General features: G+C 39.2%; 1 protein-coding gene, 1 non-coding gene and 1 pseudogene across 5 annotated transcripts; 2 read left to right on the top strand and 1 right to left on the bottom strand.

The window, feature by feature from the left end:
• Window positions 1-5,085: 5,085 nt before the first annotated feature.
• Window positions 5,086-6,824, top strand: LOC130034218 (polycomb complex protein BMI-1-like; annotated as a pseudogene).
• Window positions 6,825-20,169: 13,345 nt separating this feature from the next.
• Window positions 20,170-20,276, top strand: LOC130034335 (U6 spliceosomal RNA). The gene has a single exon (XR_008794101.1). It is a non-coding gene; the product is annotated as a U6 spliceosomal RNA (small nuclear RNA).
• Window positions 20,277-34,504: 14,228 nt separating this feature from the next.
• Window positions 34,505-64,544, bottom strand: LOC130034217 (melanoma antigen preferentially expressed in tumors-like). Of its 4 annotated transcripts, none has more exons than XM_056125783.1 (5): window positions 64,372-64,544; window positions 56,036-56,161; window positions 37,572-37,874; window positions 36,538-37,137; window positions 34,505-35,769 (listed from the first exon to the last, which is right to left on the bottom strand). In XM_056125783.1, exons 3-5 carry the CDS (start codon window positions 37,865-37,867, stop codon window positions 35,259-35,261), a joined length of 1,407 nt encoding a protein of 468 aa, XP_055981758.1. In that variant the 5' UTR covers window positions 37,868-37,874; window positions 56,036-56,161; window positions 64,372-64,544; the 3' UTR covers window positions 34,505-35,258. The 4 variants fall into 4 exon arrangements, with proteins under 4 accessions (XP_055981758.1, XP_055981757.1, XP_055981759.1 ...); XM_056125782.1 differs by lacking the exon at window positions 64,372-64,544 and adding an exon at window positions 63,235-63,352; XM_056125784.1 differs by lacking the exon at window positions 64,372-64,544 and adding an exon at window positions 63,235-63,352 and having other exon boundaries at window positions 37,572-37,871.
• Window positions 64,545-72,089: the final 7,545 nt, after the last annotated feature.

Below are 72,089 nucleotides of genomic sequence, written 5' to 3'. Positions count from 1 at the left end.
AATTCTATTTCATTGCTGAGATTTGCTATTTTAAAATCTTGTTTCAGGAGATGTTGCAATTGCTTGAAGAAGCATTTGTGTGATGGTCACTTCAAACTTCTTGATAGATAATTGCAACATTCACTCAGCATCTCAGACTGCCTTTTATTGTTCAAGGTAGAATTTTTTCTTGGTACTATGGTTTTCTATTGTGTCGTGGACATTTTACATACCACAAACATGATGAGATTTTAGATGCCATTTAAGCTACATTTTTACACGAGCCTTGTATGCAACAAAGACTGTTGTGAGGCATATATTCAGATTATTGTTCTACTATCTTCCTGGCAGAAGTGGGTTACTGACAAACTGCCTCTTTGCTTTATCACTGTATCACTGTCATCCCGTTGTCTGACCGCATTTTACAAGCATCAGGTATCCGACTTGACTCTCACCCAACCTCCCAAGAATTGTCACCTTCACCTCGAGTCATTTCTAACTGCAGCTTGTAGCCGTAATTGCGATTTAGCTGGAGCAAAGCAGAGCTGGAAAGGTGATAGGTCAGTAATGCTAAACTTTATGTGATTGGACCTTCCTCTTAAGCTGAGACCCTTTATAAAATATGTGTGTATTTGGCAATAAAGCGAACAGCCATCAGCTGTCTCCCGGAGTGGTTTCTCCGAGCACTCGTCTTCCTTTGTCCCATGTCTGCCCAGACCTGTTGCGCAACGTGTCTGGGTATGTTGGGGAAAAACTGTCCCCCAACAAGAACTCACCAGTATACTAATCTGACCCAGGGTTTTTGTTCCTGGGAAGATTTTTAATTATTTTTCAATGTCCTTGTTTGAAATTGGTCTCTAAGGGGTTTCTCTTCTTCATGATTCAATATTGATAGAGCATATGTTTTCAAGAATTCATCCATTTCATCTACATTCTCCATCTCTTTCAAATAGAATTGTTTGCAGTAATTGCTTATGCTATGTTTTATTTCTCAAGTACCTGTTCTAATTTCTCCCCTTTCATCTCTTGTCTGATTTATTTATGTTCTCTGTTCTTTTTTTCAACATGAATCTAGCTAAAGGATTGAAGATCTAGATTCTTCTTTTGAAAAATTACTTTTAGTTTCACTGACCCTTTGCATGCTTTTTTATGTTTTGTATTATTTACTTTTTCTATAATTTGTATTATTTCCTTAATTAAATAAACTTTTGGATTTGTTCATTGTTCTTGTTCTAGTTTTTCAAGCTATGTGTTCTGGGTATTTATTTGAGCTTTTTCTTCTTACCTCAGTTCATATATTACGTATAACTGTAGTATATGAATTACCTGTAATATATGGAACTTGTGTGTTAGTACTGCTTCTGTTATATCCCAATCGTTCTGATAATTTGTGTCTTTGTTTTTATTTTTAAAGGAATATTGTCATTAAACCTTTATATGTTTCTCTAAGCCCACCAGGAGTGATTCCTGAGAGCAAAACTAGAAGTATGCCCTGAGCACTGCTGAGTGTGGCCCCAAAACAAACAAACAAAAATCCCAAAACAGAACACAAACTCACAAGAAATAACAAGTGCTGGCTAGGTAGAGAAGAAAGTATTCTTGTGCACTATTTATAGAAATATAAAGTGGTGCATTCACAATGGAAAAAATGGTATGAAACTTTCTAAACTATTCAAAATAGAACTAACATAAGATGCAATTTACCTTCTAGTTATTTATCCAATGAAAAATAGTACTAAAACAAAAGGTTATATACACCTCCTTGCTCAAAGCCACATTTAAAATACATAAGATTTTTTATTTTTTCTTTTTGGGTAGTGGAGGTAGTGGAGTGTGAGGACCGTGAGTGTGGAAAAGTTGGACTGCAGCTGAGTCTCACGAAGACAATGTTTATGAGAAACAGATTCGTTCCTGACATTCCATTTGCTTTCAACAGAACGAACATCTCCAAATGCAACATTTATGTGTACCTAGGTCAAGAACTCAACATGACAAATGACCTGGTACCTGAGTTGCGTAGGAGGAAGAGTGTGGCTTGGAACATCTTCAAAAGTGTCGAAGAAATAGCTAAGAGGATGAAGAACCTTCAGCTCCGGGCACATCTCTTCAATTCCACTGTTCTTCCTGCATTAACATATGTCTCAGAGACCTGGGCCCTACGAAAACAGGATAAGAACGCTATTTGGGTCACCCAAAGAGGAATTGAAAGAGCTATGCTTGGAGTATCACGTTTCACTCAAGTGAGACAAAGAATCTGGAGTTTCGACCTCCATCGACAATCAAGAATCAGGGACGCTGTCTCGTTTGCCAAGGGATCGAAAATCAGATGGGCTGGACACATAACGCCATTTGGAGATGACTGCTGGACTAGAGCTGTTACCAACTGGATTCCATGGGATGTCAAAAGATTGCATGGCCGCCCACCTACCAGATGGTCAGCCTTCTTAGTCAAGACCCTGAATGATTGGTTTGAGGCTCTTCGTGTTCCTGGAGTGAGAAGACACCTTTGGGCTACACTAGCACTAGAAAGGGACAAATGGAGGCGTTACTGGCACCCGCTCGAGCAAATCGATGAGTACCGGGAAGTCAAGTGATCAAGTGATCAAGTGATCAAGCTTTAAGGGGTCATACCCAGTGATGCGCAGGGGTTACTCCTGGCTTTGCACTCAGGAATTACTCCTGGCGGTGATCAGAGGACCATATGGGGATGCTGGTAATCAAATCCAGGTAGGTTACATGCAAGGCGAACACCCTATCCACTGTACTATCACTCCAGTCCCAAAATACATAGAATTTTAAGCAACTCAAGTGTTCATCAGTAGATATATGGATAGTGATCAGTAGATATATGGATAGTGAAATAAATGACATAAAAAGGAATGTGCATATATATATCATTGAACATCATTCAACATTAAAAATAATGAGGGACCTCTCTACAGCACACAGCCACAGAGAAGAAAGGCCGCAGGGTGGCCTCCACAGCTACCGAGAATGCTCCCGGTCCCGAAGAGAGCCGAGATCACTGGGAAGTCCCAGATGGGGTAGGTGCCGCATCCTGCCTCCTCCAGAGGGAACCCCAGTGACCATGAGCCTCTATAAGCATAGCTCGCTTATGCAGGAACCAGGACTCTTACTCCAAACCGCGTGGCTGCTTACGTGGCTGCGCAACATCTTCTTATATATAAAGTGGTCAATGGAAAGTAAATTCTCCAACGTTTCTCCCTGAAATCAGGCTTAACTCTTTTACAAACCACAACACCGAATAGGAAAGAGAGAACAAAAGGGAATGCCCTGCCACAGAGGCAGGGTGGGATGGGGATGGAATGGGGGGTGGGAGGGTTACTGGGATCCGTGGTGGTGGGAAATGGTTACTGGTGGAGAGATGGGTCAACCAACCACAGTCTTCCCATTGTTCATTGATTTGCTCGAGCGGGCCCAGTAACGTCTCCATCATGAGACTTGTTACTGTGTTTGGCATATCGAATACATCACGGGGAGCTTGCCAGGCTCTGCCGTGCGGGCGAGATACTCTCGGTAGCTTGCCAGGCTCTCCGAGAGGGGCAGAGGAATCAAACTCGGGTCGGCCATGTTGGCCACTTGTAAGGCAAATGCCTTACAAAATGCCACTGTGCTATTGCTCCAGCCCGGAGAGATGGGTATTCAAAATAAATTAATTAATTAATTAAAAAAAATAATGAGGGACCAAAGAGATACTACAGGGGCCTTGCACCTCATTTGCTACTTGAACACACCATGAGAAGTAAACTCTTAACACATACTCAAGATTAATCCCTGAGCACTACTGGGTGTGGCACAAAACTCAATTAATTATTTAATTAAATTTAATTAATTAAATTTAAAGATAATAAATGCCATCTGATCTCTTATAAGTGGAATCCAGAAAATGAATAAGAAACTTTTAAATACAGAGAACAGATATATAGTTACTAGATGTAGGCTGGGGAATGGGTGAAATGGTAAAAATGCTCAAAATACAAATTTCAGGTAATTAAATAAGCCAACGAAGTATATTGTACACTATAGTGACTATAGTTAATAATACTGTGTTGCATAATTTCCAAAAGTATGTTGCATAGTTTCCAAAAGTGTCATGCCAACAAGAAATTGAGATGAAATGAGGATATATTCCAACAATAGAGCCTACACTTCATATATATGCTGTAATGATGTTTGATTCCTGGCACCAAGAACTAAATGTAGCTATATATGGTAAAGAGATGTATTGTGGAAATCTTCCAAGATAAATACAAATACCAAACTATTAACTAGTATTAACTATTATAATTGTTTCTGTAAACAATTATGATATCAGGTGTCAAGAGAATCCCCACCAAAAATAAGATAAATAAAAATGGAGAATTATTTACATGCAATTTGGTGCAACGAAGATGGAACTGGAAGATATGTTAAATGAAGTAAGCCAGAAGAAGGATAAACACGGGAATACATAACCTATAGGTTGTATTTAGAGTAACTAGATGAAAAAAATGCAAAGATTTAAAGGGGAGTGCATAGATCACCCTTGATGCTGACTATGGGGAGAATGAAAGAAACAGGGGAGTGGGGATGGGAAGACAAAATAGATAAGAAACAATGGGGCAGGACCAAGGGGATTCAGGTACATCGGTGGTGGTAAGGAATGATAGAACTAAATATACAAACCAGAGTCAATAACACTGAAATCACGGACCTACACTTTAAGAACCAAACATAAAAGATGCCTGGCAAGATTACAGGGTGGGTCAGGGACAGGGGGTAAGGTAGGAAAGGGAACCTGGGAACACTCTTGGAGAGAAATTGTCACTACTGGTGTGTTTGGTGATGGAACATTGTATGCAAAAAGAATTCCAAATTTGAACAACTTTGAAACACACTGTACTTAAATAAAAGTTTGGAAAAATATTATTATTTAAAATATACTCGCCAAGCCGGCGGCTCCGGCCCCGGATGCGCCGCGCGGCCCCAGGATTTAGTTACTTTCTCCCCGGAGCGCCCCTCTCCACCCTCACGACGCGCATGGCCCCCCAGAAGAACACTTGTATTTGCAGCCTCAGCGGCTCGCCCGGCCACGGCGCCCTTTGTTGAGAGGATCTGTTGTCAAGCAGAAATGCATCGAACAACCAGAATCAAGATCATTGAGCTTAATCCCCACCTAATGTGTGTACTTTGTGGAGGGTACTTCATTGATGCCACAACGATAATAGAATGTCTACATTCCTTCTGTAAAACATGTGTTGTGCGTTACCTGGAGACCAGCAAATATTGTCCTATCTGTGATGTCCAAGTTCACAAAACCAAGCCACTTCTGAATATAAGGTCTGATAAAACTCTTCAAGATATTGTATACAAATTAGTTCCAGGGCTTTTCAAAAATGAGATGAAGAGAAGAAGAGATTTTTATGCAGCTCATCCTTCAGCTGATGCTGCCAATGGTTCCAATGAAGATAGAGGAGAAGTTGCAGATGAAGATAAGAGAATTATAACTGATAATGAGATAATATGCTTATCCATTGAATTCTTTGACCAAAACAGATTGGATCGGAAAGTAAACAAAGACAAAGAGAAGTCTAAGGAAGAGGTGAATGATAAAAGATATTTATGATGTCCAGCAGCAATGACCGTGATGCACCTACGAAAGTTTCTGAGAAGTAAAATGGATATACCTAATACTTTCCAGATTGATGTCATGTATGAAGAGGAACCTTTAAAGGATTACTGCACACTAATGGATATTGCCTACATTTATACCTGGAGAAGAAATGGTCCACTTTCTTTGAAATACAGAGTTCGACCTACTTGTAAACGAATGAAGATCAGTCACCAGAGAGATGGACTGACAAATGCTGGAGAATTGGAAAGCGATAAGGGAGTGATAAGGCCAACAGCCTAGCAGGAGGGCTGCCCTCCATCTCTTCTTGTTTGCCTAGTCCCAGTACTCCAGTGCAGTCTCCTCATCCACAGTTTCCTCGTATTTCCAGCACTATGAATGAACCAGCAACAGCCCCAGTGGTAACCACCAATCTTCCTTTGCCAATAGACCTCGGAAATAATCAGTAAATGGGTCGTCAGCAACATCATCTGGCTGATACCTAAGACTATTAAGGAAATTTTAAACTCCTTATTTATATAGATATCTTCATGCCATTACAGCTTTATAGATGCTAATACATGTGACTATCGTCCAATTTCCTTTCTTTTGTAGTGACATTGAATTTGGCTATAAAAGATGAACTAAGATGTGATATTCATATGGGCGTTAATTGAGAACATTGTTCCTATAAAGAGTTGGTTTTTAAGAAAGAAGATTTTTTTCTCTGTGTTAGAAAAGATGTGAAATGGTTTCCTTAACCATTGTTTGGATTTGAAAATATTCTGCGGTGGATATAAACTTTGGGCCATAGTTTGTTAATTTCAACTAATGCCTACATTATTACATTCTCCTTGATTGTTCTTGTTATTATGCTGTTTTGTGAATCTGTAGAAAACAAGTGCTTTTTATCTTGAAATTCAACAAACAGAATATGCATAGAATATTGCATTCTATGTAGCCATGTCACTGTGAATAACAATTTCTTGCATATTTAGCCATTTTTATTCCTGTTTGATTTTTACTTCTCTGTTGATAATACAAAACCGATCAAAGGAAAGTAAACTTCAGTTTTACAATCTGTATGCCTAAAAGAGGGTACTGCCGTTTATTTTACTGACTTGTTTAAATGATTCGCTTTTGTAAGAGTCTGATGGCATTATGCTTGTGTACAATGCCATATTGGTATATGACATAACAGGAAACAGTATTGTATGATATATTTATAAATACTATAAAGAAAATATTGTGTTTCATGCATTCAGAAATGGTTGTTAAAATTTTCCAAACTGGTTCGACCTTTGCAGATACCCAGTGTTTAAGCCTTATGAGCGTAGAATATTTTTCACATGGATATCAAATTCTAAATTCTGTTCCATTGGAAGCAATTGGCAAATTCTTATTACTGACTTTTTTCTAGGAATACATGTTTACTTTTTAAGGTAATTGTTGCAGTAAATAAGAACTTTTTAACAAAGAAAAAAATATATATATATACTCGCCAAGCTATACGTTAGATCTACATATTTATTTATATTGTGCAACTTTGTATTATTTGATCGAGATATCACCATTATTTTATCCCTAAACCCCAAGAAAACTTGATTCTATTGACTACATCTATGAGCTTCAGTTTATTGGAGTTTTTTCTGTTTCCAAATATGAGATTTTATGCAGAATTTCTCTCTCTGATCTTGATTAATTTAACATAATGTCCTATATGTTCACTCACGTTATTTTGGCTAAGTGGCAGAATTTACTTCTATTTTAAGATAGAATAATTAGCATTCTGACAAGTGTCTCTGTATGTACACTCTGGATTCTGAGAGCACTGCTGATGGGAATGTAAATTGGTGCAGGAATTATGGAAAAGAATGTGACAATAGCCTTAAATGTTAAGACTAGATCTAACATATTTTCCAATAATTCCAATTTTGGGTACATTTACAAGGAATTAAGATCTATTTACTAACCTTCATTTGTTTCTATATTCAGCTATATTGTGATGGTCCTAGATTAGCAAAATGAAAAACAAAATCTTTGGTTCACCCGAAGTTCTTATATTTTCATATTGGCACCATGTTCAATTTTGGTCCTTCTTAAAAAATCACCATGAGAAAGTTGCAAAGTTGTCCATGATTATGTTTCAGTCATACAATGTTCTAACACCCTTTCCTTCATCAGCGTGCATTTCCCAGCACCATTGTCCCCAATTTCCCTCCTTTCACCACTCAACCCCTCCATTCTGCCTATACTGTGGACACCTCTCTCTCTCCCTCCCTCCTTCCCTCCTTGCTTCCCTCTCTCTTCCCCTTTAGCCATTATAGTTTGTGGTACAGTTACTGTAAGTTTATCATGCATATCTCATTACCTACTTTTAGCACTCAATTCTGGTCCAGAGTGATCGTTTTCAACCATTATTCTCATAATAATGCTTCCTTCTCTGTCCTAACTGCCTTCTTCCCCTTCCCCCAACTTGTGACATGCTTCCAATCGTAAGATAGTCATCCTGGCCCCCATTTCTATTTTTCCATGGATAATAGTTTCATACTGTGTTTTTTTTTTGCTTTTTGGGCCACACCTGGCGATGTACAGGGGTTCCTCCTGGCTCTGCGCTCAGGAATCACCCCTGGCAGTGCTCAGGGGACCATATGGGATGCTGGGAATCGAACCTGTATCGGCCATGTTGGCTGCGTGCAAGGCAAATGCCCTACCCGCTGTGCTATTATTCCAGCCCCCATACTGTGTTTTTATATCCCACAATCATTCTATATATATCTGTCCCTTTCCTTCTGACTCATTTCATTTAGCATGATACTTTCCATGTCCATCCACTTGTAAACAAATTTCATGATTTCATTTTTCCTAACAGCTGCACCATATTCTATTGTGTAGATGTACCACATTTTCTTTATCCAGTTGTCTGTTCTTGGGCACTCAGAATGTTTCCAGAGTCTGGCTATTGTGAATAGTGCTGCAATAAACATAAAAGTGCATGCGGTGTATCTGCTGTGTGTTTTGGGGCCCCCACAGTATATTCCCAGAAGTGATATTGCTGGATCAAATAGGAGCTCAATTTTAATTTTTTGAGGAATGATGAGAGCGATAGCACAGCAGGTAAGGCGTTTGCCTTGCACGCAGCCAACATGGCCGAGCCGAGTTCAATTCCTCCGCCCCTCTCGGAGACCCCGGCAAGCTACCGAGAGTATCTCGCCCGCATGGCAAAGCCTGGCAAGCTACCCGTGATGTATTCGATATGCCAAACACAGTAACAACAAAGTCTCACGATGGAGACGTTACTGGGCCCGCTCGAGAAAATCGATGAACAACGGGAGGACAGTGACAGTGACAGTGAGGAATGCCCATATTGTTTTCCAAAAAGTCTGAACCAGTTGGCATTCAACTTTAGGCCTTCTTGATTCAGCATCCAGAGCTATGATTCCTTTTCAATGGGGACACATGGAGTCCTGTTCCATTATTATATCCATTCTCCCATTAAAGGGGTAAGAACCAGTCATTGAAGCTTGTTTAAACTCTAATGATTTCCACTCAGTATCTATGCATTCATTAATAGGTAGAACGGTTAGGAAAAATTAATTTTCATGACTTATCACACAAGAAAATATCAGTACTAGAATTGAGTACTCATAGAGTCTAACCAAAGAAAAATTCTGATCCTGTTCTAAATTCAGAAAACATTGTCTTTTACAACACCAATCTTTATTATCAAATAGGTCAAAAACTATTAAGGGTGTATGGAGTTACTTGAATTGTAAGTCAAAAGTTAATTTGCCAGTCCACATTCCAGATACACCTGGAACTAGAAAGCTTGTAACTGTTTGCCACAGTAATTCAATTAAAAATAATAAAAAATAAATAAATAAAACATCAAGAGAGGAACAAAGTTGCAAATACAAGGGAAATAATCTAAAAATCACAACAGATCTCTAATAGGAAACCATATAAGCAAAAAAAGAGAATGGAATGATATGTTCAAACTACCAAAGGCAAAAAATCTTCAACCTAGAATCTACTGCCATACAAAGATCTCATTTATAGTTGAGGGAGGGATTAAAACATTCTCAGACAAAGGAAAGCTGATTACATTTGTTGAATATATAAAAACCTTACAATAATCACTGAAAGGTTCACTACAAAAAGTATATGACTCAAGAACAGATTAATTAATAAAGAAGTTATGGCACATATGCACAACAGAATACTACTTGCCCATGAGAGAAAGATGAATTCATACAATTTTCTGACACTGGATAGATCTGGAGAGTATCAGCTGAATAAAATGAGTCAGAGGGTCTGGCACAGACACATAATACTCTCACTTATATGTGAGATATAAAGAAACATAGAAGAAGAATAAGTTATTTCCAAAGACAATAGAAATAAAAAGCAAAAGAACTGACCCTTGATAGGAAGCTTGCCACTGTAAGGGGTAGGTAAGATAGGGAAGGGAAGGCACCACCATGATAATGCTAGAGGGAAAGTGGTCACTCTGGATCAGAACTGGGTGCTGAAAAGAGGCAAAGTGATATGCATGATAACTATCAGTAACCGTACTGTAAACAACAATGCCTAAAAGGAAAATAAAGTGTCTGCCATAGAGGCAGGCTTGCAGGAGGGAGGGAAACTGCGGACATTGGTGGAGGGAAATGGACACTGGTGAAAGAATAGGTGTTAGAACATTGTATGCCTGAAACTCAGCCATGAGTAATTTTGGTTATCAGACAAAATTGTAGTTTTGCTAAAGTAATAAGAGATAATTGTCATTATGTACTGGATAACGGATCAATAGACTGTGAGTCCTGACACTTATCACCATATATGTCAAAAAGAGTAACAATAACGGTCTCATACCCCTGACCCTGAAAGAGCCTCCAATACGGCAGCATTGGAAAAGATGAGTAATATATATATACTTATTCTTAGCTGTTATTCTCTTATTATGTTACTTTATATTCTAAAAATGGGTTCAGTCTTTCTGTGTCTGTCCCTTTATTTCTGACTGATTTCACTTAGCATGATACTCTCCATGTTGATACACTTATATGCAAATTTCATGGTTTCATATATTTTCTAACAGCTGCATAGTATTCCATTGTGTAGATATACCAAAGTTTCTTTAACCAGTCATCTGTTATCGGGCACTTGGGTTTTTTCCAAATTCTGGCTATTATAAATAGTGCTTCAATAAACATATAAGCGCAAATGTCATTTCTACTTTTCTACTGTACTTTTTTTACATCTCCAGGTTATATTCCCAGAAGTGGTATTCTGGGCCAAATGAGAGCTCAATTTCTAGTTTTTTGAGAAAAGTCCATATTGTTTTCCAAAAGGGCTGAGCCAGTAGGCATTTCCACCAGCAGTGAAGGAGATTACCCCTCTTCCCACATCCACGCCAACATCGGTTGCTTTTTTTTTTTTGGTATGTGCCAGTTTCTGTGGTATAAGATGATATCTAATTGTTGTTTTGATCTGCATATCTCTGATGATTAGTGATGAAAAACATTTTTTCATATGCCTTTTGGTCATTCGGATTTCTGTATAGAGAGAATCCCACCCCCACAGCAGAGCCTGGCAAGCTACCCGTAGTGTATTCGATATGCCAAAAAGAGTAACAATAACGATCTCATTCCCTTGACCCTGAAAGAGCCTCCAATATGGCAGCATTGGGAAAGATGAGTAAGGAGAGGTTGCTAAAATATCAGCATGGGATGAATGGAGATGTTACTGGTACCCGCTTGAGTAAATCAATGAACAACAGGATGACAGTGACAGTGACAGTGACACTATTGTTTCACTGATTTCTATATCAATGATTTCTGCCCCAAGTTTAAAGTTTTTCTTTCCTTCTACTGGTTTTATGATTCATTTGCTTCTTCATTTTATACTACTTAAGGTTGGTGTTTAGGTTATTGATTTGATATTATTATTTCCTAATGTAGACCTGTAATGCTATGTATATCCCCATTAGTACTGCCTTTGCTGTATCCCAGAAGAACTGATAGTTTTTCTTCATCTCATTTATTTTAATGCATCTTATTATTTCTTCTTTGATTTCCTTTATGATCTAGTTGTTATTTGTCAACATTTTGTTCCGTTTCCAAGTATTAGATATTTTCCTCATTTTCTTTATATGGTTAATTTCAACTTTTAGAGCATTGTGGTCTGAGAAGATATTTGATAATATTTCTATTTTTGTGATCTTATGTCTGTTTGCATAATATCCTAGTAAGTAGTTTTTCCTGGAGAATATCCAGCTTTTTGATGGTGGAGAGTCCTGTATATATTGGTTAATCCCAGCTTTTCAGTTCTTAATCTAGGGATCTCGACTCTTTACTAATATAAATTGGGAAAGTTTCTGTTCATTTTCTGATGGGGATGGATGTTTTCTTCTTATAGAGTTCAACCAGTGCCTTGTATATCCTTAATATTAACAGTTTATCTGAGGGGTATTGGCGAGTATCCTTTCCTATTCTGTAAACTGTCTTTGTATTTTGGTCACTGTTTCTTTTGAGGTGCAGAAGCTTCTTAGTTTGAGATAGTCACATTTGTTTATCTCTGTTTCCACTTGCTTGGTCAATAGCGTTTTGTCCTTGAAGATACCTTTAGCTTCAATATCATAGAGGGTTTTGCCTACCTTTTCTTCAATGTACCTTATGAATTCTGGTCTTAAGTTGAGGTCTCTAATCCACTTTGATCTGACTTTTGTGCATAGCATTAGGTAGAGGTCTGAGCCCGTTTTTCGCATGTAGCTGTCCAGTTTTGCCAGTACCATTTGTTAAATAGGCTTTCCTTGATACACTTCACATTTCTTGCTTCTAATCGAAGATTAGATGATCATATACTTGAGAGTGTGTGTAAGGATATTCAACCCTATTCCACTGGTCTGTGGATCTGCTTTTGTTCCAATACCATGCTCTTTTAATTACTACTGCTTTGTAGTACAGTTTGAAGTTGGGAAAAGTGATGCCCCCAATCTTTTTCTCAAGAATTGCTTTAGCTATTCATGGGGGCTTGTTGTTCTATATGAATTTTAGGAGTGTTTGATCAATTTCTTTGAATAATGTCATGGTTACCTTATAGGGATCACATTGAATCTGTATAATGCTTTGGGGAATATTGCAATTTTGTCAATGTTAATTCTCCCAATCCATGAACAGTGAATGTGTTTCCACTCCCTCGTGTCTTCTTTAATTTCAAGAAGTAGCATTTTGTAGTTTTCTTTTTTTAAATTTAAATTATCTTTTATTTAAAAGGCTTTTGCCAAAGAGGTAGTTCCAAGGACTGAAGAAATTGCCTGGCATGGCAGGGTCCTGGATTCAATTCCCACCACTGAATGGCTTCCTGATCACTGCCAGGAGTCCTGGTGGCCACAGTACCACTACGGGGTCCTGAAACACCAAGCCTTTTAAGAGACTCCACATTTAAAAATACCACTCCATAGATTTTCTATTCTGTAAGACATATATTTTAAAATATTATAAATTAAGGTTTATTATGTTGGGGACATATCTATGAAAAGTGTACAATGCAAAGTAAAACTTTTTTCCTATTTTATTCTTGGTAGTGTAGTTTTCTTTATACAGATCCTTTACCTCTTCAGTTAAGTTGATTCTGAGGTATTTGATTTTCTGAGGCGTGATTGTGAATGGGATTGCCTTTTTATATCACTTTCTCTCTCATTATTTGCGTATAGGAAAGCCATGGATTTTGGGGTATTTATTTTATAGCCTGCGATTTTACTATACAAGTCAATTGTTTCTAGGAACTTCTTTACAGAGGTTTTGGGGTTCTCTAAATATAGTATCATGTCACCTGAAAGTAGAGAGAATGATTTCTTCTTTTTCGATTTGGATGCCCTTGATGCCTTTTTCCTGACTGACTGCTATATACTTCTAGTACTATATTGAAAAGTTGTGGTGAGAGTGGACATCCTTGTCCTGTCCCTGGTCTTAGAAGGAAGGCTCTTAGTGTTTCCCCATTGAGGATAATGCTTGTCGTAGGCTTGCGGATGGCTTTGACTATATTGAGGAAGGTTACTACAATTCCCATTTTGTTGAGAGTTTTTAACCTGAATGGGTGCTGGATCTGGTCAAATGCTTTTTCTACATCTATTGATATAATTTTTATCTTTTCTTTTATTAATATGATGGATTATATTGATTGACTTGCAAATGTTGAACCATCCTCGAATCCTCAGGATGGATAACACTTGATTGTGGTGTATGATCTTTTTGATGAGATGTTGGATTCTATTTGATATATTTTACTGAGGATAGAGCAATAGAGGCTAGATAGATACAGGATAGAGGCTGGAGTGATAGCACAGCGGTAGGTCATTTGCCTTGTGCTCAGCCAGCCTGGCCAAGCCAAATTCAATACCTCCGCCCCTCTCCGAGAGCCCAGCAAGCTACCTAGATTATCTCACCTGCGTGGCAAAGCCTATCAAGCTACCCGTGACTTATTCAATATGCCAAACACAATAACAAGTCTCAAGGTGGAGACGTTACTGGGCCCGCTCGAGCAAATCGATAAGCAACAGGAAGATAGTCAGTTTATTGAGGATCTTTGCATCCATGCTCATCAGGAAATATCGGACTGTAATTTTATTTTGTGTGTGTGTGTGGTGTCTGTGTTTGCTTTTGGTATTAGGGTTATATGTGCCTCATAGAAACTTTTTGGGAGAGTTTTTGTTTCTTCAATTTCCTGGAAAATCTTGAGAAGGACTAGCAATTGGTCCTCTTTAGATGTTTGGAAGAATGAGCTAGTGAATCCATCTGGACCTGGGCTTTTGTTTTTGGGAAGACTTTTGACTACTGTTTCAATTTCCTTGATAGTGATAGGTCTATTCAGGTATTCCAAATCTTCTTGGCTCAGCCTTGGGAGGTTATAAGAATCTAGGAATTTATGCATTTCTTCTAGGTTTCGTGGCATACAGCCTTTCAAAGTAATCTCTGAGGGTCTTTTGAATTTCTTTGGTTTCTGTTGTGATGTCCCCATTTTCATTTCTGATTCAGTTTATTAGAGTTCTCTCTCTTTCCTTGTAAGTCTTGCTAGTGGTTTATCAATATTGTTTATTTTCTCAAAGAACCAGGTCTTTTCTTTTTTTTAGTAGTGTTTTGTAATATTCTTTGCTTGCACAGGTAGAGAATTATATAGACGAATTTGAAGACAAAATACAAACCATTATTGACAGGAAAATGGCAGAAGAAAAGAGAAGCACTAGAATGGAAGAGAATGTAAGGTGCTTAAAGGATAACAGCAAGCAGAACAACATCCAAATAATAAGAATACCATAAAGAGGGGAAAACAGGAATGAGGAAGAAAGAGTGGTGGAAGAAAGCAAAGCATTATCCTACCTCCTCACCCTCTAGAGGGAGGATAATGTACAGACTCAAGAGAACCAAAGAATAACAAGGAAAATAAACCGAAATGAAAAAATGTCCAGACATATAGTAATCAAAATTGTACAATCCAAATAGAAAGACTAACATATTAAAACTTCTAAAGAGAATATAAACCTTAAATATAAGGGAAACAACATAAAAACCACAACATATCTCTCATATGAAACAGAACAGGAAAGAAAATTGGAATGATGTATTCAAACTCACTGAAAAAAACTTTCAACTTAGAGTCCACTATCCCACAAAGTCCTCATTCAGAATGGAGGGAAAGATAAAGATATTCTCACTCTAGAGCTGACAGAATTTTCTATAACTAAATTGGCCTTGAATGAAAAACTGAAAGGCCATTTATGTAGAACATTGTAGAAGCAATAACCCCACAGATTAAAATGGTAACACAACCCTTTATATCAATAATGTCTCTGAATGTCAATGGACTTAACTTTCCCATCAAAAGCAGGAGAATGGATCAGGAAACAAAATCTATCCATTTTCTGCTTACAGGAAACAATGTAAAGTCATGGGATAGACACAGGATCAGTATAAAAGGATGGGAAAATTATATAAACATATAGTGAAAAAAGACTGGGCAGTTATACTTCTATCGAACCAAATAGGATTCAACCTAAAGAAAGTAATTAGTTAAAGGAATGAACACTAATTATTGCTCAAGAGAATAATAGATCAAGAAGTACTAACTTTAATTCTCATATATATGTACCAAATTAGGATTAGCAACGTTTATAAGGTTTTTGCCCACAAACCTAAATGAACCCACTGATGGAAACACAGTAGTAGTGGGGGAGGTCAGCACTCCACTGTTGCCACTGGGTAGAACTAGACACAATATCATTAAAGCCATAATAGCACTAAACAAAAAACTAGAAAAACTGTAATTATTGGATATCTAAAGGCCTTACATCCTTCAATATCCAAATATACATACTTATCTGGTGAAATGGAACATTCTCCACAATACATGAAATATTAGGGCATAAGACAAACCTGCATAAATTCAGAAACATAAAAATCATACCAATCTTCCTATTAGACCACAATGCCATACAGGTAGAAATTAATCACAAAAAGAAGATGTAAAGAGACTATTACATCAGAAGATAGCACAACATGCTTCTAAGTAACAGCTGGATCAAAGAGGAAATCAATCAATAAATAAAAAGATTCCCTGAGACTAATGACAGTAGAGAAACAATTTACCAAAATTTCTGAAACACAGCAGAAGCTGCACTTTGGGGAAAAATCATAGCAGTACAGACATATATTAGGAAAGAAGATAAAGGTAAAATAAACAACCTAAATGCACATCTCAAACATCTGGATAACAAAAAATTACTGAATACAAAGACCAGCAGAGAGGAAAAATTATGACAAACATCGCAGAAATTAACCATATAGACACCAGGAAAGCAACACACAAAAAAATCAATGAAGCAAGAAGGTCGTTCTCCAAAGGAATACCTAAGATAGATGAACCTTCACTAAACTCATGAGAAAAGAAAGATAAAGCACTCAAATAAACAGGATCAAAAACAAAAGGGAAGAAATAACAACAGAACCCTTAAAATGCCAGACATGATGGGAGTTTGCTATGAGCAACTCTACTGATTAATTTGGAAAATCTAGAAAGAATCTAAAAATTCTTAGAAACATGTAATCTCTCAAAACTTAATTAGGAGGAAATAAAAAGTCTCAACAGTCCAATCATAAACAAGGAAATTGAAAGAGTAATTAAGAAGCCTCCCAAAACAAAAGGTCTGGTCCAGACATGTTTACTTGTGAGTTTTATTAAACCTTCAGAGAAGACTTACCTCCAGTGAATCTTAAGCTCTTCCAAAGTATCAAAGAAACAGAAATCCTTTCTAACACCTTCTGTGAAGCTAAAATTACACGTATACCCACAGCAGGTAGAGACATTTCTTACAAAGAAAACTGAAGACCAATCTCCCTTATGAAAATATATGAAAAATCCTCAACAAAATATTAGCAAACCAAATACAAAAGCATATAAAATAATCATACATCAAGATCAAGTGGGATTTACCCCAGGGGTGCAATGATGGTTCACTGCACACAACTCAATTAACATAATACACCACATCAGTAAAATGTAAAATAAAAATTTTATGAACATATCATAGAAGAGAAGAAGAGCAGAAGTGCTGGTAGATGCAGCAGAAGCCGGGAAAAGTATTCATAACGCCTGCCTGTCCTTCGCCAACTACAAGACCAAGATGACTGCCAACATCCTGATGGATCTATCACATCTTCCAGAAGGACAATGGAGAAGATTATCCATGACTTCTACTCAGATCTCTTTGATATCCACGTCCACCTGCCCACATACCAAATTCTGCAGGATGGATATTTCGCTCCCAATGTTCTCCCTTCCGAAATCTGATACGCCACTTTGTCAGTAAAGAAACGAACAGCATCAGACCCAGAAAAGGTCAGACCTGAACATCTGAAGAACCTGCCGTCAGTACTCATCAATACACTGGCTCGGCTCTTCACACGCTACCTGTTTGAATGCAAGGTTCCATCCCAATGGAAAACCAGCAGGACTGTACTACTGTACAAGAAGGGAGACATCCATGACATTGCCAACTGTTGCCCAATCTGCCTATTGTCTGTCATCTACAAGCTGTTTACTCTAGTCATCCTTAATAGGATTGGTAGAACACTAGATGAAGGAAAACCATGCGAGCAAGCTCGGTTCCAAAAAGGATTCAGCATCATCGACCATATCCACTTAATAATCAAGCTCATTGAGGTTTCTCGGGAATTCAAGATGCCGCTCTGTCTAACATTCATTGATTTAAAGAAGACCTTTGATTCTGTTGAGACAGAAGCGGTCATTGAAGCCCTAGCCAATCAGGGCATTCAAACTCAATACATCAGGATCCTCCGTGAGCTGTATTACAGATTCACTACCAGGATCTCACCATTCTACAAAGAAGTAATCATCAATGTCAAGAGAGGGGTTCGGCAGGGTGATATCATTTCACCAAAACTCTTCAGTGCCACCCTTGAGAACATCATGCAATGACTAGAATGGGAAGGAATGGGAGTGAAGATAGATGTTCGGCAACTAAACCACCTCCGCTTTGCTGATGATGTTGTTCTAATAACACCAAACATCAGCCAAGCGGCACAAATGCTGGCCGACTTCGACCATGAGTGTGGAAAGGTTGGACTACAGCTGAATCTCACAAAGACAATGTATATGAGAAACAGCCTTGTTCCTGACGCTCCATTCTATCTCAACAGAATGACCATCTCCGAATGCAACAGTTATGTGTACCTAGGTCGAGAAGTCAACATAACAAATGACCTGGCACCTGAGTTGTGCAGGAGGAAGAGAGTGGCTTGGAATGCCTTCAAGAGCGTCGAAGAAACAGCGAAGAGGAAGAAGAACCTCCGGCTCTGGGCACATCTCTTCGATTCCACTGTTTTTCCTGCATTAACATATATCTCAGAGACCTGGGCCCTACGAAAACAGGATGAGAATGCTACTCGGGTCTCCCAAAGAGGAATTAAAAGAGCTATGCTTGGAATATCACGTTTCACTCAAATGAGAGAAAGAATTCGGAGTTCGGACCTCCGTCGATGGTCAAGAATCAGGCACGCTGTCTCGTTTGCCAAGTCGTCAAAAATCAGATAGGCTAGACACTTAATGAGACTTAGAGATGACTGCTAAACTAGAGGACTGAATTTCACATGATGTCAAAAGACCGCATGGCCGCCCACCTACGAGATGGTCAGACTTCTTCGTCAAGACCCTGAACGATTGTTTTGAGGCTCTTCATTTTCCTAGAATGAACAGATGCCATTGGGCTACACTAGCACGCGACAGGGATAAATGGAGACGTTACTGGCACCCACTCAAGCAAATCGATGATTAACGGGAAGTCAAATGATCAAGTGATGATCATATCAGTAGATGCAGAGAAAGTTTTGGCAAGATCCAACATCTACTTATGATAAAACATTCAGGAAAATATAAGTGTAAGAAGCCTTACTTAAGATAGGAAAGGCTAGATCAAACTCACATTCTTAATGGTTAAAAATTAAAGGCTTACTACTTAGGCCAGGTACAAGACAATGATTTCCACAGTCTTCACTTTTATTCAACATTTTATTTGAAATTCTAAGAATATCAATCAAGGAAGAAAAAAAATCGAAGGGGCCCAAAACGGAAAAAAATAAGTCAAAGTATCTCTATTTGCTGCGACATGCTATTATACATAAAAGACCCAAAACAATCCACAAAATATTTCTAGAAACAATAACCCAATACTAAAATAATTGCCAGCTACAAAGTCGATACACAAAAATCAGTCACATTCTTATACACAAAAAAAGAATCAGAGAAGTAAGAGGTCAGAGAGTCTATTCCATTCAAAATAGTGTCCAACAACATCAGTTACCTAGGAACTAACTTAACAAAAGATGTGGGAGAGCTATGTCATGAAAACTTCAAAATACTTAAAGGAAATAGAAGACTTTAGGAAATGGAAAATAGCCCATGCTCTTGAATTGGAAAAATTAATATTGTCAAAATGATCATAATACCTAAACTACTATATAGATTCAATGCAATCCCTATCCAAATTCAGACGATATTCTTCAAGGATTTAAAACAGTTCATAATAAAGTTTGTATGGAATCATAAAATACCCTGAACATCCAAAAATTTACTGGGGGGGCATTTTATTATTTAACTTGAAACTATACAAAAAAGCCACAGTGATCAAAACAGCATGGTATTGGGATGAGGATGGACTCTCTGACCAATGGGTCAGATGGAATATCCATGGACAACCACCCCTATATATATATATATATATATATATATATATGATTAGTTAATATGACAAAAGAGCTAAAAACTAAAGTACAGACAGCCTCTTCAACTGGCAAAACTGAATTAGCACCTGTGAAAAATCAAAGTAGAATCTATATCTCATGCCTTACTAAAAAAGCAAAGTAGATCAAAGACCTTGAGATCATCTCATAATCTATAAAATGCATTGAGAAATATATAGGCAGACCATTCCAAGATCTCGATCTTAAAGGCATCTTCGATGACACAAGAAAACTGACAAAAAGAACCGAATCAAACATCAATAAATGGTGCTCGCTTCGGCAGCACATATACTAAAATTGGAACGATACAGAGAAGATTAGCATGGCCCCTGCGCAAGGATGACACGCAAATTCGTGAAGCGTTCCATATTTTTCTAAGCACAAAAATTGTAAATCTACAACTGTACCTCATGGTGTTTCACTAATAAAAAAAATAAATAAATAAAAAAAAAACATCAATAAATGGAACTATATCAAATTGAATAGTTTCTGAATGGCAAAAGAAACACGGACAAAAACTAAAAGAAAACTAGTTGAATGGCAGACAATATTTGCAGGCAACAAAAGATCCAAAAACTTCATCAAAAATGGGAAGAGGAAATGAGCAGGAACTTCTCTGAGAAAGACCAATTGCCAACCAGCACATTAAAAAAATGCTCCTCGTCACTTATTATTACTGAAATCCAAATCAAGACAACACAGATGAGCACTTTCTCCATCAGGTGTGTGGACCGCCCTGGCTGGTGACCTATTTCCCGTGCATGCACCCCAGACCGGCACCCAGACCCCAACTCCTCCCAGCATTCTGCTCCCAGTTGCAGTCATCCCTCCAGCACTGCGCTAACTTCCTTTATCAGCACAGTTTACAATAGCCATATTCTGGAAAAAAACCCAAGTGCCCAAGAACAGATGACTGGTTGAAGGAACTCTGGTAAATCTACACAATGAAATACTATGCAGCTGTTAGAAGAGATGAAATCATGAAATTCACATATAAGTGGATGGACATGGAGAGTATTGTGCTAATTGAAATTAGAAAGAAAGGAACAGACATAGAATGACTGCACTCATTTGTGGAATATAAATTAGCATAATATGAGACTAACACCTAAGGACAGTAGAGATAAGGGCCAGGAGGATCATGCTATGGTTTAGATGTTGGTCCCTCATGCTGTGGAAAAAGGCAGATGTGATGGAGATGGAACCACTAAGTAAATGATTATTGGAGGGATCGCTCAGGATTGGGGAGGTGCACTAAAAGTAGACCAAGGACCAAACACGATGACCTCTTAGTATCTGTATTGCAAATCGTAATGCCCAAAATTAGAGAGAGAGTAAGACAGATTGTACCTGCCACAGAGGAAAGGAGTGGGGTGGAGTGGGGGTGGCAGGTAGGACAGTGGGAACAATGGTGATGGAAAATATCCACTGATAGAGGGATAGGTGTTCGAGCATTATTTGACTGAAATGTAATCATGCAAGTTTGTAACTGTATATCACGGCAATCCAATAAAACTTCTTTTTAATAAAGGAAACACAGATGAGAATGGCACATAAGAAAAATACTGGAAACAGGAGGCCAGCCTCACAAGCTGGGGGAGAAGGCAGCTCAGAGAGAGAGTGAGGAGCACCAAGTAAAGGGTGATGGGAGGATCCTCCCAAGATGAGAGATGCATGCTGAAAGTAAACTATAGACAGAACATGATTGCCACTCAATGCCTCAATGCAAACTACAGCACCCAAAAGGAGAGAGAGAACAAAAGGGAATGCCCTGCAAGAGGGGTAGGGTGGGCTGGGGGTGGGGGGTGGGAGAGATGCTGGGAGCATTGGAGGTGGGGAATGGGCACTGGTGGAGGGATGGGTACTCAATCATTGTATAACTGAAACCCAAACACAAAAATTTGTAAGTCTTCAATGTACCTCCCCCCATGCCTGGCTGTCCTCACCAGGGCCCCTAGGAGGGGAGCAGTTTGAGTTTCCCGCCCTGCCCCGACCAGGGCTCCGGCAGCTGAAGACCTCCAGAACGAGCCACCACCATGCTGAGACCACTCTCCATGCGTATGAAGGTACCAGCAGAGGAATAAAGGCATGTGGGTCCTGGGGCTGAGATCTCCAAGCCTGCTCAGATCGGGCTGAGCATTCTCCACCCAGATCCTCCATATTCCAGTAGGTAGGGGCCACACCCAGCAACTGGTCCCCTGGCGCCATGTAATCCCATCAATGGCCAAGACCCAGAGACTATAAAACCCAGCTCCCGGAAGTGTGTGGCTGCATTCACAGCCGTGCAGCATCTTATTATCTCATTCTTACTTTGGACAAACTGGCAGGCTACCGAATGTAATCTGCCCACACGGCAGAGTCTGGCAAACTCCCCGTGGTGTACTCAATATGGTAAATACCAGTAACAATTATTGGTCTCATTCTCCTAAGCCTGAAAGAGCCTTGAATGTGGCACTTTAAAAATAAATTTCAGGGCTAGGACAAAGGAGACGTTACTGGGGCCTGCTCGAGGCAATCGACGAACAACAGGATGGTTGTGATCGTGATCGTGATCGTGATCAATGTACCTCATGGTGTTTCACTAATAAACATTTTAAAAAATATACTGGGAACAGTTTCTGTTGGTAATGATGTGGTGAAACAGGAATTCTTTTTTTTTTCCTTTTTGGGTCACACCTGGCGATGCTCAGGGGTTACTCCTGGCTCATGCACTAAGAAATTACTCCTGGCGGTGCTCGGGGGACCATATGGGATGCTGGGAATCGAACCTGGGAGGGCCATGTTGGCTTCGTGCAAGGCAAACGCCCTATCTGCTGTGCTATCGCTCCAGCCCCGAAACAGGAATTCTTACCTGCTGCTGGTGGTAATGTTTTCTGGTTCAAACTCAATGGAAAGTAATATAAAGGTTCTCAATAAACTTAAAATCAGGGTGCCATATCACTCTGCAAATTCACTTTAAGTATCTACCCCCAGGACAGTAAAACATTTATTCAAAGGGACATATGCACATCATTATTCATTGCAGCACTCAGTGAAATAGCTAATATTTGGAATCAACCTTGATGTCCCGCAGCACATCAGTGGATTAAGGAGATGTGGTATATATTATATACACAATGGAACACTATGCAGCATATGCAGCAGTAAGAAAACAAGTAATAAAATTATGCAACATGGATGCAACTAGAAATATCATGTTAAATGTAATAAGCCAGAAGAAGAGGAGTGTGTGTTATTCAGATGTTGGATAACATTGGTTTGGCCTTTTTCCTGCACCTCAAGGATATTAGATTTATTAACACCCAACACAATGCTCCTGAGGCACTCCCATTCGTCTGTGTTTATCTTTAACCTCTCCTTTGTGCTCTGCGTCCCCTATCTGTTAAACACTTATATCCCAAAATCAGACCTTGTGACTTGTAAAGTCAGATTTTTCTGAGGACTCTGGATTTTGTAAATGGAATGAAATATTGTTTTTCTCTTTCCTTTATGTCCTTCACATAGTTTACTTTAGAGCAATGTCCTTTCTGTACAAACACAGGAAGACAGTTATCGCTATGCTTTTGTAACTTGGGAGTTAATTGACTCCAAATAATATTTACTCCTGGGTATCTGTTATATTTACTCGACTTAAGACTCAGTTGCCCATGGATGTGGCGAGAAAGGGACACTCCTTCACTGTTGGTGTGAATGCCGACTGGTTCAGCCCTTTTGGAAAACAGTATGGACCATTCTCAATAAATTAGAAATTGAGCTCCCATTTTATCCAGCAATACCACTCCTGGGAATATATTCCAGAGAGGCAAAAATGTATAGTCAAAGTGACATCTGCACTTGTTTGTTCATTGCAGCACTCTTTACAATAGCCAGAATCTGGAAAAAACCTGAGTGCCCAAGAACAGATGACTGGTTAAAGAAACTTTGGTACATCTACACAATGGAGTACTATGTAGCTGTTAGAAAAGATGAAGTCATGAATTTTCCATACAAGTGTTACCACATGGAAAGTATCATGCTAAGCGAAATGAGTCAGAAAGAGAGGGATAGACATAAAAAGATTGCATTCATCTGGGGGACATAAAGTAACAAAATAGGAGATTAATACCCAAGAATAGCCGAGATCAGTAGCAGGAGGATTACTCCATGTCTTAGAGGCCAGTCGGGCACTCTAGGGGAAAGGGCAGCTCAGATAGAGAAGGGAGCACCAAATAAAGGATGTTTGGAGGATCCTCCCAGGAGGGGAGATACAAGTTGAAAGTAGACTATGGACTGAACATGATTGCCACTCAATGCCTCTTTTGCAGACCACAACACCCAAAAGGAGAGAGAGCACAAAAGGGAATGCTCTGCCACAGAGGCAGGGTGGGATGGGTGTGGGAGGGATACTGGGATCCATGGTGGTGGAAAATGGGCACTGGTGGAGGTATGGGTACTTGATCATTGTATAATCAAAACCCAAGCACAAAAATTTGTAAATCTACAACTGTACCTCATGGTGTTTCACTAATAAAAAATTTAAAAAAAAACTGAAAAAAAGACTCAGTTGCCCTTAGTTCCTAGCACCCCAAAAGGAGGATCCCAACAAGGAACTTGGACGAACCCATGACAAGCTGTAAGCTAGCCAGGCATCAAAAAGGGACAAACTGTAACTCTACCAATGCATCAATAAGGGACAGGCCAAGCACCATAAAACTTATAACAAGTTGAGAGATTGGTCATGGACAAACTCTGTCATAACCTAAAAAAGAAGTAACTGGATAAGGACCCTGCTGGTCTGAGGACTGTCATCTGGGATGTATAGTTAGATGTTCTCAGAAAAAAGCCACTCTTTAAGCTAAATATTTCTCTTACTGTGCCCATACAAAAATGACTAGAAATATTATTAAGAAGAAAACTTAAGATGATAGTTTAAATGGATCTTGGCTAAGGAAAGGAGATTATTCCCCTAGATGGAATTCTGCCCTTGGGCAGGTCTCCTAAGAGGATGATATTTTGTCCTAGAAGAGCTTGCCCAGAGGAAGGGCTTTACATCTGTTAATTGTACAACCATGCCCATAAGTAATTGCTACCCCCCAACTCCTGATAATTGGCTCTATAACTAAAGCTGTGATACTGGGCACCAGGATAATGGAATGCAGGGCCGAGGAGGAGAATGGAATATGGGCAGTGTAAGACTGGAATGGAGATAGAAATTGGAATAAATGGTGACTGATCACCAAACAGCCTGGTCCCCATTTCCTCCTTTGTTTGCCGATTGCTGTAGGTCAGCCAGGGTGGGAAGGCGACTCTTGACCACCAAATACATGTGTCACACACCCGTACTTTTTGAACTTACATTCAGAGTAACTGTATGAGGAGATGCAATTTTTAAAGGGGGGGTGCCTAGATTTTCCTTGGTCCCAAAGTATAGGGAAGAGAAGGAAAGACAATGAGTTGAGTCAGGGCTGGGGGAAGACAGGTGAAAGCAATAGGGTTACAGGTAAGCTTACATTGGTGGTGTTAAGGAATGATAGAGCTATATATCAAACCACATAGTCAACAACACTGAAGTCATGAGACCCAAACATCAATAACCAAGCTTTAAAATTTGTGCTTCTATACAAAAGTGCCTCTCATCGAGGCAGGTGGGTGTGTGAGAGGGAAACTGGGTGTGCATTGGTCGAAGGAAGTGAACATTTGTGAAATGGGTTGGTGTAGAAACATTGTATTCCTAATACCTAATCAAAAATAACTTAATAATTCACTGTGACTTTATTTTTAAAATGTTTAGAATAAAATAAATGTTCCAATATGAGGTACTGTATAAAGCTGTAAGAATGCAAACATCTAGTATATAGTGTGCTTATCTGTATCTTACATGCCGCCTATAAGAACCTAAGATTACTGAATGTTGGATAACATAGGTTTGTCCTTTCTCCCTTGCCTCAGGGAGCTTAGGTTTATTGTGTTACACCCATCACAGTGCTCCCAAGGCACTCCCATTCATCTGTGTTTGTTTCTAACCTCTCCTTTGTGCTCTGCTTCCCCTATCTGTTAATCACCTATATCCCCAAATCAGACCCTGTGATTTGTAAGGTCAGATCCTTCTAAGGACTCTGGATTTTGTATATGCAAGTGAAATATTACTTTTCTCTTCCCTTTTGTCCTTCGCATAGTTTACTTTATTTAGAAAAATGTCCTTTTTGTATAGACACAGGAAGACATATGATGCTATGCTTTTGTACCTTAGGAGTTAATTTACTCCAAATAATATTTACTCCTGGGCATCTGTCATATTTACTCAAGGTAAGCCTCAGTTGCCTTTAGTTCTAATATCCCAAAAGGAGTGTCCCAGTGAAGGAAATGGATGGACACAGGGAAATCTGTGAGCTACCCTGACATGAAAAAGGGACAGGCAAGCACCATAAAACATACAATAAGAGCATGGTCATGGACAAACTCTGTAATGACCCAAAAAGAAGTAACTGGATAAATACACTGCTGAGGTTAGGAAGGACTAATCTGGCCTGAGGCCTATAGTCTGGAATAGATACTGAGACATCCCCAGAAGAGCCACCCTTTAAGCTTAATATATTTCTTATTGTGTCCATACAAAATGTCGAGAAATATGATTAAGACATAAATGTAAGATGACCGTTTAAATGGATCTGGACTAAGAAAAGGAGAAAGCATTACACCCCTAGCTGGTATTCCACCTTTGGGCAGGTCTTCTTGCAGGATGAGTTTTTGTCCTAGTTTTGACATCTGTTGATTGTACAACCACACCTATGTGTGATTGCCACCCCCCAACCCTTGATGATTTCTCTATAACTAACGCAGTGAGAGTAGCTTGGCGGGCAGTGTGAGACTAGGATGGAGATTGGAACAGCAACTGATCACCAACCAACTTGGCCACCATTTCCTCCTTTGTTGGCCCATCGCCATTGGCCACCCCGGATAGGGAAGTGGCTACTGAACACCAAACACACGCATGTAACTGGCACCCACATATATTAAACACACATCTGGAGTTCCTTTGGTGGGCCTGAACCACTAACTGGTAGAAACTGAAAGGTAAGAACAGTGTTCAGTGGATCCCCACTCTAGGAAGTGAGTGACAGACAAGGATTTTGGAGTGCTGTGAGTTAGAATATTAGCCGTATCTCTCCACTAAGATGAGACAAAAACAGTGCTGCATTAGGTACTTTCAAAAATTTTTATGCCAAACTGAATGTGGTAATTTCTTTATTGAATTGATTAAGCATTTCTCACATAGAACTGGACATCGTGTTTCTCGGTACCAACTCTGGTCCTGCCTCAAAACTCTACAAATTCCATCCTTGACTTCCTGATAAGGGCATTTTGGAAACCAAGGTTGGAAAAGGATCAAGGATAATGTCTTCAAGGAATTTAAGGGAGGGGCTTAGATCTCCCAAAAATTCTGTGTAATCAAGGACTTAATGCAGACCAGCAGCTTGGAGCAGAAAAGTGAATGGACTATGCATTAATCCATGCCATCATGCCTGCCTGGAGGGGAAAGGGTGTTGCTCCCTTCCGCCCTCCCCACTCTGGAAAGAAAGATGGCGGCCGCATGGGAGCCTTGTGGAGAGCAGGTATGAGCCGGGGGTGTGGGGGTGACTAAAACCTCATGGGAAGTGGGGCTTCCCGCCCATTCCTCACACCCTACCAAGGTCACCAGTTGCCCCCCACGAGCAGCTCTCCGGCACGGTCATGGCCCCAGAGGACAGAAACCAATCTCTTAATTATCTGACTTTCAGTAGAAATACTTCCAGGGTTAATAAGTAAAATAGCAGAAATCCAAAACCGCGCAGCCGCGCGACAACATTTAATTCTTGAACCCAGCTGTAGAAAGCAAATCATAGCACAACGCTTTTTCAGCATGCCTGATTTGGGGGGGGGGGGTTAAACTCTAAATAATAATGGTGCATCTTTTATCGAAACAATGAATCTAGTCAAAGTAGATAGAGTGTTAACTAGAATTCATCTGCCTCACAGGCATTGGGAGGGGTGGGAGGTGGGGTTTTATTGGGGTTCTTTGTGGTAAAAAGTAAGTATTGGTAAAGGGAAATGTGTTTGATATTTGCATGACTGAGACCTAAACCTGAAAGCTTTGTAACTTTTCCCACAGTGATTCAATAAATAAATAAATTATATAAAAAAAATTCTGTGTAACTTGGGAAATTGTTAATTCCATCATTCAGGCTTTGGCAGGTACCACTGAGGAGGAGGATGTTAGGAATGTAATGGGAGGGTTTTCTCAGGAGTTAAACATAATTTCAAGATTAAGGATAAAGCAAAGAGAGTTTCTGCTGCTGAGAGAGCTATGCCCTCAGCTTCTCCCATACCCAAGTATTGAAAAAAGTTCGATGCTCAATGGTTGGCTCCTCCCATACCCAAGCCCCGGAACAGGTTCAACGGGATTCCAGTGGAAACACATTTTCAAACAAAAAATTTTTCTGTTGCTACTGACTTAGTGTTCCCTACTGATATCAAGCCAGAGAGACCCCCCATTTCCTCCGTATGGCTCCGTTTTCAGTGCATCAGATGAAAGTGTTGTGGATGATGAGCCAGATACCACTTCCTCAGATTATGAGAGTACGAGAGAAGCTGAATAGAGAAGACTTCTCACAGAGGCCACTGCTCCTCAGCCAAAGACCTCCAAGCCACTCAGGACGCGCTCCTAATCGGAGCTTAGAGCTGAGAATTCTCGACCATAAGTGGTTGATACCACCTAGACTTCACGAGCTATGTCTCTTTTTCCCAGTTCAGCTGGAGAAAGATCAGTCCCCATCTTATGAGGAGTTAAGTATGGATTCATTAAGTCATTTCAAAAAAGTCTGTTCCTCGTACAGACCTACATCTCTGTACTATAAGGAGTGTCTTATAGGCTATTGAGCAAAAAGGGCTATTGGGTGCCCCAAGATTTTTACATGGTCGCTAAAATGTGCTTAAGCCCTTATTAATGGAGGGTGTGGTTCCTTGATGAGGCCAAGGCCAAACTTTATGACCTAGGTCACTCTGGGAGAAAATTTTTAGGGATCAAATTGATTTATGAGATGTTAATTGGTGAAAGGAAATGGCACAAACAATAAAAGCAAGTTACCTTGCCTTGTGCTGTTTTTACTCATGTCCATGAGGCAGCTCTGTGGACTTCGGAGAATATTGATGAGATGCCAAATTTAAGAGAAGTTATAGAGAGATTGCTCAGGGGGCCTCAGAAGTATATGCAGACTGTATAGGGAGGTTGACAGACACAATTGAGATGCAGGTTAATTGTATGTAATGTGGCTCAGCAAAACCTGTTGAAACAATTGGCCCTTAAAAATGCTAATGAGGATTGTCTGGCTGTTCTCCACCCCATTAAGGAGAAGGGAGACATAATGGGGTATTTGAAAGCTTGTTGGAATGTGTTTATATCAAAGAGGCAAGATTAGGGCAAATGTTTCAGTTGTGGGAAACCAGACCACTTTATAAGGACTGCAGGGCAACCCCCAACCCTGTGAGAACACCATCTGAACCTTGTCCATGATGCTGTAAGGGAAATCATTGGGCTAAAGATTATTGCTTCAATTTTGACAAAGCTGATGTCCCAAATTTGGGAAACTGGCAGTAGGGCCAACCCCAGGACGCGCAAAATCAGGAAGTGTTCCCAGCTGCAGTCCTTCTCCACAATGTGGAGTTCCGGAGCTCCTATCAGTAGATTCACTGCAACTATAGCCACAGAAAGGAGTGCCACCTTGGATATTCCCTGCCTTGATACAGTTACTATAACTCCCAGTGTCCTTACAAACTAAATTCTGGCATAAGGGGCAATATTTGAACCTCCAACTTGAAAGAGTTTGCTCATGTGAACCGTACTTACAAGCAACACTTGAGGTTTTCATGGTTATCTGAAGGTTTCCTGACAGTGAAGGTAAAGGCATTTCTGACCCTTGACTCCATCCCTCATGGAGAGCATATAGGTGCTCATGAACAAGCGGTTGAATTCAGGGAACTAGGAACTGTTCCATTTATGGGGTATGTGGAGCAAAATTCTGCATTTAATGAGCATCTGGTTTTGAGCCAGGACAAAAGTGAGGAAATTTGGCATCAAAGAGTTGTGTCAATTGGTGAATTTGCACTGAAAAACTGAGCAGAATGTTGTGTAAAGGGGCTCAGCTCCCCTGAGAGCCCTTGGTCAGGTCAGTCTTCCCTGTTTGTAATCTTGATTCCCAAAATAATCTCTCAGGAACGCAGTCTGGATAACCAACTCTCAGGCATTTTCTCAGATCCTATATGGTGATGTGACAGGTCCAAGGAAGGTTATTCAAAGACTCGGGCTAGTACAGTTTTATTTGGGGGGGAGTGAACCTCCACTTCTAGTTCATGAGATTCCACCTCTGGGGAAATGGCTTCAGTGCTAGTGGGTAGGTGCTTGCTTATTAATCCAGGAGACACAGAGATGCCTCATTCATGGGTGCTCACCCACTCAGCCATTACAGATGCTGTGTCTGGTGAGGGACAGAAGGCATTGTCATCAGAATACTTCGGCTTGTGTGTGTATGATTACGAAGCAGGTTTCTTCTGATAGCAAAAAAGAGCTTCTAATGCAGACTGTAACTCACCACATTGGTTTATTTACTCTCCTGTGTGCCAGAGTGTGCAAATGTTATCTCAGATTCAGTTTAGTTGGTTGGTCTCTTCCCTGGTATCATGACTGCTTCTCTACATGCCACAAATCCTATAGTTCAACAATTACTTCAGCAACTACAGTCTATTTAAGCTCTCTAAACCTGTTTTATTACTCATATCAGGTCTCAATCTGTTCTTCCTGGACCTATGACTGTGGAAAATAAAGTTGCTGGTCTCTTGACGGTGCCAGTTTTTACACAGGCTGCAGAAGAGCCCCAAACACACAGACGTCCACTGCCTTCATGTTCACCATCATGTCCCAATACAAGAGGCCAGGTATATTGTCTGTGCTTGCTCTATCTGTGCTCCCTTACACTGCATGCGCCGCTGCCCCCCCCCCAATGTGGCTAGAGCTAATCCCCCTGGTCTACAGATCAATTAATTTTTGCAAATGTATATTACATATGTCACGTTCTTTTCCACAAAGTCTTTTCTCCTTGTAGCTATAGGTAATTATTCTCACTTCCTATGGGTTGTTCCCATGTCTTCGAAGAGACCCAGAGCAGTTTGCTCTGTTCTAGTACAATGTTTTCTGTCACAGGTGTTCCCTCTACTATTAAAATGGACAATGCCCCAGCATATACTAGTAAATCTTTTCAATCATTCTGTGCTCGAGCGGGCCCAGTAACGTCTCCACTGGAGACTTTGTTGTTACTGTTTTTGGCATATCGAATACATCACGGGGAGCTTGCCAGGCTCTGCCGTGAGGGCGAGATACTCTCGGTAGCTTGCCGGGCTCTCCAAGAGGGGCGGAGGAATCGAACTCGGGTCGGCCATGTTGGCTGCGTGTAAGGCAAACGCCCTACCCGCTGTGCTATCCCTCCAGCCCAATCATTCTGTGATGAATGGCAAATTAAATGCATTACTGGAATCCCTAATAACCTACAGGGACAAGGCTATAGTTGTGTGTGTCCATAGAACCCTCAAAACAGTTATTAGAAACAAAAAAGGAGGTATGCTCCATGTCTTTGATATTATTTTCTTTGAACTTTTTAAATTTACCTCAATGGAGCCTTATACAACAGCTAAAATATATTGTCAGAAAGGTGCATATGCTCAGGAAACTATTAATACTCCTATTTCAATTAAAATTGACAAAGAATGGGTAGCAGGGAAACTCCGCATTTGAGGAAAAAGCTATGCTTTTGTTTCAACGGATGATAACCCCACTTAGAAACTTTGGGTCTAATTATGCCTCATCAGAAGTCTAATTTATCTGCCTAATTTAGTCTTCAGACTCTCAGAGACTCCACAACCCTACAAATTTCAGCCCTGAGCCATCATCAAACTGATTTCAGCTGGAAGTCACAAGGAAATCACAGGAGAAGCCAGCGTCAGAGAAGTTACAGAAAAAGGCCTCTAGATCCTTTAAACACATCATGAGGTCACATTAAGAACTTTCCTTACACCCTTCTTTTACAGGTTGTGGATTGGGCAGTGCCAGGAACCCGCAGTTGGACTAATAATTCCTTCCTTTTACCCCACTCTTTGGAATTCACAGACGCCTCAATTATCAAACAAGGAAGGAACACCTTTTATTGGGAACACTTGTTTTATTTCTCTTTTGGATCCCCGTTTGTATTGGAGCTCCTCTCTCTCTCTCTCTCTCTCTCTCTCTCTCTCTCTCTCTCTCTCTGGCCCCAGGCATGGAGTTGTACCAAACCCTGATGCTCAAAGCCTCTGATAACTTACAAAAAGTGTTTTTTCTCACACATAAGCTAGGTCACACATCTAATGCTGCCAGTAAACCTTGCCAGAGAATAGCTGTGTTCCCCTGCTGAAGGACTTGTGACACTCGCTCCAGTGCTCCCTGAATTTCATCAAATTCCTAATAATTGATCCCCTGGGACATATTGCTATAAACACTACCACTGCTGTTGCAAGAACAGCTCTTTAAACTGCACAATTTTGTCAAAACGTGAAAAAATGACTCATCACCTCTGGACAGTGCAGATCACATTCAACGGTGACACTGAGCAACGATTGGACACATTATTTTTTCTTTTTGCATTTTGGGTCACACCCAGCGATGCTCAGGAGTTATGTCTGGCTCTTCACTCAGGAATTATTCCTGGTGGTGCTTGGGGGACCATATGGGATGCCGGGGATAGAACCCAGGTCGGCTACGTGCAAAGCAAATGGCCCATCCACTGTGCTATTGCTCCAGTCCCTGGACACATTATTATAAGCACTGTTTTGATTAAGAGAGAAGTTGAAATGTCAATTTTTGCATTTTGCAAACAGAAAAGAGGGAGATATTGGATAACATGAATTTGTTCTTTTCCTCTTGCCTCAAAGAGCTTAGGTTTATTGAGTTACACCCATCACAGTACCCTGGAGGCATTCCCATTCATCTGTGTTTGTCTCTAACCTCTCCTTTGTGCTCTGCTTCCCCTATCTGTTAATCACTTATATCCCCAAATCAGACCCTGTGACTTGTAAGGTCAGATCCTTCTACGAACTCTGGATTTGTATATGCAAGTGAAATATTACTTTTCTCTTCCCTTTTGTCCTTTGCATAGTTTATTTTATTTAGAGAAATGTCCTTTTTGTATAGACACAGGAAGACAGATAATGCTATGCTTTTGTAACTTGGGAATTAATTGATTCCAAATAATATTTACTCCTGGGCATCTGTCATAGTTTTTCAACTTAAGCCTCAGTTGCCCTTAGTTCCTAGCACTCCAAAAGGAGGGTCCTGATGAAAGGATTGGATAGACACAGGGCAAGCTGTGAGATACCCTGACATGAAAAAGGGACATGCAAGCACCATAAAACATACAATAAGTTAACAGCATGGTCATGGACAAACTCTGTCATGACCCAAAAAGAAGTAACTGGATAAATAAGCTGCTGGGGTTAGGAAGGACTGATCTGGCCTGAGGCCTATAGTCTGGGATATATAGTGAGATGTCCCTCAGGAGAGCCACCCTTTAAGCTTAATATACTTCTTATTGTGTCCATACAAAATGACGAGAAATATGATTAAGACATAAATGTAAGATGACCGTTTAAATGGATCTGGACTAAGGAAATGGGAAAGCATTACACCCCTAGCTGGTATTCCATCTTTGGGGGGGTCTCCTTGCAAGATGAGTTTTTGTCCTAGAAGAATTTTCCCCTGGTGGGAAAATTCTTGACACCCGTTGATTGTACAACCACACCTATGTGTAATTGCCACCCAACCCTTGATAATTTCTCTATAACTAACGCAGTGAGACTAGCTTGGTGGGCAGTGTGAGACTAGGATGGAGATTGGAATAAACAGCAACTGATCACCAACCAACTTGGCCGCCATTTCCTCCTTTGTTGGTCCATCGCCATTAGCTGTCCAGGGTAGGAAAGTGGCTCCTGGCCATTGAACACATGTGCATGGATTGCTCCCACACATATTAAATGCACAACTGAGAATCTCTGCAACAGCCCTGAGAAATACTGCATGGGAAAATGAAAATACAGGGAAATGAAACTGTTTTTCCTACTCTTGTGTGGTGATATTCAGTTTGAGTTAGGTTTTATTTTTTTCCCCATTATGTTGCTTTCCTCTCCTTCCTCCTCTCCCTCATCTTCTCCCTCATCCTTCTATTCTACTCCTTCCTTTTTTTCTTTTTTGGGATCAGAGAACTATTACAGTGGGTACAGTATTTGTCCTGCATATAAACTACTGGCACCCCATATGCTTTGCAAGCAGTGATCCCTGAGTGCAGAGTCAGAAGTCATGAGCACCACTGATGTGACTCCAACCCAAAAATAAACAAATTATTAGGAAAGTAAAGAAAATAAAAAAGCATGGTTAATGTTCACACTAAACAGAAAAGGTTTCTGCCTGCAGGTATCATTATGTCCCACTTCTATGTAGTCCAGTAGATATATAATATAAAACGAATTTTAAAAAGTAAACCTCCCCCAAAAATAAAAAGAACGGTGAATGTAATTTCTAAATTAGTTTATTTAATGCCAAACAAAGAATATATATACACAAATAACTTAAATATCGAAGTGATGTGGTAATTTCACATGTCAGTAAAATCTTGAAATGCAGTAAATTTTTCAAAATATTAGCAACATTAATACATTAATTAATTTCGCATTTTTCATAACAAAACCATTCAAGTACCCAGTGATAATTCAAAAAGGAAACAATATTCACAAGTTATATATAATTTTAAAAATTTTCTAAGCCTGAAATGCAACAAGTTTTACAAAATGGAAATATTAAAAACAAAACATTAACATATAAATTCACTGTGCATTCTTTAGTCTTAGTTAAGTCAAACTGAGTTTTATTCCCAGTACCCTATTTGGTCCCCCGAGCTCTCCAGGAGCGAGCCCTGAACCCAGAGCGAGGGGGAAGTCCTAAATATGTCAGATGTGACTCTAAAGCAAACAAAAACAAAACCAAAAAACTTTCTGAGGTATTAACATGGAAGCCAGGAGCTGAGGGCTGAATAGCAAAAGAGAGCCAACATGAATTGAATAGAGTAAGATTCTTAAACAGTAGAATAGTATGTATCTCTACAATTTTTGGCATCAGGAAAACCACTGTGTATTTTAACATGCTGATCCTGGGGATACAAGGTTTGTTAAGCCGCATACAAAAGTGAACCACTGTTGGAACATGCCAGCAACAATGTGTTAATGGCTCCACATCAATGATGAAGCAATTCCTTGTACTGTGAAAGTAACTAAGGAAGGCTGGTCCACCTCATGTCTTCACGATGTGCCAACTCTAGTAACAACTTCAATTGGTTGTGCAATGAAGCAACTTTCTCTTGGTCTAAATTGCCATTTACATCCCCTTGTTCATAGCAATCCAAAGGAACAGGATAAATCACATACCTCAGCTCCCTTAAGCCTGTCAAGTGTCGCACAACACTTACTAGTGCAGACATTGTAATTGAATTGCAAGCAAAGCTAAAGACACGAAGGTGTGAGCAGCTGCTCAGGGCTGGAAGGATAGCAGTGAGAGAAGAATCAGTTATTTGGCAGTTGTTTATCTCTAGATACTGAATGGTGCCTGAGACCCGCTCCAGCAGAGTCTGGAAGGGCTCAGAACCTTCCCAGAATATCTGATTATTACTCAGATTTAGTAGCTTTAAGTGGCTGGACTGAGTGCTCTGGGATAGGATACTGAGGTCTTTGTTAGATAGGTCACAGACAGTCAGACTCAGTATATCCAACTGAGGTCGCAGGACACTGTAGAGGAAAAAAAGAGATTATTTCAAAGAATGAAATACTGGACCAGAGGAAAGAACCCTGAGTTATAGCTACCTTTATATTTTAAAGTAATTTGTACTTAATCCTCTATGTAACTATCAACAAGAGTTTTGGATTTACACTTTAAAGATTTATGATCCTGCACCAGCTACTTTACCAGCAAAAAGCTCAAGCTCTTAGCTTTTAAAAGTATAAAATGGTAATTATGCAGTTATAGGGTAGTTTACATTGAATGTAATCAATGGTGGATCATGTTCACAAAGTTGTTAAATATAGGTCTGAGAGAGTAGCCAACTGAGATTTCCCTTTCATTAGTCTCCAGAGAGCAAGGTCTCCATTCAGGTGTAAGATTTTAAAAGAAACTACAGGAGCAAAATAATCTGACAGTGTTATCTACTGTGGCCAGTCAGTGGAGACATGCATCAGAGCATAATAAATTTCTCCATCTAAATATCTCTATACTCTCACTCTCTCTCTCTCATCTCTCTCTCTCTCTCGATATAAACTGCAACAGGACAAGGAAACTTTTCCTACAAACTTTTCATAGTTTCTGTAAATGTTTGACTGTCTCACCAAACAAATAAATTAAAAAAGTTTCCTATTCTAACCTTTTTTAATTCCATCTACGTAAGGTGCCTCTCTGCTCTAAAAAGTTTCTACTTCTCAGCGATTTCCAAACTGAAGTATAAAGAAAAATATAATCTTGCGAATATTTAAGCATGGGTTCTTCACTGATTTCCCCTTTACCTGAGTATTTTTTTTAGTTGATCAGTGAGGCAGAAGAAAGACAAGTTCAGTTCCTCAAGGTTGTTCAGATTCCCAAGACAAGAGAGAAAAGTTTTGAAGATTTTCCCCTTACAAGATCTACATTCAACATCAATCAGGGTGAGGCTTTCCAGGTGGCTCAACTGAGATAAGAGGGTATTGATATCCCTCAAATGAGCCTTCTGCAACTCCAGACGATCAATGCATACCAAATCCATAATCTGAAGGCTATTTTTATACACATCTATGTCATCAATTTGCAAACTTCTGCAGCAGAGGTGCAATGACCCAGAGCTTTGTTCAACTTTATTCTTGAGAAAAGAAATAAACTGTGTTTCTACCAATGTATAATTGAAATTAAGGTCCATTAATAATTCCATGGTTTTCAAGGCTGGCAAAGGCTTAGACTCTGAGCTATCCATTCCAAGGCACATAACATTATGCTGTGCTTCTTTCACTTTAAGCATAGAATGCTGAGAATAAACACAAGACAGAAAACAAAAAGAGTGTTTGGCCCTGTACGAGCATATTATCTCACAGTCAGGGTCATGCCTTAAATCCAGGATCCTTAGTTTCGAGCCCCTGTAGAGGAAAAGGAGACAGAACATGTGAGAAGTAGCAGGTTTAATTATAAGTCAGCAAGACCCAGGATGTAAAATCAGATCAGAAACTTTTATTCCCATTTTTTTTAACTCCACATGTCATTCACATACAAGTTCTTCCATATAAATTTAGCATCTTTCATTCTTTCCATAGGTTTTTTTTGCTTCTATATCTCTTCAGTGTCCATGCCCAAGTCATAATTTCATGCAATCATACTCAGGAAGTAAATCCACCCATAGTATCCTCACTCTGTAATCGGTCCTGTAAGACTTTAAAGTACTTATGATAACTCCACACACAGATACTAAATATGTAATAAGGGTAACTTTAGAGTGTGTCTCTGGTATTCCCCTACCCCAGGAACCAGAAAAATGTCCTGCTGACCCAATATATCTTTATTATATTAGTCTTACCCTGAGGAAGAATTCTGGGCAGGGACGAACTGCAGACCATCGACCATGGCTTCCAAGATGTCATAGGATGATTCAGGTATATTTAGTGTCCCAATATGCAGACAATGATAGGGCCAACATCTCACCAATGCCTTTAGTACATTCTTTTGTCTGTTTCCCAAAGCAGAAGTAAATAATGGAATGAAGATGTCTATTGGGAGTTCTTCCATGGCGTGGATAGTTGCAGGCTCATTTCTCAGCAGATTATTTATGGAAATTTCCAGCAGTGTGCCTACGATCTTTGGCTCCATCTTCATGAACCTACTTGAGGGTAATAAACATTTAAAAATCCTGAAAAGACATCTACATGATTATAAAATTATTTAGGAATTAAATATACATTAAACTATGTTTGGGAATTCAGTCGGCCACGTCAGAAAACCAGACACATAGAATTAAAATAAATGTATTTATCTTTGTACAAACACATACATGCAAAAATATAAATACAAAATAAAATAAATGTAGAGGTATATTCTGTGTAAGATGAAATGCCCTCGGAAATTAACTATAAGTGAACAGAAAACAGTTTTGACCACCAATCTGCCTTCTTTTACAATATTTTGCCCACAACAATACAAACCAATAATAAGTAAACTGATTATTGATGGGACAAAAGTCACAGCCTCATCATTATCTTAAAGTATAGAATGATAAAACTTAAAATAATTATGTAAAAATATGAAAACCATAAAATTCCAGCATCAAATCTGTCACAATCTCACCACTAAGGCTTTGTTGTGAGCAAATACAGATGAAGGAAAGCTACAAGAGATACAGAGGAAGGAAAACAGTGACAGACATATAGTTAACATAAAACTAGATCCACAAAGACTAAACACATAGAGCATCAGAAAATACCAAAAAGAGGCCCTTAAAATTAGCACAAGGATTCCAAGAAAGGAACTTCAAAATATGAGCATTTATAGAGAGATAGGGATGGTGTAAAGAGGGAATATGTATAACTCATACATTCTGAGGTAACATGAAGCAAAGAAGAAGGGACAAATATCCTCTGACACCTGGATAATTATGGGTAAAAGAAACTGAAGGGGGGAAACTTAGATCCTGGAAGGAAGGCATCAAGGAGTCACAAAATTAGAGTAGTCTTGCCTCTCTCCATCACCATAAATAACAAAATATCTGAAGGACTGGGATTTTGCTATGCTGACAGAAAATGACTTCATTAAACTAGAGATTGCTTGAAATAAGCCAGTATCATAGAACAAACAGCAGAGATTCTGCAAAAAATGGAAAATGATAAAACAAAATTTCAGATGTTAAACTATTGTGGCGTAGGATGAGATTGCATGTTAACATTCTGAAGAGAAATAAACATACATAGGTAAGAAAAACTCCTACATAAATATGTAACAAATCTCCATCACAATAATCTCTCTCAATGTCAACGGACTAAATGCACTGATCAAGAGGAACAGAGTGGCAGGACGGATAAGGAAATTGAACCCAACACTCTGCTGCTTGTGTGAAACACTTCTGAAGAATCAAAGAAAGCACAGACTCAAAGACTGGGAAACAATTCTCCAAGCAATAAAAAGCCCCTCACAAAAGCTAGAATGACCATACTAGTATCGGATCACACAGACGTTAGGCTGAAGAGGATTATAAGAGACGGTGGAGGTCATTTTTTAACAATCAAATTATCTTTACATCAGGAAGAACTCACACTCCTAAATGTATATGCACCTAAGGAGGGACCAGCAAGATACTTAAAACAGCTAAGAATAGTTTTAAATAAAGACATTGATAGTAAAACGATAGTAGCTAGAGATTTCAACACTAATTTTTCCCTCTTGATAGATCAACCATACAAATGCTCAGAATGGAAATACTTTATTGAGGGAAGAAATGTAAAATAAGGTGGTAGTAGATGTATATAGGAGTTTCCATCTCACCAAAGCTAGATACACATTCTTCTCCAGTGCACATGGGACATTCTCCTAGAAAGACCACATAGTAGACCACAAGACATACCTCCATAATATTAAGAGGATAGAAATTGTATCAACTAGCTTTTCAGACCATGATGCACTGGAAATATAAGTGAATCATGCACAGAAACAGAGAATCAAATCAAACCCCTGGAAATTAAACAAGACTGCTACTTAACAAGTGAATTTAGAGAGGAAATCAAAGAGGAAATCGAACGATTCCTAGAAACAAGTGAAAATGAGGACACAAGCTACTAGAACTTGTGGGACACAACAAAAGCCGTGTTAAGAGGAAAGTTTATAGCACTGCAAGTATTCATCAGCAAGGAAGAATAGGCCCACATAAATAGCCTCATAGCTAAAAACTTAAGATCTTGGGAAACTTAAGATCTTGGGAAATGAGCAACAACTGGAGCCCAAAACAGGAAGCAGGAAGGAAATAATAAAATTTAGAGCAGAGCTGGAGCGATAGTACAGCAGGTAGGGCATTTGCTTTGAACACAGCCAAACCGGGTTAAATTCCCCACATCCCTTAAGGTCCCCCGAGAATCACCAGGAATAATTCCTGACTGCAAAGCTAGTAATAACCCCTGTGCATCGCGGGATGTGACTCATAAAGCCAAAAAAAATTAGAGCATAAATCAATGAGATGGAATCCCATAAAACAATCCAAAAGATTAATGAATCCAAGAGCTCGTTTTTGAGAAAATAAACAAGAACAATAAACTACTACCAAAACTCACAAAGAAACAGAGAGAGAGAACTCAAATAAACCAAATCAGAAATACAAAGAGGAAGGAACATCACAACAGAAACTACAGAAATCTATAGAATCATCAGAGATTACTTTAAGAAAGTTTATGCAACAAAACAAGAGAACCTTGAAAAAAATGCATGAATTCCTAGATTCCTATAAACTCCCAAGGCTGAATCAAGAAGATTTGGGAACACCAAAGCAAACCTATCACCATCGAGGAAATTGAAATGGTAATCAAGTGAAAATTACAAACCTATATTACTTGATAAACACAGATGCAAAGACCCTCAAGAAAATACTAGCAAATAGAATCAAATGATTCATCAAAAAGATCATATGCCGTGACCAAGTAGAATTCATCCCAGGTATGAAAGGATGGTTTAACATTTGCAAGTCAATCAACATAATACACCCTATCAATAAAAAGAAAAGACAAAAACCCTATGATCATATCAACAGATGTAGAGAAAACATTTGACAAGATCCAGCACCCTCTCAGGATAAAAACTCTCAATAAAATAGGAATTGTAGTGACTTTCCTCAATATTGTTATAGTCTACCACAGACTCAAACCAAGCTTTAATCTCAATGGGGAAAAACTAAAGGCTTTACCCCTAACATCAGGCACAAAACAAGTTTGCTCTCTAAGTCCACAGCACTTAGGCAAGAAAAAGATGTCAAAGGTATACAGACAGGAAAGGAAGAAGCCACAATCTCTCCATTTGCATATGATTTGAAACTATACTTAGAAAATCCTAAAGAATATAAAAAAAGTTTCTGAAAAAATAGATTTGTTTAGTAAGATATCAGTTTACAAAATCATACCCATAAGTCTATGGTTTTCTATATACAAATAATGAAAGAGAAGAGATATTAGAACAATCCTATTCACAATCGAGCCACAGAAAATCAAGTAACTCAGAATCAGCTTAACTAGAGAGGTGAAGTAATGATGCAAAGATAACTACAAAACACTACTTCAAGAAATAAAAGGAATCAGAGAACTGGAAACGCATCCCCAGCTCATGGAATGGGAGAATTAACATTGTCAAAATGGCAATAATCCCCAAAGCACTATACAGATTCAATGCAGTACCTATAAAGATACCCATGATATTTTTCAAAGAAATAGATCAAACACTCCTGAAATTCATATGGAACAATAAATCCCACGAATAGCTGAAACAATCCTTGGGGAAAAAGAATATGGGGGACATCACCCTCCCCAACTTCAAACTATACTACAAAGAGGTAGTAATTAAAACAGCATGGTATTGGAATAAAGACAGACTGCAGATCAATGGAATAGAGTTAATATCCAGACATTGATCTTCAGATATATGATCACCTAATCCTTGATAAAGGAGCAAGAAATGTGAAGTGGAGAAATGAAAGTCTTTTCAACAAGTGGTTCTAGGAAAACTGGATAGCTACATACAAAAAAAATGAACTCAGATCTCTAACACCAGGCACAAAAGTCAGATGAAAATGAACTAAAGACCTCAATATCAGACCTGAAACCTTAAGATACATGGAGGAAAATATGGACAGAATCCTACATGATATTGCAGCTAAAGGAATCTTTTCAAGGAGGAAACACCCCCAACCAAGCAAGTGGAAGAAAAGATAAACAATTGGAACTACATTAAACTAAGAAGCTTCTGCACCTCAAAAGAAACAGTGACCAAGATAAAAAAAAAAAAAAGTCCAGATATCAGGAAAAATTATTTACCCAATCATCTGATAAGGGGTTAATATCAAAGATATAGAAGACACTGGTAGAGCTTTACAAGAAAAAATACCCAACCCCATTAAAAAAATAAGAAGAAGAAATGAACAGAAACTTCCTCAAAGAAATATGAATGGCCAAAGGACATATGAAGAAAATTAACTACATCACTAATTATCAGGGAGATGGAACTCAAAACATCAATGAGATATCATCTCACACAAGAGACTGGCACACATCAAAAAGAACCGGAACAACCAGTGCTATCAGGGATGCAGGAAGAAAGGGACTCTTTTTAATTATTAGCGGGAATGTCTACTGATCCAGCCTTTTTTAAAAAAAACAATATGGGCATTCCTCAAAAAGCTAGAATTTTAGCTTCATATGACCCAGCAATACCACTTCTGGGAATATATCTTGGGGGCACAAAAACTCAGCAGAAATGCTATCTGCACTTCTATGTTCATTGAAGCACTATTATTCACAATAGCCAGAAACTGGAAACAAACTGAGTCCCCAAAAACAGATGACTATTTAAAGAAACTCTGGTATGTCTACACAATGAAATATTATGCAGCTATTAAAAAATTGAAATTATGAAATTCTCTTATAATTGGATGGACATGGAGAGTATCCTGATGAGTGGAATAAGTCAGAAGGAGAGGGACAGACATAGAATGATTTGACTCATTTTTGGGATATAGAAAAACATAATATGAGACTTACTACCCAAGGATAGTAGAAACAAGGAACAGGTGGATTGGTCCACGGTTGGAAGTCTGCCTCAAGTGCTGGAGAAAAGGCAACTGGGATAGAGAAGGGACCAGTATGAACAGTTTTGTTACTCTTTATCTCATGGTGATTCAATAAAAATATTACATTTTGTATAAAACAGTTTTAAACATGAAAGGAATATTGTCCAGAGTCTATGAGATGTTACTCTGTTTTGTTAACAGAGATGGCAAAAATTGGTAGAAGTGGTCATTTGATGCCTGACTGGCTCTAGCACTTTGCTGCTGGGTGTGCTAAGAAATACGCATCTGTAGAAGTATAAAGCTCTACTCCTGACTTTTCTATACCATTATAATCTATAATTTTTATCTTATGAAGACAATGTTTATGAGAAACAGCCTTGTTCCTGACGCTCTATTCACTCTCAACGGAACCACCATCTCCGAATGCAACAGTTATATATACCTAGGTCGAGAAATCAACATGATGAATGACCTGGCACCTGAGTTGCGCAGGAGGAAGAGAGCGGCTTGGAATGCCTTCAAGAGCGTTGAAGAAATAACTAAGAGGACAAAGAACCTCCAGATACGAGCACATCTCTTCGATTCTACTGTTCTTCCTGCATTAACATATGCCTCAGAGACCTGGGCCCTACAAAAACAGGATGAGAACGCTATTCGGGTCTCTCAAAGAGGAATCGAAAGAGCTATGCTTGGAATATCATGCTTCACTCAAATGGGAGATAGAATCCGGAGTTCTGATCTCCGTCAACGCTCAAGAATCAGGGACGCTGTCTCATTTGCCAAAGCATCAAAAATCAGATGGGCTGGACACGTAATGAGGTTTACAGGCAACCGCTGGACTAGAGCCATTACTGACTGGATTCCACGGGACGTCAAAAGATCGCGTGGACGCCCACCTACAAGATGGTCAAACTTCTTCGTCAAGACCCTGAATGATCAGTTTGAGGCTCTGCATGTTCCTAGAATGAACAGATGCCATTGGGCTACGCTAGTACGCAACAGGGATGAATGGAGACGTTACTGGCACCCACTCGAGTAAATCGATGAATAGTGGGGGATCAAGTGATCAAGTGAATTTTTATATTAAAAACTAGGTAAAGGTAAGGTAAAGGCCCTCCCATTGATCGTCGATTTGCTCGAGCGGGCCCAGTAACGTCTCCATTGGAGACTTTGTTGTTACTGTGTCTGACATATCGAATACTCTCGGTAGCTTGCCGGGCTCTCCTCGAGGGGCGGAGGAATCGAACTCGGGTCGGCCATGTTGGCCGCTTGTAAGGCAAACGCCCTACCGCTGTGCTATCGCTCCAGCCCTAGGGTGTTCGCCTTACAAGCGGCCAACATGGCCGACCCGAGTTCAATTCCTCCGCCCCTCTCGGAGAGCCCGGCAAGCTACCCAGAGTATTCTATATGCCAGACACAGTAACAACAAAGTCTCCAATGGAGACGTTACTGGGCCCGCTCGAGGATCAACGGGAGGGCCTTTACCTTATTAAAAACTAAAGAGGAGTTTAAACTGCCTTAGAGTTCCATTCTAGGAAACCAAATTGCAGTAATCTCCAAAGTGTGGGTGAATGAATATGCATTTGCTCTTCTTCTGAGAAAAACATTTTAAGCATTTAACAAATTGAATATAACAAAATGAAACATGTATATCTGTTTATATATAATTCGGTATTTATCATTTAAATCATGGGATATTAAATAACTGCAAACGAAAATGCAAAGTGGGGATAAATAATCTTTAAAAAGAGAAGATGTTTGAAAAATTTGAAAGAGAGTTTGAAGAATTACCATACAACTGATGCAAATCTCACTAAAGTATAAGGGCATGTATGGAGGGTTAAGTGGAAATTGTTCTTGAGCAACTGAAGTCTATTGCCCTTATTTTTCTATTTCCCTGATAGGTCTTTCAAATTTATTCTTTTCATATTCATAATAAATTACATTCATTTGTTTTATTTATTTATAACATTTGAGAAGGGAGTTGGGGGTGCTGGTGATGGGTGTGGTATTGGAATTCATGGGAAAGCATATTAACAACATTGTAAATAACTACCTCAGTCAATAAATATACACTAGACAGAGTCTCCTGCCCCCGCACCTGGCTGTCCTCACCGGGGACCCTTGGAGGGGGATGGCTTGAGTTTCCCTCCCCGCCCTGAGCAGAGCTCCAGCAGCTGAAGACCTCCAGAACCAGCCACAACCATGCTGAGACCACTCTCCACATGCATGACGGTACCGGAAGAGGAAGAAAGGCATGCGGGTCCCAGGGCTGAGATCTCCAAGCCTGCTTGGATCAGGGCTGAGCATCCTCCACCCAGATCCTCCATCTTCCAGTAGGCAGGGACCACACCCAGCAACTGGCCCCCTAGCGCCGTGTAATCCCATCAACGGCCAAGACCCAGAGACTATAAAACCCAGTTCCCGGAAGAGAACAGCACGGAGTCTCCTGCCCACGCACCTGGCTGTCCTCACCGGGGACCCTTGGAGGGGGATGGCTTGAGTTTCCCTCCCCGCCCCGAGCAGAGCTCTGGCAGCTGAAGACCTCCAGAACCAGCCACCACCATGCTGAGACCACTCTCCACAAGCATGAAGGTACCGGCAGAGGAACAAAGGCATGCGGGTCCCAGGGTTGAGATCTCCAAGCCTGCTCGGACCAGGGCTGAGCATCCTCCACCCAGATCCTCCATATTCCAGTAGGCAGGGGCCACACCCAGCAACTGGCCCCCTGGCGCCGTGTAATCCCATCAATGGCCAAGACCCAGAGACTATAAAACCCAGCTCCCGGAAGCAGATGGCCACATTTGCAGCAACGCAACATCTTTTTTTTTTATGTAGGAGTACTGCCATTTATTCAGCCACTGATTAGCTTATTGAATTGGGCATGAACTCCACCTTACATTTTTTTCACAGTTTTATTTATTTATTTTTCGTCTTACATATATTTATTGAATCACTGTGGGAAAAGTTACTAAGCTTTCAGGTTTAAGTCTTGGTCATACAATGATCAAACACCTTTCCCTTCACCAGTACTCACACTTCACCAAGAACCCCAATATACCCCCTCCCACCCCACTCAATGCCTGTGAGGCAGATGATTTCTACTTAACTCTTCTTTACATTGATTACATTCATCATTTCGACAAAAGATGTACCATTATTGTTTAGAATTTCCCCCAAAAAAATCAGAATTGCTGAAAGGGCATTGTGAAATACTTTGTTTTCTATAGCTGGTTATAAGAATCATATAATGTAGCATGCCCTTCATGCCCTACCAAGTTCACGAGTTGCCCCCCACGAGCGGCTCTCTAGAATAGACATGGTTCCAGAGGAAAAAGGACTTAATCCAGAGCCTGGAAGCTTGTGGCAGAAAAGTGAATGGACCATGCGTTAAACTATGACGCCATGCCTCCCCGGGAGGGAAAGGGTGTTGCTCCCTTCCGCCTTCCACCCCCTCCCCCCCCCGGCAGCAAAGTGGCTATTGTGGCCACGCAATTTTGGATTTCTGCAAAGAGCCAGATAATTATGAGATTGGTTTCTGTGCGCCTGGTGTAATGGTTGTGCAGGAGAGCCGCTCGTGGGGGGGGGGGGGGGGAACTCAGGACCTCGGTAGGGCATGAAGGAAGAGCCGGTATCACCCCCCTTCCCATGAGACTGCAGTTGCCCCATCACCGCCGGCTCATACCTGGCTTTCCTATAAGCTCTGAGGCAGCAGCCACCTTGCTGCCGGGGGGGGGGGGGGGGAGGCGGAAGGGAGCAACACCCTTTCCCTCCCGGGGAGGCATGGTGCCATAGTTTAATGCATGGTCCATTCACTTTTCTGCCACAAGCTTCCAGGCTCTGGATTAAGTTCTTTTTCCTCTGGAGCCATGTCTATTCTAGAGATCCGCTCGTGGGGGGCAACTCGTGAACTTGGTAGGGCATGAAGGACGAGCCGGTTCCGACCCCCTTCCCATGAGACTACAGTTGCTCCGCCACTGCCAGCTCATACCTGGCTTTCCAGTAAGCTCTGAGGCGGGGTGGCCACCTTGCTGCCGGTGGGGAGAAAGGCAGAAAGGATCAACACCCTTTCCCTCCCAGGGAGGCATGGTGCCATCGTTTAACGCATGGTCCATTCACTTTTCTGCTGCAAGCTTTCGGGCTCTGGATTAAGTCCTTTTGCCTCTGGAGCCATGGCCATGTATGTGGTCCAGATACATTTCTGCCAAAAGCCGCTGGGTTACGATATTTGTTTCTGAGTCTCTGGGATCATGGCCATCAATCAGCTTGATCAGGAGCCAGAGAGGCCGTTTGTAGGCGGCAACTCGGGATCTCGCTGGGATGGGGAGGAAAGAGCCAGTTCTACCCCATCTTGTGAGGCCCCGCGTGTCTCGTCACTGCAGGCCCAAACCTGACTGTCCAGTGGCCTCTGGAGGATGGCGGTCACCGGGCTGCCAAGGGGAACAGGTCAAGGCATGAAACCTATTCCCACCTGGAGTGGCCCAGCCCCAGTAGCCTACTGCAGGAACAGGACGCATTTCTGCCAAAAGCCTTTGAGTTCCGAGATTCATTTCTGAGTCTCTGGGTTCATGGCCGTTAAGCAGTTTGATCAGGAACCAGAGAGGCCATGCCTCTACTTATATAGCTGAGCCAGAGGTGGTTTGTGGGTGTGTATCCCACATACCTAACTTCTGGCCATTTACTTTCTTGGTAAACTTTGCCCCAAGTTTTTTGGGTGTGACCAAAGGCACAGCAGCAATTTTGGGGTATCTGAAGGCCTGATGGTGCCATCAGGCTGCTGATGCACTCGCTTCACAGGTACAGATTGACCTGCTGGCGCCACCATACCCTACTCAGGACATCTTTTTGTCTCATTCTTACTTTGGACAAACTAGTAGGCTACCGAATGTAACCTGCCCACACAGCAGAGTCTGGCAGACTCCCCGTGGTGTAGCCAATATGCCAACTACCAGTAACTATGATGGGTCTCATTTCCCTAACCCTGAAAGAGCCTTTAATATGGAACTTTTTAAAATCTCAGGGCTAGGACGAAGGAAACGTTACTGGTGCCTGCTCGAGGCTATCGACGAACAACAGGATGATCGTGATCGTGATCGTGAGACAAAAAATAAAATAAAACCAATGTGTAGCTAACAAGGTAAGACTAGTATACGAATGTTTTGTGTTTTGAAAAAGACAGAACAAACAAATATGAGAGAAGGAGATGATGAATATAAGAAAACAGAATAAACATTTTTGCCATTACAGGATAGGTTCTGTTAATGATAAGGCGGCTAGGAAGAAAGCTAGAACTGATGCACCAGAGTGTTAATAAAACAGGCACTTTGGGATTATATTTTGACCTATTTGAACGCATACATTTTTTAAATTTTTATTTCAATTACTTTTATTTATAGTAGTATCTATGATAGGATCTCATGTTTACAACTTTCCAACACCACACCACCCACAGAAGTATCCATTTCCCTCTAACTTTGTTTCCGCCTCTCAAACCTTCGTTCTTCACAGTCCCTACCATGGTAAGCTCAGATTTTGCTTTGGTACATTTGTAACACCCATACTATGTTTATTTTATATCCCACACATATCATAGATCATTTCAATATTTCCTTCTCCTTCTGGTTAACGTCACTCAGCCTGATATCCTACAGTTCTAGCCACATAGTGGCAAATTGCATTAGTTATTCTTCTCTTATAGCAGAAGAGTGTTCCACTGTGTGTATACACACATGCACACAACACACCAACATACATATGTATTTATGTATCAAGTCATCTCTTTTTGGAGATGGGTTGTTTTCACATTTTAACTATTTTGAATAGTGCTACAATATGAACGTAAGAGCAGAAATGTTTTTTATGATTAGAGTTTTGGGGCCCTTAGTATAAATGCCAAGAAATGGAATTTCTGGATTTTATGGAAGTTCAGTTCTTAATTTCTTTTCATTTATTTATTGGGGGTGGGGCAGCTGCAGCAACATCCTATAATACTCAGATATATTTATTCAGGTATAATTACTCCTAGCTCCTTGCTTAGGAAGTACTCCTAGCGGTGCACAGGGTATCATATGAGATGCCAGGGATCAAAGCCAGGATAGTGCCTTATCTACTGTACTATCTCTTCAGACCCAATTCTTAGTATTTTAGAAGTGCCACATTGTTTTTAAAAGGGTTAAAGCAATTTCCATTCCCACCATCAATGGATGAGATTTTGTTTTTGGTCATATGCATGCCAACACTAATTGTTTTTGTTCTTTTTGAAGTATATCCAGTTTCATTGATATGAGATGATATCTTATTGTTGTTTTAATTTTCATTACTCTAATACCCACAGAAGACAGACATTTCTTTAAAAAGAAGGCTTCAGACCAAGCTCCTTGATGAATATTGATGCAGAAATCCTCAACAAAATATTAGCAAACAGAATCCAACAGCATATAAAAAAATAATACATCAAGATCAAGTGGGATTCACCCAGGGATGCAAGAATGGTTCAACACACACAAATTAATATAATACACCACATCAGTAAAAGGAAAGATAAAAATCTTATGATCATATAAATCAATGCAGAGAAATCATTTGACAAGATTCAACATTTATTTATAATAAAAGCCCTTAACAAAATAGGGGTGGAAGGTGCTTTCCTATAACAAGCCCAGAGCAAATATTATTCTTAATGGTGAAAAACTTAAAGCATTCCCACCGAGATCAGGTACAAGGCAAGGATGTCCACTATCTTCACTCTTATTCAACAGTGTATTGGAAATCCTAGCAATAGCAATAAATCAAGAAAAGGAAATCAAAGGGATACAAGTGGGAACAGAAGAATTCAAATTAGTTCTATTTGAGGATGACATATTATACATAGAAAACCCAAAAGAGTCCACACCAAAAAAATCCCTTTTAGAAACAGTAGACCAATACAGCAAAATCACTGGCTACATAGTCAATACACAAAACTTGGTCACATTCTTATAATAAAATAATGATTCAGAAGAGAAAGAGATGAAAGATTCTATCCCATTCAAAACAGTGCCCAAGAGCATCAAGTACCTAGGAATCAACTTCACAAAAGAAGTGGGAGAGCTATATCATGAAAACTTCAAAACTCTTAAGAAATATAAAAACACTTTAGGAAATGGAAAAATATTCCTTGCATTTTGATTGGAAGAATCAAAATGACTATCCTATCTAAACTACTGTATATATTCAATGCAACCCCTATTCAAATTCAGACGACATTCTTCAAGGACTTAGAATAGTTCATAATAAAGTTTTTATGGAATCATAAAAGTCTCCAAATAGCCAAAACTATACTTAAAAATAAGAAAATGTGGGGGGTATCTCATTACCTACATAGCTTGACATTACACTATAAAGTCATTATAATCAAAGCAACATGATATTGGAATAAGGACAGACTCTCTGACCAGGAGTAAGGATAGACTCTCTGACCAATGGATCATAATAGAATACCCAAGGACAGATACCTCCCCCACATATAGGTAAAGGTAAAGGTAAAGGCCCTCCCGTTGATCGTCGATTTGCTCGATCGGGCCCAGTAACGTCTCCATTGGAGACTTTGTTGTTACTGTGTCTGGCATATCGAATACTCTCGGTAGCTTGCCGGGCTCTCCGAGAGGGGCGGAGGAATCAAACTCGGGTCAGCCATGTTGGCCGCTTGTAAGGCGAACGCCCTACCCGCTGTGCTATCGCTCCAGCCCCCCACATATAGATAGCCAATATTTGATAAAGGAGCTGAGGGCATCAAATGGAATAGACAACCTTTTCAACAAAAGGTGCTGGCAAAACTGGATAACCACATGCAAAATTTAAAAATTGGATGCATATCTTACACCTTAAACAAAAGTCAATTCAAAGTATATTAAAGGCTTTAAGATCAGACGACAATCTATAAAATACATTAAGGAAAATATGGGCAAATACTCCAACGTCTGTACATCAAAGGTGTCTTCAGTGAAACGATAGCACTGATAAAGGTGACATAAATAAAAACAAACATTGGATTCTATCATCTTAAAGAGTTTCTACATGCAGAAGAAACATAGCCTAAAACTGAAAGGCAACTAAGTAAATTGGAAAAAATATTTCCTATTAACTCATCAGATAAAGGGTTGATATCCAGGATACATAAAAAAATATATATATATATATATAAATATATGTACTCTCAAAAATCAACAACACAAAAAGTCCATAAACTTCATGGAAAATGGGGTGAGGAAATCAACAGACACTTTTCTGAGGAAGACCAACATATGACCAACAAACATATGAACAAGTGTTTCTTATCATTTATTATCAGTGAAATCCAAGATCAAGAAAACAATAGATACCAGTGACAATGCCACATATCAAAAATACTGTTAACCATCTGTGTTGATGGGGATGTGGTGGAAAAGCAACTCTCATTCACTTCTGGTGGGAATGCTGTTTGATTAAAACCCTATGGGAAAAAAGTATGGTTCTCAGTATACTTAAGCTGAGCTTACATAGAATCTCCAAATTCTACTTTGGGACATTTACCCCCAGGATACAAAACACATTCATTCAAAAGAACCACTATTTAAATAAAATCTTTTATAAAAGTAAAACATTATTCACTGTAGCACTCAGTACAATAGCTAAGACTTGAATCAATCTAAATGTCCAATAACAGGTCATGAAGTTGTGGTATACATACACAAAATACTACTATACACCAGTAAGAAATGATAAAATCATGCAATTTGATGCAACATGGATGAAACTGGAAGATATCATGCTAAGCAAAGTAAGCCAGAAGAAGGATACACACAAAATGATTTCACTTATCTGTGGTATATTAACTGGATAAGGAAATGCAATGGTTTAAAGGAGGCATGCTTATATCACCCTTATTCCCAAATATAAGAAGGAGAAGGAAAAACAATGAATGGAGTGAGGGAGGAAAAGAGAAATATGAGTAGCAAGAGATGGCAAGCGTCCAGATATATCAGTGGTGTTAAGGAATGATAGAGCTAAATATCCAAACTGCAGCATCAACTAGACTGAAATCATAAGACCCAAACCTAAATTAACAAACTAAAAAGGTGCATGTCAAGATGACAGGCTAGATTGAAATCATGAGACATAAAATTCAGTAAACTAACTAAAAAGGTGCATGCCAAGATGGCAGACTAGACTGCAATCATGAGAACCAAACTTAAACTAAAAAGGTGCATGTCAAGATGGCAGACTAAGATGAGGGATTGGGAAGTAGAGGGAACTGGGAATACTGGTAAAGGGAAGATGAAACAAATGGTGGGATCAATGATGGAACATTGTATATTGAAAACCCAACTATGAATAACATTGTAAATAATGGTGCTTTTATAAAATAAAATTTGGGGAAAATACTTTAAATTTTTTAAAGTCTCAGCTATTATATATATATATTTAAAGTCTCAGCTATTATATATTATCAAACATAATTCTACATGAAATTTGAGTCAAAATGAAGTTGCTGTATCAGACCTTTGTGGACTTTGAAGACGTTTAAGATATTTAGAGGTTTATATACATATATGAAAGAATCTTACAGTTCAAAAAATTAAAGAGAAAAATGCACCAAATGGGCTAAATATCTAAAGATTTAAAAAGTAAATTATAAGTTCTTAAGAAAATATGGCAAAACTCTCTCAAACTCAGTATAGGGAAATACATTCTGACCATTCAAAAGGCCACAAAATAAAATATGAATCAATTTGACTGCAAAAAGTGTTATCATTATCACTGCTCTTAAGTGAGGTCTTAGAGATACAGGATTGGTAATTCAGAAAATAGAAACTCAGGACATAGAGGGTGTTTGATAACAGGCTTCAAAAAATTCTAATTTTGTACATTAAAACAAACTAAAAAAATAAAGTTTAAAAGGCAAAAAAAATATTGAACATATATGGTTAAAGTACCATAAGTAAATAATAAGGCAACTAGAACACCAAAGTTAAGTATTTGCAGTATATACCAAATATAATATAAAACATTCCATTAATAAAGGATGAAAAGTTGAAAATTCCATATCAAATACAAAATTGGTATGTAAAGGTAATGCAGAGAAATATATTCAAAATAGTCCCCAAACATGATGTATGAAAACTTACAAATCCATGACAGTGAAATGCTATTTCTTATTTACCATACAGACAATATTTAAAAAGGAGTGCAACATGTTTTCTTAAATAGGCTGTGGATAAACAGCCATACATTGCTAATAGATATACAAACCAGTTACAACCCATCTGGAGAGAAATTTAGAAGTACAAAACTACATGTGCATACTCCAACAGAGTTATGATACTGACTTAAACGTGGCCAACCTGAATTCAATCCTCAACAACACAAGAGTGATCCTTGATTCATAGAGCCAGGAGTAAGCATCAATAACCACTGGATTTGCTCCTTCTTCATAAAAAAGCTACATTTATACATAACTTTTAGCCAATAACCCCATTACTGTGAATATAAATTCTATAGATATTTCCACCAGTAGAAGAGTAGTATGTCCAAGGTTATCCATCACCGCCTTGTTAATAATTTCAAAATATGAAAAACCACTTAAATATTCATGTGTTACTGAGCAATTAAATATGAGTGATACAGCCACACAATGTTGTCCAACATAGCCATTTTTAAAAAGAAATAAAAAGCTTTCTACAGAATGATAAGGAGGGATTTCTTGGAGTGTGGTTCAGTGAAAAAGGAAAAATGCAAAGGACTGTGTGTAGAATTCAGTATTACCCTTCATTTAACAAATATAGAAATAGAATAAATCATATGTCTATCTGCTCTTGTGTAAAAAATAAATGCAATAAAGTTTAAACCAGAAACTGAAGAGTTTGGATATCATCAGTAGAATAGGAAAGGCATGGGAAAAAGTGAGGAATTTAAAATGTTTAAATGGATATACATGATAATCTTTCATGCAAACCAAAAGGAGAGAGCAAGAGAGCGAAAGAGGAGGAGGAGGAGGAGAAGAAGAAGAGGGAGAAAAAGGAGAAGAAGGAGAAGAAGGAGAAGAAGGAGAAGAAGGAGAAGGAAGAAGGAAGAAGGAAGAAGGAGAAGGAGAAGGAGAAGGAGAAGGAGAAGAAGAAGAAGAAGAAGAAGAAGAAGAAGAAGAAGAAGAAGAAGAAGAAGAAGAAGAAGAAGAAGAAGAAGAAGAAGAAGAAGGAGGAGGAGGAGGAGGAGGAGGAGGAGGAGGAGGAGGAGGAAGAAGAGGAGGAGGAGGAGGAAGAAGAAGAAGAAGAAGAGGAGGAGGAAGAAGAAGAGGAAGAGGAAGAGGAAAAGGAAGAGGGAAGAAGGAAGAAGAAGTTCCTGCCATAGAGGCAGGCCGGGGGGTGGGGAGTAGCAGGAGGGAAACTGAGGACACTGGTCATGGAAATATACACTGGTGAAGGGAAAGGTATTGGAACACTCTACGACTGAAACCCCATCATGAGCAACTTTTTTAAAAAGAGAAAGAAAATGTTTAAAGGGATGGATCTGTGACAGTACGCTTGAGTTGACTTCTCTTTAATTGTCAGAGGTTGAACTAGACTCTTTAAATTACAGTGATATTTCACATGTATAAAAATTTTGTCTTATTTCTTTTAAACATCTATTCTTCATATTATTATAGTTGAGGTGTGTATTTACAATGATGTTGACATTACAACAGTTTTAATGCATAGTTATCTCACCACATCACCATATAAGGACCCAAGATACCAAATTTTAATAAACAAAATCAAACCAGAATGTGGAAAAAGCACAAACCTAAACACAGTCACCAACAAGCTAATCTAAATTATAAATAAATGCCTTAAACATACTGAACTAGTGGAGAAGAAAAGAAGATTGTGAGTGAACATCTTAAGGTGCTAGTAAGAGAGAGAGTTATATAGGACGCCAAAACAAACAAAAGGAGCTTTCAATGTCCAAGTAACAGTAATTCAAAAGAAAAATTAATGGTACTATAGTTTGAACACAACTCATAGAAAGGCATAATTATTCATGATATAATTTTAATAAATTATTTGAATCACTAATGACAAAAATGTTTAAAATTTGAAAATTTACAGAAAAATAAGAGGAGACAGATTTTCTGGAGAATTCCAGTGACTAAATATGATGGCAATGAGGAAAATACAAAATTACCATTAGGCAATAATTTATTTTTCTTGGGGCAAAATTCCCAGATGGATTCTAAATAGTGTGTCTGATAAGAAACAGGAACATGTTGTCTTCATGGTTTTAAAAAATACCCATGCAATATTTATATATGAAATAAAAATAGTATCACTACAATTGAGCTACATAATGTTTACTACCATAATCAAATTATCAAGATGACTGTAATCAGTCATACAGCATATGGACGTAAGGTAGCCCCTGACAGGGTGTTTGGGGATGGGAATATAGAGTTAAATCCCAAAAATACATACGACTCTATGTATGGGGAAAACCAGGAGGCCTCAAGTGGCCTCAGCACAAGTTCCCTCCCTTTTGTGTTCTCATGAGTAAGATCCACGAGCCAATGAAAATTTCCTATAAGGGTTTAGGAACAGTGCTTGCTTATACCTGAACATCAGGATTCAGTTCCCTGCAAACCCACAGAACAACTCATACAAATTAATTATATATGAGCCATATGTCACTTCATCCTCTTTTTACTATAAAAACTGCCCTGCCACAGCACCCAAAAGGAGAGAACAAAAGGGAATGCCTTGCCACAGAGGCAGGGTGGGATGGGGGAGATGGGGGATGGGAGGGATACTGGGATTATTGGTGGTGGAGAATGAGCACTGGTGGAGGGATGGGTATTCGATCATTGTATAACTGAAACACAACCACAAAAATTTGTAAGTCTACAACTGTACCTCATTGGTGTTTCACTAATAAAAATTTTTTAAAAATCTGCCCTAGTCCCAGTTCCTACTTGTTTGCCTTTTTCAGTATTACAATACCTGTGAGACTCTACAGGACTGACTACCCAAGGCTTTGAGTAAATGTTAATAATAAACTGGTTTGGAGTTCTTCCATCCAGTATAGTGTGTCAGGTATTCAGCCACCTCCAGAAGCTAGGGAGGAAATCCCTCCTTCACCACTGAGATGAAGTGGGGTTGGGGAGATGAAACCACTACTCTTGCCAAAAATACCAAAGTTTGGTCATAATAACACCAATAACCCAAATTGAAAGTCTATAAAAATACCTGACCAGTGTCTTCAATGGTGGCAATCAGGGTTGTGGTGACACTGAGAGCTGGAGGAACTATAGGAGTCTAGAAGACTACTGAGAAATGTTGGTTCAAATGTAATGCAGTATCCTGATTGAGATTCTGGAATCGAGAAAATAACATAGGTTGACAGCTTTTGAAAATTCAAACACTTTAAAAGTCTATAGATTACTTACTAGTATTGCATGTACTTAATTGCATACTTTTGATTAACTTTCTATGGTTATAAATAATGTAAAAATTCAGTATTAGGTACAGAGGATAGTACAGCAGATATGGCATATGCCTTGCATACAGCCTACTCTAGTTGGTTCTCTGGCACCATGTATGGTACTCTAAGGCCTCCAGGAGTAATCCTTGAGCCAGGAATAAATTTTGAGCATAGCCAGGTATAAAACAAAATCTAATTTTTTAAAAAAACATTTGGTATTAACTAAAACTGGGTGAAGACTTCAGTACTACTTTCTGTAACTTTAATGCAAATCTAAAACTGCTTTATTAGTGGTAGCAGTGGAATTATTATCATTTTACTGTCATTATTTGATTTAAGGCTATACCCAACTGTTATCACAGATTACTCTTGGCCCTTTTCTCAGGGATTACCCTTGGAACTTCTGGAAAATGAATTTGAATTATCCTGTGCAAAGCCAGTGCACTGTTGCCTATATTATCTCACTGGCCCCCAAAATATTTAAGAATTTTACATGATAAAACATGGGCTAGAGAGTACAGGATTTAAGGCACTTGTCTGGCATGCTGCCAACCCAGTTTCATTTCCCTTACTATATGGTCCCACCACTACTCCCAGTATGACACCCCAAAACAAAAAAATATATAGAATAGAAAAATATTCAAGCAGAAGATAAATTCTTATCATCATACTTCTTTTCCAAAAAGACAAAACCAGTGGTTAAAGTGAAATTTATCCAAGTGAACATCAGTTTATCCAATTTAAATATAGTAACAATGAGAATGGATACCAAGATGGATAAATGTCATATCACATCCACTACAAATGAATTAACCATATTATCCAGACTAAAAGTAATTTTTTATGTTTTTTTAAACAAAGAGGGTTTGTAAAAATAGGTAGAAGATGTCAATCTGACAGTATTTCTGGAACTACAACTTTAACGGTGGTTGTGGTAAGACATATACAGAGATACAGTTGTGAAGCTACACTGCAAAAATTTCTACAGTAGTCGAAATCTATAGTAAATCCATAAAATTTTATTTTAAAAACTAAAAATGAATTGAAAATGCTGCAGTTAGCCTACCATAGGAAATCAAAATACAGTTATCTCTGAAACATATTTTAATGTGTATCTGCTCTGCTCTTAATATCAGAAAAGCAATTAAACACAAAAGAAATTGAATACAACAGAAAAATGTATATATGCATGTAATATATAATTCAGTTTGCCATTTTAATCATGGGATATTAAAATGACTTCAAATTAAAATGCAAAGAGAAACTAGATACTCTTTACAGAGGCTGTTTGAGAGGTTTAATGAGAGCTTTAAGGTTTAACCATACAATTGAAGAGAATCTCACTTACGGATAAGGTAATACATGAAGGGTTAAATGGAAGTGACTCTTGAGCAAATTTGCCTGATTGTTTTTCTGTTTAAATTTTTCTATTTCCCTAGTAGGTTTTCAAACTTACATTATTTTTATGTTTGTTATGTTTTTATTTTTCTATTTTATACATATAAATTTTATTTTTATTTTAAAATAGTCATACATAAAAACAATTTTATTTTTTAATATTGGTGACTAAAATATAGTCATCGTGTTTTACAATCTAACAATGCTGTCAATGCAAATTTTTTTCTTACTCTCTAAACTTTGACCCTGAGTTATTTATTCCAATACGATTTAGAAAAAGGACACTTATAATTTACCTAATTGGAAAAAGAATTTTGTAATACGCGGTAATCCATCGAAAATCTTGTCATGGACTCTTCTTCATTTATCTCAGGACGCAGACAAACAAAATCTAGGTCTTGTTCATTGCCTAATGCCCAACGTCCTAATGATTACTTCTCCGTAGTTAAACAAACCAGAACAGCACTGTGATTGGCTCATCTTAGATGCAGTGATAGGGTTCTACCAATCAGCTTTGTACTGGGAGGTGGGACCAATATCCTGGTCTTCACTCAGGAACAGCAACCCCAGGAGTTCATTTGGGTGAGAGGGAGGATAACAAGTAAGATTACAGATTGGCTGCACCTTGCTATTTTAACAGCTTGGCCTCTCTTCCGAGATTAGTTGTGAGTCAGTGAAGCTGGTCTGTATACATAGCAAAGGCTGTGGATGCAGCTTCTAGAACTTTAACAGGGTGAGAACTTTGCCCACCCCCTTCCCAAGGGGGACCCATTGTTTTTAGCCCTACAATAGTGTACCTGTGAATTTTATCATTTTACTGTGTCTCTTGAGAAATTATCACAACGCTATGAACCTAGGCCATTTATTTACATGGTGGAGGCTGAGGGATGTGAGTGTGACTCCCAATTCTTTAGTTTATATTTTGTTCGCCTTGGAAGTAGAGTTGAAACTTCAAATATATCTCTAATGTTGAGACCCTGGAATGTATAACCTATATATTTTTACACATTTTATGGCTTCTAGTCTAATATCTAATTATATGTTTATTTGGAGGCTGGGGGCACACACCCAGCAGTGCTCAGCGGCTACTCCATGCTCTTTATTTGAGGTTGCTTCCACTAGTCTTTGGGGGACCATGTCATACTGGGTTTCAAACCTGCGACTTTCACAAGCAAAGCATGAGCTCAGCCCATTGAGTTATCACTCTGGTCCTAATACCTATATATTTAATGCATCTGTACTAGTAGTGACCAACTTTCTTTATTTTTTATGGTATAATCCAGATTCCCAGCACAATTTGTTGAAGAAGATATTTTCCCTTATGGTTAATGGTTTGGACTTCTTGTGATATATCAGATATTCATAAATGAATGAATTTCCGGACTTTCTATTCTACTGGCCTGTGTTACTGGTTTGGTTATAATATCACAATGTCTCAGTCTAGGAGCTTTACGCCTCCATTTTTCTTCTAGTCTCCCAGAATTACTTTGGATATTCGGGATCTTTGTAGTTACATACAAATTTTAGAAGTTTGATTCATTTCCCTGAAAACAGTATCATTGATATCTTGATAGGGATAGTGTTGAATCTATAAACTGCTATAGTTAAGATGATCATTTTAAACATATGTATTCTTATAATCTATCGGTACATGTTGTCTTTTCATTTTTATCATCTTTTATTATATTTTTTCACAGTGTATTATATTTTTCAGTATGTAAGCCTTTGACCACCTTTGTTAGGCTTACACCCACATATTTTATCCTTTTCCAGAAGCAATTGTAAATAGGATTTCTTTCTTAATTTCTCTTTCTCCAACCCATTGTTGGTGTAAAGAAATGTAATAGATGTACGTATTTTGATTTGTATACTGTAACATTATTGAATTCACTAGCTATGTCTTGTGCTTTTAAGGTGATACTTAACTTCTTTTATTTTGTTGGTGATTGAGCCACACATCTCAGTGCTCAGGGCTTATTCCTGGCTCTGCCCTCAGGACTGTCTCCTAACTGGTCTTGGGGTCACATATGTTGCATAAGATCAAACTCAGGTCACGTACATGCAAGGCAAGCACCCTACTGACTGTACTATCATTCTGACCTAATACTTAAATTTATATTTTCAAGTTTGATTTATTTTTATTATATAATTTCTGTAATTATAACTTGCAAAACTGTATTGAATGATGGTGATGAGAGTGAATATACTTGTCTTGTGCCTGATCTTACAGGAAAGGAAATATTTTCAATTTTCACCATACAGTATGATATTCACTAAGGGTTTGTTGAATATGGACTTTACTATTTTGAGGTATGTTACTCTTATGCTCATGTTGTTTGTTTTAATCATAAATGAATCTTTTGATATGGATAATACATGTGATTTTGATCTTTCTTTTCTGATAAAAGATCAATTAATTAACTTAATTAAGATTAATTAATTAACTTGCATATGTTGAACTACCATTTCATCCCTGGACTTAGTTGCATCAATATATGATACCGCTTCTGAATTGTTGAATTTGAATACCTATAATTTTACTAAGTAATTCAACTGGGATAGTTTTTCTAATTTTTCCAGTAAATAAAAATTAGTCACTGTTTGTTCAAGATAATGTTGACCTCATAAAAACTGGGAGAATTCTCTGTTCAAGATAATGTTCACCTCATAGAAATTAGAAGAATTTTTATTTCTTCAGTATTTTTGAAGAGCGTCATAATTTTGGTAATAAATCACCTTTGAAGGTTTGATAGAAACCACTAGAAAACTACCCGAGTCTGTTTTTGCTGGCAGGGATCCTTTTGATTATTATTTCTATATTACCTCTTCATAACTGTCTTGAAATTTTCCTGTTCAGGTTCAATATTTCCCCCTAATTCATTCCTTGAAGGATGTGTGTTTCTAATAATTCTCCTTAGTTCCCCAGTATAGGTACATAAAATTGCTCATAATAGTTTCTTGTAACCCTTTGTTTTTCTGTAGTATGTGTTGTGACTACTCCACTTTAATTTCTGATTTCTCTCTTTTACTTCTTAAGACTAGTTAAGAATAATTCAACATTATTTATTCAAAGAACAATCTCTTTATTTCACTGATATTTTGTATTGTCATATTCTATTTTTAAATTTCTGCTCCAATTTTATTTTATATGTGTTAATTTAATTTTTATTAAATAACTTTGAGAAAGTTATTGACAGTTGAGTTTTAGGCATATAAGATTTCAACACCAATCACACCAACAGTGTCAACTTCCCTCCATCATATGTGTTTCATGTTTCCTCCCCACCCTAAATCTCACCCCATCTCTGCCTGTCAACTTGATAACCACACTACAAAGTTTCAGTGGTTTCAATTTAGATCTCAGGTTTTCAGTTTTGTTTACTCTGTGTTTTGGATATATGCCTATACCACTTACCCATAACACTTGTATAACTAAAACCTTGATGCATGTCCACCCATTACTTCCCATTCTCTTCTTTTCACCCTAATTTATTTTGTTCTCTGTCCCATATATAAGGGTGTTTTGTTAGGGTATTGGGTTCTCAACCACTGATCAGAGCATCTATCGTTTTTTTAGTACTATGAAGTTTTAATCACTATATCTTTGTAATACAATGTCTCAGGGCTTGGGGAATTGCAGAGAAAGCAGAATCAATTATTAAGAAGTTGATAATCTCCAGGTACTTCAGGGGGTCTAAGACCCTCTACAGTAGACTCAAGAAAGAATCATAGACTTCCCAGAATTTTTGGTTGTTACTCAGATTCAGCTGCTTTATGTGGGTTTCCTAAGAGCTCTGTGATAGGACAGTGACATCTCATGTAGAAAGGTCATAGAAGGGACCAGAGAAATATTTCAGCAGGTAGGGTTCTTGTCTTGCATACAACTGACCCAGGTTTGATCCATGGTACCAGATATGGTTCCTTGAGCCTGGGCCAGGAGTATATCCTGAGCACAGCCATGTGTTACATGAAACCAAAAAAGTGCTGTTGCTGGGGCAGGAAAGATAGATAGTACAGTGGATTAGGCTCACTCTTACCTTGTTTGTGGCTGATCTGGGTTTGATCCCTGGCACGCCATATGGTTCCCCCAGCCCTACCAGGAATGATCCCTGAGCATAGAGCCAGGAATAAGTCCTGCTGGGTGTGGCAAAAATAACAGTAATGAAAGATCACAGAAAGACAAAAATCAGTGTACCAAACTAAGGTTGCAGGACTCTGTACGGGATTAAGTAAATATTATTCCAGAAGAGGGAGAGATTGGACCTAATTCAGTGAGTCCTGAATTAGAGCTCAGTAATTTGTGCATAAATTTCAACAGTAAGTTTATCCACAAGGGCTTTTGGATCTAGAACTTATACAGATATAAGACCCTGGGACAGTTATTTCTCCAACCTGAGATTTGGAATCTTCATCTTTAAAAAGTATACAATACTAATTATTATACTGGGTTATGCAAAAAAGGAGTAAAAAATTATGCACAACATAGTCAGTAGTGGATCCTCCTGACTTATTTGGTAAAAATCATTCTAAGAAAGCGTCAACAGAAGGTCCCTTTTATTATTCCCTAGGTGACAAGGTCTCTATTCAGGATCTAAGACTTGGGGAAACTAAAAGAGTAAAATAATCTGGCAGGGTTAACTATTTTGACCAGTACATGGAGATGTATATCATTGCTAAGTAAGTAAGTAAGTAAGTAAAGGCCCTCCCGTTGATCATCGATTTGCTCAAGCGGGCCCAGTAACGTCTCCACTGGAGACTTTGTTGTTACTGTGTCTGGCATATCGAATACTCTCGGTAGCTTGCCGGGCTCTCCGAGAGGGGCGGAGGAATCGAACTCGGGCCGGCCATGTTGGCTGCGTGCAAGGCAGACGCCCTACCCGCTGTGCTATCGCTCCAGCCCATTGCTATGGCATTAAAATGCCTCAATCTATTAGAGAATACCATGATGAATAAAGTCAGTCAGAAAGATAGGAGAGGATACAGAATCATCTCTTTCAATGTTGGATTTAAAGATACACAGCAAGGTAGTAACAAAGATCCAAAGGCAACATAATGGGAGAACTGATTCACAGGAGTGAGTTGGGAGTGAATGATTGAGAGGGAAGGGTGTTGATGTCCTTGGGAGAAAGAGGTGGGTACACTGGGGAAGAATATGGTGTTGGAATATGTGCATGAGAAACCATCATTAACAGTATTGTAAACCACAGACCTCAATTTAAATTGTTTTTAGAAATAAAACAAAAATTTAATAAAATTTTAAATCCAAGAGAAAGAAAAAGTCTACATTTGAATGCTAATGTTCCTTCTCTAATCTCAAAAAGAACAAGAATTGAAATTTTTCCTCCAATATACCTGCACATTTATAGTCTCTGTATATGGTTCACTGCCTAGTAGAACAAATGAATGAATAGTTTCATTTTCTAACTCTGTTATTCTCCTCATCACAAGGTACTTCTCTCTAGACCTACAAGTTTTGAACTCTCAGCAATAACCAAACTGAATAGAAGGGAAAACAGAAACTTATTAATATTTAAACATGGGATCTTTCTTATCTCCACCCCTTCACCTGAGCAATTTGTGCACTTGATCTGAAAGGCAGAACGACAACCTGATTGCCTGTCCTGATGTCTGTCCAGTTTCTCAAGCCAAGAAAGAAGTTTTGAAGTTTCTTCCTCACAAAACTAAAAGGGTATGTTAGCGAGGCTAAGGCTATCAATGGAGCAAAAGGAAAGCAAATTTTCTTATGTGAGTCCAATTCACTACCAGGTCACAAGTACACACCATATTCAGGTTCTCCAGGCTACTTTTGTGAGCAGACATGTTATCAATTCACAAATTTCTGCAGCAGAGTTTCAAGTTCTCAAAGTTCTAGCTCAATCTTTTTCTCAGAAAAAGAAGTAAATTGCTTTACTTTCAACATGGGTTTCTAGACTGACACAGGCTCAGACTTGGAAGCAACCATTTTAAGGTACCTAAACCCAAGATGGACTTCTACTTTAAGGATAGAGTACTGAGGATAAACACAAGAGTAAAAATAGAAAGGGTATTTGGCTCTGTAAGAGCATGTTATTCCACCGTTCTAGGTTTTCCTTAAATCCAAGTTCTTCTGTTTGGGGCCCCTGTAAGGGAGAAAAGGAAACAGAACATGTAAAATGTAGTATATTTTATTATAACCCAGAAAGATCAATGATGTGGGGCTAGGACAGAAACATTCGTTCATGGCTTTCACTCCACATGTATTTCACATACAAGTTCTTTCCATACAAATGTAGTATCTCTCATTCTTTTAGCCACAATTTCTTCACCTATAATTCTCCCCAGTCTCAGATGCCAATGCCCTCCTAAGCAAACACGTTCAGAAAGTAAATCCATCTATAGTAAACTCAATCAGCTATGTTTATTACCTGAACCTGTAAGACTTTGGTGGACTTAAGGTAAGGCCAAATGTTGGACCAGTAGATTCACAGAGACCTAAACATGCATCACCAGTTTGAGGAATATCAGACCTGGTATTCCTCTGATCCAGAATTCACCAAGCTTTCCTGCTGACTCACTATCTCTCTACTGATTTTGTCTTACCACGAAGAAGAGACACGGGCAGGGAGGAACTAAAAACCATTTACCATGGCTTCCAAGATTTCCTAGGTAATTCTTGGATATTCAGTGTCCTGATGTGTAATCAATGAAAGGGTCAAACTCTCACCATTGACTTTGTTATCTTCTGTCTTCCCAAGAAGGCAGCAGTAAACAATGGAATGAAGAGGTATTTAGGGAGTTCTTTCGGGGTGAGGGTAGCAGCTGGCTCATTACTCAGCAGAATCTTTGCAGCAAACTCCAACTGTGTGGGTATGGGCATCTGATCCATCTTCATAAACCTACTTCAGGAATATTTAAAAATCCTAAGAAGACATATAGAGTCCTGTTTGTCTCTAAGATTAGCTAGAAATACAAATTTCTTTGAAAAAATGTTCGTGACTCAGAAAGTCACATCAAGAGACCTCTAGTAGAGGCAAAGAATGAAAATAGACATGTACCTATGTTTCTAAGTATATATGTGTACACATCACATATATAAATATTCATATAGATAAATATATAGGTGTGTTTGTGTAATATATAAAAAAACTTCAAGAACCAAAGTGATTTGATATTAACCAACAACAGTCTTGAGCACTTAGCTCTCTTCTTTCCAGTATCTCTACCCCCAAAGATAAAAACTAACAAGAAGGAAAATGAAAATCTACACAAAAGTTGTATGCTAATCACAATCTTAATGCACAGAATTCCAAAACTTCAAAGTAGTTGTGAGTTAGAAGAGGAAACTCATGAAATCCCAGCACACAATCTGTCACAATCTCATCACTAAGGTTTTGTGCTGGACAAAGACAGAACAGAAAAAGCTGCAAAAGATACCAAGGAAATAAGATAATGAGGGGATTGATTATAATTGATATAAAAATATAGCCAGGATAACTTGGAATAAAGTAAGTCTTAAAGTAACAAACAGAGGACTTGAAAAGTGTGTGCAAGGATTTCAGGGAAGAAACGTCAAAATAAGATCACTGTCCTCCCATCGTTCATCAAGCTGCTTGAGCAGGCCCAGTAACGTCCCCATTGTGAGATTTGTTGTTAATGTGTTTGGCATATCGAATACATCACAGGTAGCTTGCCAGGCCTTGCTGCACGGGGGAGATACTCTCGGTAGCTTGCCGGGCTCTCTGAGAGGGGTGGAGGAATCAAACCCGCCTCAGCTGGGCCAGCTGCACACAAGGCAAAGGCCCTACCGCTGTACTATAGCTCCAGCCCATTTTCAGAGATTTTTGGATCATATAATCATGAAAATAAATGATTTCTTTACACAAAACAGAAAAGCACTGTACTGTACTGTCCTCCCATTGTTCATTGATTTTTCTCGAGCGGGCACCAGTAACGTCTCCATTGTGAGACTTGTTGTTACTGTTTTTGGCATATTGAATACATCACGGGTAGCTTGCCAGGCTTTGCCATGTGGGCAAGATACTTTCGGTAGCTTTCCAGGTTCTCCGAGAGGGGTGGAGGAATCAAACCCAAGTTGGCTGCATGCAAGGCAAATGCCCTACCCGCTATGCTATCGCTCAGGCCCAAAACAGAAAAATTAACTAAAATATATTTAAAGGCTTAGCCGTGGGGCTGGGGAGATAGTACAGAAGATAGGGCTCTTGCCCTGTATGCAAACAACCTAGATTCGTTCCCAAGCACTACCAGGAGTATTTCCTGAGTGCAGAACCAGTAGCAACCCCTGAGTATCACTGTATGTAGTGCAAAAACAACAGCAAAGACTTAGATATAAACCCTGAAATAAAAATCTAGAATAAAACATGAGCAGTGAGCTCATTGCCATTACTCTTGGCCATGATTTAAGAAGGCCTCACCCCAAATTGAAGGGAATTTAGGAAAGAAAGAAAGGAAAGAAAGACGAAAGGAAGGAAGGAAGGAAGGAAGGAAGGAAGGAAGGAAGGAAGGAAGGAAGGGAGGGAGGGAGAAGAAATTAAAAGAAGCTAAGTTAAAGAAGTGAAACTATGCCACTTAAAAGTCTTAAAAGTACTATGTCACAACAAAGAAAATAATCAGTATAATAAAAAGGCAACATATAAAGTGAAATAAAACGTTTCACATTATTTATCTTAAAAGAAAATTTATAAGGAACTCATGTAACTCCATAACTGACATAATCCTCACCTACACACAGAATTGGTTTCTGACTGAGGAATGGGAACCCTATACTCTTGCTGAAAAGCTTGTCTCCATATGAACAAGCATGTTAATGTCTTTAATCTGTAAATGTGACAAAAAGGTGGCTGTTGAGTTTGTTCAGGGTAATTCCAAAGCATACCAAAGGAGAATAATAACTGAGGGTGCAGAAATCTCTAAAGTGAATTTATTTCAAAGGAATCTCCTCTGGGAGAGGACGCAGAGATTAGAAGAAGTTACAGGATCCCCAGCAAGGGAGGTTTCAATCTGTGGTGCTGAATTTCCAGTAAGTAAAGTTCCCATAAACCTCTTATCCAACCCCTCTCCTCAGTTTAACTAATCTTTTTAAGTAAGTGTAATAGTATCTATTTCCATAAGTGTATGTATATCCAAAGCACTACCATCTCTAATATCACAACAAACTATGTTTTAAAAAAAACCATTGAGCGGGGACCGCCGCTCCTCCCACCCAGCCCCATGCCTTTTCCCGCCAAACCCAACACCCGCCATCGGGGGACACCTGCCGCAGCTCCGTGGGACTGTCCATCGCCCCTCCTCCATATCAGGATCCTGGGTGGGAGTGACCCTGGGACGGGCCGGGGGCGTGACCACTACGTACGGGGCGTGGCCTCCCGGAAGTGGGCGTGGCTTTCTCCTGGGCCTTGGGCTGCTCACGTGGCCGCAGTTATATTTCCCAGTCCGAGCACACAGGAATTTCATCCCACACTTTGTCGCCTAATACCAACCAAAACTTTCTGACCACCTCTACTACACAACAACAATATCCCACTTGCCTACTCCTTTTCTAACAAAAGACCAGTATGGAATAAGCTGTACAAGCTCAATACTAAAAAGCACCTCCTCCAAAGCTTCACTCAATGTCGGTTATAAAACAAAGAATAATGTCTGATTGAGAAGAAGGTCGGACTCTAGAAAGGGAGAAGGGTGGCTACCATCGACCAACCTTATCCAAAATCCTTTCCCACAATGAGAGGGAACAGTACCTGTGATATCAGGGTTCTACCTCTAGGCAACCAAAACAACATGAAGAAACAGCGCAAATCTCCACTACAAGGAGAATACGAAGAAAAGAATCCCGAATCCTCAACCGAGGTTGACCACAATTATGCTCTCTTCGATAAAGAAATCCGAGATGAAATGCAGAAAGCGTTCAAGGATCTACTCAAAGAATCAATGGAAGAGATATCCAGAAAACTAAAAGAAGAAATGAAAGAAACAATAGAACAGAGAGTCGAGAAAATACAGGAAGAACTGAGAGCAGAAATAAAAAAGCTACAAAAAGAAGTGTCACAAATAAAGGATTCAGTAGATGAAATTAAAAAGTCAGTAAGTGCCCTTAGCAATCGGATAAGTGCAGCTGAAGAGAGGATCAGCGAGCTTGAAGACGAGCAACAGAAATCCCACAGGGAACAACAAGCTATAGGAAAAGACCTCAAAATGGCTCTAAGGAGAATCAGAGACCTAGGAGATGACGCCAAGAGGAACAACATTAGAATCACTGGAGTACCAGAAGGACAGGGAGACAACCGCAATGAAAAAGCTACAGTCAAAGAAATCATTGCTGAAAAGTTCCCAGAGTTAAGGAATGTATACATCCAGATCCAAGAAGCCAGAAGGGTACCAGCTAAAAGAGACCTCAGAAAAAACACTCCAAGGCATATCATAGTCAGAACGATGGATGCTGTGGACAGAGACACAATATTACAAGCAGCAAGGTCAAAGAAGGAAATTATATACAAAGGAGCACCCCTTAGATTCACAGCAGTCCTATCAGAGGAAATCCTCCAAGCCCGAGGTCAATGGTGGGATATAGTGAAAAAATGAAATGGACACCTCACCAAGAATACTCTATCCAGCTAAACTCTCACTCAAATTCGATGAAACGATACACCACTTTGTAGATAAACAAAAGCTCAGGAACTTCATAGACTCAAAACCAAATCTAAAAGAAGGACTAAAGGGGATCCTGTAAGATAAGAAGGAAAACACGTATAAACACAACCAGCTCCTTCAGGAAGATGGCACAAAACCCCATGACAATAATCTCCCTTATTGTCAATGGTCTAAATACACCTACCAAGAGATACAGAGTGTCAAAATGGATCCAGAAACTGAAACCAACATTCTGCTGTCTACAAGAAACTCATCTGAACAATCAGAACAAACACAGACTCAAAGTTAAAAGATGAAAAACAATCCTGCAAGCAAACAGCTCCCTCAAAAAAGCTGGGGTGGCCATACTAGTATCTGACAACATTAATTTCAGGCTGAAAAGATTAGAAGGAAGAGCGAAGGCCATTTTCTCTTCATCAAGGGATACATACAACAGGAAGAAATCACACACTTAACTGTATACGCACCTAATGAAGGAACAGCTAGATACTTAAAACAACTGCTAACAGATTTTAAGGAGGACATTGCTAGCAACACAATAGTAGTTGGAGACTTCAACATCGCCTTATCACCTCTGGATAGATCAACTAGAACAAAACTCAGCAAGGAAACATTGGCTTTGAATGAAGAAATAGAAGAGAAAGGACTTATAGACCTATACAGGGCTTTATACCCCCAAAAGAAAGAATACACATTCTTCTCCAGTGCGCACGGAACATTTTCCAAAATAGACCATGTGCTATGCCACAAAACATACCTCAATAGAATCAGGAAGATAGAAATAGTATCAACTATCTTTTCGGACCACGATGCACTGAGAATAGAACTGAATCACACACAGACATGGAGAACCAAATCAAACACCTGGAAACTAAACAACTCACTGCTGAACAATGAGTGGGTCAGGAAGGAAGTCAAGGACGAAAACAAAAGGTACCTGGAAACAAATGAGAATGAAGACACGAGCTACCAGAATTTATGGGATGCAGCTAAAGCCGTATTAAGGGGAAAATTTATAGCCCTGCAAGCATATCTCAGGACAGAAGAAAGGATGCACATAAGCAACTTGGCTTCACAGCTCAAGATCTTAGAAAGGATCAACAGAAGGATCCCAAATCGGGCAGAAGGAAAGAGATCATAAAACTTAGAGCAGAAATCAACGACATGGAAACCAAAGAAACAATCTGAAAGAGCAATGAAACCAAGAGCTGGTTCTTCGAGAAAATAAACAAGATAGATAAACCACTAGCAACACTCACAAAGAAACAGAGAGAACCCTAATAAACCTAATCAGGAATAAGAATGGAGATATCACAACGTAAACCAAAGAAATTCAAAAGATTGCTCGGGATGGGAGTTATGTGCTAAAAGCAGATCAAAAAACAAACATGATGGCCTCTTAGTATCTTAGTATTGCAAGTGTAATTCCCAAAAGTAGAGAGAGATTAATAGGGAAATTATCTTTCATAGAGGCAGGGGAGGGTGGGATAGAAGAGGAATACTGGGGACGATTGTGGTGGAAAATGTATACTGGTGGAGAGATGAGTTCAATCATTGTATGACTGAAACTCAAACATGAAAGCATTGTAACTGTATCTTGATCACTTGATCACTTAACATCCCGTTACTCATCAATTTGCTCAAGTGGGCACCAGTAATGTCTCCATTCGTCCCTGTTGCGTGCTAGTGTAGCCCAATGGCGTCTGCTCGTTCTAACTGTATCTTATGATGATTTAATTTTAAAAAGTGGGGCTTTTGTTTTGGGTGTGTTTGAGAGATAATATATTGAGTATGGTGCTTGCTTACATTTGGCTGTCTGAGTTAAATTCATACACCTCATATAGTCCACAGAAAATATCCAGGCATGATCTCTCACACAGAGAAAGAATTAAGCCCTGAACACAGCTGGATGTGGTCCAAAGGGAAAAGAAATTAGTTTCAGTTTTTCACATAATTAAATCTTGGCCACTTACTCATTTACTGAGTGCCAAGATTAACACAACCAACACCAAACTTAATTTCAATTGTTACATACCATTTTGCATAACACAAACATCTGAACAAAAGAATTCCACAAAAAAGACCTAGTTTCTCTTACAAATTTGAGTTTCAGATGCAAAGGTGAAATGATCAAGCTTAAAAGTATTATGTTCAGGGGCTGAAGTGATAGCACAGCGGATAGAGCATTTGCCTTGCACATGGCCGACCCAGCATCCCATATGTTCCCCTGAGCACCGCCAGGAATGATTCCTGAGTGCAGAGCCAAGAGTGACCCCTGAGCATTGCCAGGTGTGACCCAAAAAGCAAAAAAAAAGTATCATGTTCAGCTACTATTCATGGAAAGCAAGGTGACTTGACTGAACACTTTACAAACAAATGCTACATATCCTTTTTTTGTCTTCCGTTTTTATTGAGTCACCGTGAGATACACAGTTACAAAGCTGTTCATGATCTGTATTCAGTCATGCAATGTTCCAACACCCATTCTTCCACCAGTGTCCTTATATCTTTGTTTAACTTTGTGAATTTCAAAGCAAACCAATCAACCTTCCAGGTCTTGGAAAAATAAATAAATAAATAAATACTACTGGGTCCTTCAATTGTTCCCTAAAGCCACCAATCTCCCAGTAGCAAAACTGGAGTTTCCAAGTTGTTCCAAGAAAGGGGGATGGGGGAAGTGGGAGGGAAGAGGAACCAATACACAGAAAAAAACAGCTAGAAGTGCTGCAGAAGAATTGGTGACTGCCACAGGAGCTGTCCTAGCCCCTCTGCAGCTATTTGTATGACCTAACTAAAACATCTACAAGCTGTGGCCCAGAGAACCAAGTTCTATCTTGGAAAATCCAAGATTTGCACTTGAAGTCGACCTTGCGACCCTGAAGAATGCCCCCTGAGCGAGAGAGACCAAAAATCTGTCCAGGTGATGCAAAATTAGCCAGAACACAGCCCAGTAAACCGGGACTCAGGCTCCATCACCTGAAGCTGTCTCAGAGCAGGTGAGTAAGGGAGCAAGCCCACTGAACACTGGTTTGGAACCCTATTCTCAAGGAAAACCTCCTCTCAGCTCAGGGTCCAAGGCAAACTCCACCAGCTCTGAGATGACATGAAATGCAAGGTTGACGACTCCCACATGCCCCCGTACCTTGGGCTCACAGTTGCCTGTCCCTGCTTTCAAGGAATTGTACACTATCTGCAGGTGATTCTGTTTGTTGCTTCTCTGGGGTCTCAGTCTGCCGCCAAGATACAAGTTGTCTCGTGGGTGCAAGCTTGGCCCACAGTTCCCCTCTAACCTAGGGGCATACTGGGTTTTTGGATATACCAGAGCCGCTGTGGGGCCTAGCCCCACCTCGCTCTGGCTTCCCCCATTACAACCACCCAGCAGTCCTCTCCTGGGCACCATGACCCTTGCAGGATCGACTGTCTACTGTGAGAAATAAAGTCATCACCTTCTGCCCACTACCAATATGTTTTATTTTCATCTACTTTTTCCCTTTAACCCATTTCTAGATTTATACATTCATTACATGAATGAATGTTTTTTATATTGTTGACTGTATCATTATAGGAATCTACTCCAGCTGCTTCTATTCATTCACCTGGAAATACATGTTTATGTATTTTACAATTTGAGGCTTTTGTAATAAAGCTGCTAGAACATTTGTGTATGAGTCTTTGCTTGTACATACACTTTCTTTCTCATGGACAAAATAGTGGTAGTTTCACACCAAAATGCACTGTAGTATTCCTGTCCTCCCATTGTAACTCGATTTGCTCCAG

The sequence above is a fragment of the Sorex fumeus genome, unplaced genomic scaffold (assembly GCF_029834395.1).
Source record: "Sorex fumeus unplaced genomic scaffold, SorFum_2.1 ptg000058l, whole genome shotgun sequence".
Lineage (NCBI taxonomy): Eukaryota > Metazoa > Chordata > Mammalia > Eulipotyphla > Soricidae > Sorex > Sorex fumeus.
The sequence above is the reverse complement of the archived record's forward strand: the minus strand, read 5'-3'. Positions and strand labels throughout refer to the sequence as shown.

Bases quoted from the DNA above. Each gene is read 5' to 3' on its own strand.
- LOC130034217 (XM_056125783.1), bottom strand. From the start codon at position 37,867: ATGAAGATGGAGCCAAAGATCGTAGGCACACTGCTGGAAATTTCCATA. The intron at 37,138-37,571 runs GTAAGACTAATA...TTTCCTCTACAG, and splicing joins GCCCAGAATTCTTCCTCAGG to GGGCTCGAAACTAAGGATCC. The intron at 35,770-36,537 runs GTAAAGGGGAAA...TTTCCTCTACAG, and splicing joins CAACTAAAAAAAATACTCAG to TGTCCTGCGACCTCAGTTGG.